The sequence below is a fragment of the Hippopotamus amphibius genome, chromosome 1 (assembly GCF_030028045.1).
Source record: "Hippopotamus amphibius kiboko isolate mHipAmp2 chromosome 1, mHipAmp2.hap2, whole genome shotgun sequence".
Classification (NCBI taxonomy): domain Eukaryota; kingdom Metazoa; phylum Chordata; class Mammalia; order Artiodactyla; family Hippopotamidae; genus Hippopotamus; species Hippopotamus amphibius.
This window is the reverse complement of record NC_080186.1, coordinates 183,325,354-183,397,442: the sequence shown is the minus strand read 5'-3', so window position 1 is coordinate 183,397,442 and position 72,089 is coordinate 183,325,354. Positions and strand designations below refer to the sequence as shown.

General features: G+C 39.7%; 1 protein-coding gene across 2 annotated transcripts; it reads right to left on the bottom strand.

Annotated features, from left to right (window-relative positions):
- Nucleotides 1-31,643: 31,643 nt before the first annotated feature.
- Nucleotides 31,644-71,688, bottom strand: TRIM36 (tripartite motif containing 36). Of its 2 annotated transcripts, XM_057749976.1 has the most exons (11): nt 71,626-71,688; nt 60,026-60,260; nt 53,925-53,945; nt 52,813-53,138; nt 50,329-50,475; nt 46,071-46,166; nt 42,554-42,807; nt 41,826-41,950; nt 37,995-38,285; nt 35,310-35,607; nt 32,696-33,730 (listed from the first exon to the last, which is right to left on the bottom strand). In XM_057749976.1, the coding sequence occupies exons 1-11, from the start codon at nt 71,686-71,688 to the stop codon at nt 33,379-33,381; spliced, it is 2,208 nt and encodes a 735-aa protein (XP_057605959.1). In that variant the 3' UTR covers nt 32,696-33,378. The 2 variants fall into 2 exon arrangements, with proteins under 2 accessions (XP_057605951.1, XP_057605959.1); XM_057749968.1 differs by lacking the exon at nt 53,925-53,945 and having other exon boundaries at nt 31,644-33,730.
- Between the last annotated feature and the right edge of the window lie 401 nt (nt 71,689-72,089).

The following is a 72,089-nucleotide window of genomic DNA, read 5'->3' as shown; positions in this document are numbered from 1 at the left end:
ACCACCGGGCTCCCTGTCCCACCCACACTGGAGACTGAGATTTATTCTCTGCAGAAATCAAGGCTGAGAGGCTCAAAATCTGGGGGTGCCAAGCACAGCAAAAAGAATCCGATATGGCATTACGCAAAAAAAATGTTCAGCGTGAACTCAGCCTCCCTCTTCACCTGCACCCTGAATACCAGCAACCAGGTTTACATATCACTATGAATTCAAACGGTATAAACACTAATAATTCACTTCATCAAAACTATATCAGTCATTACTGATTTAATCAAAAATAGTGGAATATCTATAGGGAGGATTGAGGGTGGGAAGGTGGCAGAGAGAAGAGAAGACAACTGGAGCCTAAACTCCTATCACAGAAGTCTAGAAATAAAGTAAAATTGATATATTTGAAAACAGCAGTTAAAAATTTAATGTTTGTAAATACGCAGATAAACATCAAAAGAAACCATTAAAAGAGTAGAAAGTAATTGCTTCTTATATGAGTCAGGGAGATAGAGAAGAGGGGGGCACTGATCTTTTTCTTTATAAGACTTGATGTACTAAATTCTTTTTAAATTATGTGCATGTGTTACTTTGATGAATTTTTTTAATGAAAATAGCTAATGAGCTTCATTTTGCAGAGATAAAAATTTCAGGAGATGAATGGTGGTGTTGGTTGCACAACAATGGTAGTGTACTTAATGCCACTTAAAAATCATTTAAAAGGTAAATTTTGTTATGTATTTTTACTATAATAAAAAATGTTAATTAAAATAGCATTTGGTAATTAAATCAGGGATGATTGAACAGTTGACCATTTGTTGCCATCTACGTTATGCGGCAACGCTAAGTGGTTTCTCTCATATGCATAAACTTACAGACTCAAGCTGGTCGGTCCAGGGCATTCGTTAATTTCACTGAAAAGTTATCAAATGATACAATAAGCATATGACTGAAAATGACGAGAACAATGGAAGACAAATTTTGACCTCAAAGTGTTTAGAGTTGAATGCACAGAGAAGAATGATCAACAATGTATTGATAGATGGAAGAATCTAAGATGCAGTCTGTTAAAACACCGAGATGAGTGCTTGTCAATGTTGAACGGAAACTAGAAGCAGGTAACTGCTATACTGTTGGTGTTAGTTTTGTAGAAACGTAATTCTACCCAAAGGACCAGGAAAGACTTTTCAAAGAAGATGTGTTTTGAACACAGGTTTAAAGCACATTCCAAGCAGAAGCCAGCAGTCTATCCCAGAGGCCCAGGCTGTCCAGATACACCACAGATACCAGAACTGGGGAGGCTGCCATTTAAAGCTACAACAGCTTTACCCATCAAGGCTTTGAAATAAAGTCTGCAACGAAAGATTTTATAGGGCAAAACAATGCTTTCTCTTACAATCTGTTACCCGGAATGGAGAGGCTGACAGTCTGAGGCTAGGAGAGAGATAGGGCTTGGGCAGAGCAGGGTGAGGGGATGTGGAGAGGGAAAATATTGATCAGTGCCCTAGTATTTGCTAATTTTCTTGGTTCTACATCCGGAAGCAATTACCCTTCAACTTCACTCACCTTTCCCTAGCTTAAACAAACCAAAAACTCTGCCTGAGAAAACTGCCCAGTTTTTCAAACCACACAACAGAAGCAAACAAGACAATTCATAACAAGACTCAGGACTTCCTAGGTGGCGAAGCAGTTAAGAATCCGCCTGCCAATACAGGGGACACGGGTTCGATCCCTGCCCCAGGAAGATACCACATGCAGTGGTACAACTAAGCCCGTAAGCCACAACGATTGAGCTCATGTGCCACAACTACTGAAGCCCACGCACCTAGAGCCCATGCTCCACAAGAGAAGCCACCACAATGAGAAGCCCGTGGACCACAGTGAAGAGTAGCCCCCACTTGCCGCAACTAGAGAAAGCCCGTGTGCAACAACGAAGACCCAACACAGCCAATAAATAAATAAATAAATTTAAAAAAATAAAAATCAATCTTTAAAAAGAAAAAAACAAGACTCAGTAGCTTAGAGGAGAGGTGTATGCATGGCATCCCCCTCCCTCTTCTGCTAGTCTCAGAGTTCATCTTTAACTCATGATTTCCCTACATAGAGGCAAGCCTTTGGTTTTTATTTTGATGTGCTTCCATGTCCTACACACCAAGAACACACTTTCCAGCAAAACACTAGCTCTACTACGCTACCACTAAGACCAAACAAATTGTCTGATAGAGCTCCTTCCGATGGAATTTTACATGCTTAAGGAAGCACTTACCTCCAAATCATCTAGTTAACCCTACCAACTGACTTCCTCCAGTCCTGACCTGAAAAAAATCTCATCATCTCAGGTATTCCTGAGAATTTTGAGAATTTAGTTTCTCTGTGGTGGTGGATCCCATGAACACTTTGATACTATCACATTTCTACTGTAATGTTACTTGTAACCCTCTTTAGCTCCCCATGGAACCATGAGCCCCTCTGAGAAGGGGCTGTGTTGTATTCATTATGAAAGGTGTATGAGTTGATAGAAATAGAGAAGCATAAAGCCGTTGCTATGGTACCCTGTGTTCATGACCTCAGCTCACCCTGGAGGAGACTTATAGGTGGTTCTTATTCCCACTGCTGGCTTCAGGCATCTCTATGCCCAGAGGGTGCTATCAGGCCATGGGAGCATGTCAACCTACTTGTACAAGACAAAGTGTGAGGATTTAATGCCCCAGTGAAGAAGGAAGGTTGGTGGATAAATGTCCTGGTTTCCTGACCCTCAGTGGGACAACTCAGAGCTATGTTTCAAAAAATTTCTCATGAGGCCCCCAGCACAATGAAGATCTGGTTGTCCATGGCTCACTAATTTCCTCGTCTTGTTCCCAGAATCCCTCATAGTAATTTCTGCAACCACCTCTCAAATAAACTTCCTATATGGAGTCTTTGCGAAAGCCCAGTGGAAGAATCACAGCAAAACAAACAGCTGTTCACGATTTGGAAAGCAGCTGTGACATGCTGCTAGAGGCTGAGTGGCTGACCACAGAAAATCAAGAGACCACGTGACCAGAGCTGCCATTCAGGAGCTGGGTGTGGTCAGATCCGTGAAGTCCTCAGGTCAGGCCGGTGCAACTTGAGTAGCTGGCATAAGAGAAGTGTTACATTTAAGACTGAGCCCAAACAGGTTGGAAGACACAACGAAGTTACACAAAAAGACGATCCGGACCCTAAGCTGCCAAACTCTTGTCCCTCCCTTCGTTCTCATCTATGATCCTGTGAGAGATTCCCGAACACCAGCTGATGAAGAAAAGAAAGAAAGAATAACAGGCCTGGTTCATGGGTAGGTCATAAAAATGTACTGCTACCACAGCACAGGGCACCCTGGGAAATCCTCCAGGCAGCACACACGGTCATTCACTTTGTGTGGAGGGGAAAGTGGTCAGAAGTCAGGATATTCAAGAACTCCTGGGCAGTGGCAACAGACTCAGTAGGTTGGTCAGGGGCTTAGAAGGAGCAAGAGAAAAATATTCAGAAATACACACCTGGAGGTCTGGAGAAGCAGCACATAGATGGATCTAGGGGAATGGGCACAAAATGTAGGTCTTTGTGAATCAGGTCAGTGTCCACCAGATCAACCACCATGAGATATTCTACAGAAAGGCTCATCCCATGGATGGCAGCGAGCCTCTGTCCTTGGGCACCCCAAGCATTTACAGAATAGGTGCATAATGGAGTAGTCAGGGTGGCAGGGATGGAAACTATGCATAGGACCAGTAGCATGGGTGCCTTCTTATTAAAGCTAACTAGTTATTCCCTCTACTAAATGTCAGCAGCAGAAACTAATGCTGAGCCCTCATTATGGTACATTCCCCAAGGAGGCCAGGTCATCTGGCAGCAAGTTGATTTCATTGCCCTGCTTCTACCCTAGAGAGGACAGTGATTCTTTCTTACTGGGATTGACTTGTATTCCAAGTATGAGGTCTGCCTTCTTTGCTTATGCTGCCTATACCAATACCACTATTGGAGAGTTCACAGAGTATCTGATTTACCAGTGTGGGATCCCGTATAACTTCTTCTTGGACAAAGGAACCCACTTTACAGCAATGCGACAATGGACACATGATCAAAGGATCCACTATCATTTACCACTCCACCTAGAAGGCTGCTTGCCTGGAGAACACTGAAATGACCTCTTAAAGGCACAGCTCAGGTACCAACTTGGGTATGACACCTGATGAAGTTGAGGTGTGGCCTTCAATATGAGGTATAAACATTGAGTCAATAACTGTTATGTGGCCAGTGTCCCAGGGATTAGAATACACTGGTCTGGGAACTAAGGGTTACCAGTAGAATGACCCTCTCTCCAACACTTCCAGAGAGCCACTTATGGATTTGGGGCCACCTGTCCTTGCAACTTCAGGTTTTGGAGGATATAGAAGTTTGAGTCCTTCGGGGTGGAATACACATGCCAGGGGACACAGTATAGAATTCTACTGAACCTAGTTACCACTGCCACTTGGTCATTTGGGGCTCTTCTATAGGTGTTCATATACTACTAGGGGTAACTGTGATTATGATAAGGAGGTAAGGAGCATGCCACATAATGGGTGCAGGAAGGAATATGCCTGAGAAAGTGGGTGATTCACTGGGGTGTGCTTCCACAGACTTACAAGGGCAAAACTCCCCAGTCATCCCATCAAGCCAGCAATCTACAGTGAAAATGTTAACCAAAGGCGAGGAGGATCCAGAATGAGCATCTGTGAGGGAGAGGATGAATATCATCATGGCCTAGGGGACACTGCAGCAGTGCCCCACCAACTCTCCTGCTGTTACGTCCTCATATTAGAGATACGACGAAAAACCATCTTGAAGAAGAATCAGTGCCAGAGTGACTTAATGTGGGGCACGCTGATGAGCAGCACAAAGGAGGCACCAGGGAAGATGCATCCATGCCCTGCCCTTATCCCCGTGACACACCCTGGAGGTCATGTGAAGGTGATAATTCCCACATGGTCCACGGACTTCCTGCATCTCTCTGCCTGAGGGCATTCTCCACCTGGGGAGGGTGCTTGCCTCTCCCATGTGGAGGAATCTGGTAGTGCCAGGGAGTTAACACCCCTGGAGTGACTCTCAGCCAAGGAGAGGTGTTGACAATGGAGTTGATAATGACCCCAGCTTTCTCACCTTTTGGTGGCACAGTTCTGAGCTGTGTTTCACACTGTTTCCTAGAGGGATTCCAATGAGACTGAGCCCCAGTTGCCCCCAGAAGTAACCCATGATTAATGCCACCCAAATGGTTTTCTTCCTTCTCCTGTCTCACTTCTCCAGGCCTTCTGAGTGCTGCCTGAGATCACCTCCCAAATCAACTTCTTATGCCCAAATCCTTGATTAAGATCTACTTCAGGGGAAACCCAGGCTAAGACCAGTAAGTGAAGGAAATTTTGATATATCCAATTAATAGAATATGTGGTCAATGAAAATGATAAGTATATAGGAATATGAAAAGACACATGTATTATAATGTTAATTGAAAGACAATTTTCTGTTTATTCTCTTTACAACTGCAAGCATGTGAAAGCATATGCTTAGAAAGAGAATAGAGATATTGACCACTACTTTGTTGGAGATAAAGGAAGAAAGTCTTTCAAGAAGGGAGAATAATTGCATCACAGTGCTGAGGATTCTTTTTTTTTTTTTTCCAGTTTTATCTTTTCAGTTTTATTGTTCATTATTCATTTACATATATTTCTTTTTTTTTTTAAGCTCTTTGTTGGAATATAATTGCTTTATACTCTTGTGCCAGCTTTTGAGGTACACCAAAGTGAATCAGCTGTATTTATACATACATCCCCATATCCCCTCCCTCCCACAACTCCCTCCCACCCTCCCTATCCTGGCCCTCTAAGGCATCACCCATCATCAAGTTGATCTCCCTTCATTATACAGCAACTTCCCACTAGCTATCTATTTTACAGTTGGTAGCGTATATATGTCTATGCTACTCTCTCACTTCGTCCCAGCTTCCCCTTCACCCCCCGCCCCCCCAACCCCGTGTCCTCCAGTCCATTCTCTGCATCTGCATCCTTATTCTTGCCCTGTCACTGGGTTCATCAGTACCTTTTTTTTTTTAGATTCCATATATATGAGTTAGCATACAGTATTTGTTTTTCTCTTTCTGGCTTACTTCACTCTGTATGACAGACTCTAGGTCTATCCACCTCATTACATATAGCTCCATTGCATTCCTTTTTATGGCTGAATAATATTCCACTGTATATATGTGCCACATCTGGATACCTCACACCAAACTACAAACAAGACAGGAACACAAACCCACTCATCAGCACACAGACTACCTAAAGCCATATTAACCTCGCAGATACCCTAAAACACACCACCTTACACAACCCTGCTCATCAGAGAGAAAAGACACAGAGCCACACACCAGAAAGCAGACACCAGACGCTCCCATCAGGAAGCCTACTCAAGACACTGGACAAACCCCACCCCAGGGGGCAGAGGGCAGAAACAAGAGGAATTACTACTAGGCACCATAGGGAAAGGAGACAGCAAATCCTATAAATTAGACAAAACGAGAAAACAAAGAAACACCATGCAGGCAAAGGAGCAGGGAAAAAACCCACAAGACCAAATAAATGAAGAGGAAATAGGAAAATTGCCTGAAAAAGAATTCAGAGTAATGATACTAAAGATGATGCAAAATCTCGACCACAAAATACAGAAAATACAAGAAACAGTTAATAAGGACTCAGAAGAACTAAAGAGCAAACAAACAGTAATGGACAGCAAAATAACCAAAATTAAAAATACTCTAGATGGTATAAACAGCAGAAGAACTGAGGAAGAAGAACAAATAAGTGAGTTGGAAGATAGAATGGGGGAAATAACTGCCACAGAGCAGGAAAGGGAAAAAAGAATAAAAAGAATGGAAGACAGTGCTGAGGATTCTAACGAGATAAGGCTGATTTTTACCCACAGGATGTTTTGACTCATGTGCACAGCGTTGCTCTCAAAGTGCTCAGCAGTCACAAACCACAAATTAGGGGCAAGATCATCACCATCCTAGGTACTGCCAGTCCTTTCCCCCAAAGCTGCTCATTTGCTCCCAAAGAGAAGGCTGGGGAAGCTCGGCTGATTCTGCTGTGGCTGTAGAAAGCCAGATGGGAGAAGCCAGGCTAACTATGTACAACCTTTGTGAACCAACCCCAGTTTGGAGGAAAATCTTGAGCTCTATGTTGGGATACTCAGTAACAAAGCTACCCCACAGACCCCGAGCAATTCTGACCCACCTCCAATGGGGCAGAAGGTACCTAAGCCACAAAAATGATCTCATGTGGCTTCTGTCACTGGAAATTTTCCTTCTTAATGAGAGAAAACAGATTAGCATATGTCACAGACCAGACCATAAATGAAAAAGATTTTAAAATTTTCGATATAAAAATGTAAGACATTTGGGGGGACAAAACACACCATAAAGAGAAAGTCAAAAGCTAAACAACAAACTGGAGAAAACACTTGTAATATACACTATGACAAAGAGTTAATATCCTTAATAAACAAAAACAGGAGACAGATGGTGAATTATCTTTATTCATAAGCTTTACCAACATATTTGAGATTGTCAGCTCTCAGCAGATATCTGAAATTCTGTGCTGACTTAAGAGAAAACTTTAAATGCTTTACTGGTAAAAAGAAGTCAGCATTTATCAATGACAGTGGAACTGCTAGATTTTGTGAAGGAATCCAGGAAAGGCATTGGCTAATTTCCATGGTTTTACACGGAACAAACTAAGGAGACTGTTATTTTGGGGCTGAAGTCATGTATTTAAACTATAAAACAACGTATAACCCTGTGACCTAGGGCTTTCTAAAAGTTAACAACACTCTAGCAAGCTATGGGGGAAATAAATAATAAGGGAATCATTCAATAATAACTCTGTTTTTAATAAGCTAATGATGTGACAATTCTATAGGTTTGTTTTGGCAAGCTTAGAAATATAAAATGTGAGATAATTATTTGGATAAAAACAAAAGCAACAACAAAGCCCAAGATTTCATACAGCACAAAGGAAAGCAACACCTTGTATTCCTCAGGAACTGATAACCACACAGAAGCAGATTACCAATACTGTAATATGAGGAACCCTAGAAGCTTCCAGTGGAGAGCGTGTCCCTAATTTCCTACAATGAAATTCAATGTTTGAAATTCAATTCACTGAAATCTCAAAGGCCTTTGGTTTCTTGTGCAAATAGCAACAAAGCTATCTGTCGAAAGTCATTTCCAACTATCACCTTTGGGGAGGATGTTTTCAACTTAAAGAGAGACCCCCAAGGGAAGGACAGTTGAGATGGAGATTGAGGTGAGAACCCTAGAATGGGAAGACCTAGGAGGAGCAAAATACACAATCCTAGCCATTCTAGTTGTGCCAGCCAGCTTTCCCTGGGCGTGCATACTCACAGGCACATCTGGAAGGCATACCACCGAGAAGAAAACCCCTCTAGATTCCAGAGTCAGTTGATTGCAAAAGTGTGATGTGCTGGCTTGGATAAGGCCGACCTAAGACACACATGATGGACAAGCCTAGAAGGCCTTAACTCCTCCCACTCACCCTCCGTCTTTGGGGCCTCCCCAGAATTTCCGAAACCAACCCTTTTTACAGATGAATGAACTGCCCCAGCCATGGGTTTCCACCTTCACTACAGCCACTGCAGGCCCTTCTCTGCATCTGCACACCTTGCTGGGTTTTAACAGTGAAAACCATTGGTCACAGATGAGTTAGCACCTAGGAAAGGCAAGAAAGCTTTTCTGAGAAAAGAGAGGTTTGCAAAGCCTCCAGATGCTGAACTCCTCAGAAGAATTGCTTTGCCCTGCTTTGAACTCAGCATTCCAAACAGCTGAGAATCTTCCTCATTATAAACCACCTCCCACCAACTCAGGAATATTCAGGCCATTCCCATTGCTTTCTGGGCATATCTCCTTTGTTCAGAAACCAAGAACACTAAATTCGAAAGAAAACTGACATTCTTTAGCATCTACCCATGTGACGCACTGGAAAAGGTGACTGACATGCATTTAATCCTCAATTTATCCCCCTTTTGGGTGTGGATATAATTGCCCCTATTCACCAAAGGAGGAATCGATGCTCCTGGGGCTCAAACTCCTACCCAAAGTCAGCAACCGGGGTGGAGTTAGAAGGCAAAGAAAAAAAAAAAGCTGACTGGTCTTCCCTGGTGGCACAGTAGTTAAGAATCTCCCTTGCAGATGCAGGGAACACGGGTTTGAGCCCTGGTCCAGGAAGATCCCACATGCCACGGCACAACTAAGGCCATGTGCCACAACTACTGAGCCCGAGTGCCACAACTACTGAAGCCCATGCTCCACAACAAAAGAAGCCACTACACTGAGAAGCCTGCTTGCCACAATGAAGAGTAGCCTCCACTCACCACAACCAGAGAAAGCCTGTGCACAGCAATGAAGACCCAATGCAGCCAAATAAATTAACAAATAAAACACAAAACAAAACAAGCTGACTGACACTAAATCTGGGACCATTTCCACTTCATCACTCTACTTTTAAGTTTGTGGATATGAAAAAAAAAAAATGCAGCTAAACTGGGTTAAGGTCCATACAAGTCAACTTAATAGAGGAACTGGGTATACTCCTAAGATCCTTCCCGGGGTGGGGGGGAAAAGATGAGAAGTGGCTCCTGCACTAATTCAATATCATCGGTACATTCATTCTTTCAACACGTATTTATTTTTTTACGTTCTAGAGAATGTTCTAGGTGCTGGAGATAGCCTGGATGGGGACAGACAAAATCCCTAGCCTTGTAGAGCTCATAGTTTAGTCAGGGAGAGAGACAAAAAACACAAAGAAGTCATGACAGATGGAGATGAGGGCAAGGAAGGAAAATATGCAGCGGTGGCAACGGGGAGAGGGCGAGTGATGTTGGAAGGGTGGCCAGGGAGAGGCTCTGAGGAGATGCCCCTTGAGCACAGCCCCGCCTGCCGTGAGCAGTGAGTCACCCATCTGGCTGGGGAGGAGGGTGTGGGCTGGGGACCACAAGTGCCAGAGCTGGGAGGACTTCATTTGTCATGTTCCGGGTGCAGGAGAGGGAGGACAGAGGGTCAGGGCTAGGAGGAAAGGGCAGAGAACCGACCACGGGCCAGGCCAGGCAGACACATGGGGCCTGCCTCGGAGGGTGGCCGGAAACACAGGTTTCTGGCCACACTCAAAGTTACTGCTTCACTAGGTGGGGCCTCAGAATGTGCAATTCTGCCAAGTTCCCAGGTGAGGCTGCTGCTGCTGGCCTGGGGACCACACTTTGAGAACCACCGATGTGGTTCATGCAGGTCACCATAAGACTTCAAATTATGCTCTAAATGTGTCAGGAAGTCACTGGGGGATGCCAAGCAGGGGATGAAGGAAAACTGTAAGGGGCACGGGTGGAAATAAGAAGCCAGCTGGGGAGCAATGACACTAGCTCAGGCAGTGATAGTGATGGTCTTCAACTAGGGTGGCTGGAGGCGGGGGCGGTGAAAGTGGTCAGATTCAGAATATATTTTGAAGGTAGGACTGACAGCACTTGCCAATGGGCTGATGTGTATGAGAAGCAAAGAGAGAAATCAAATGATGACTCCTTGGTTTTAGACTGACCTGCTGAGTAATGGTGGAGGCCTTTTGCTAAAATGGGGAAGACAGGTTTGGGATTGGGGTTCATTCTGAACATACTGAATTTCTGAGATGCTCATTTCAGTGGGGTAATGAGTAGGTAAACAGCTTACACATCACAAGCTCTGGGAGAGGTCCAGGCCAGAGGTGTAAATTTGGGAGGCATCATTTTCTAACCAGTACGTGCAATGATGTGGCTGGATATGATCACTAGAGAGTGAGTATAAACCAGCAGCAGCCCGGACTCAGCCCTGCAGCACACGAAGGAGACAGAGAAGGAACTGCCTATAAAAAGGAAAAACCCAGGAGAATAGGAAGTTGTGGAAACCAAGAGAAAAAGTGTTTCCCTGAGAAGGGAGTGACCCAGTCCTGGTGACACTTAGAGGAGGAATGATGAGTGGCCGCTGGGCTTGGCAACCTGCACGTGGAGTAGTTGGGTGGTGGGAGAGGCAAGGCTCAAAATATACGGAGCAAGAAACAAGTCTGTGCAAAGTTCCCAAGTGTAAGCAGGGGGTTCACTCTCATCCACACATTGTCAGAATGGAAATTCTCTCTTGTCAAGAATGTACTTGATATTGCTGTGAAGACAACTGTTAATACATGCTATTTATTTGCTTTTTTGATGTGAACCATGCAAAATAGAGTTTATCAGAGTTCCTATGTTTGTTGGGTACAAACCTGCGGCAATAACACACACGATGAGGGTACCTTTATGTCAAGTTGTGTGCTTTAAGTCTCTCAAGTACCAATAATAAAAAAAAACAAGTATTGCTCAATTATGCTAGAGGAAAGATTAAATTGTCTTTATATTCACTGTAGAAAATTATATTACAGAATTTTGTCATATGAGGAGACAAAGAACACGCAGAACCAAGAAAGGCAGGGGATGAGTTATGTAAAGGTATGTCAGACACTTAAGTAATAAAAAAAATTTTTTTTTGGATTTTGTAATATTCATGATCTCTACCAGCTTTTTAAAATTCCTAATTTGTTGTGGCTTATTTTCTCATTCCACATATTTATTTTCAGGCCTAGTTTTGTATCCATAATTTGATATTCTTTTTCTTACAGAGGCTTCCCCACACAGAAAATTGTATACACTTCAGGTCCACAAAACCTGCATCCATCCTGAATGGAGGAGATGAAAACCAGAATGGAGTATGTTCAAGAAAGGGTGGGAAGGAAAGAAGTACAGATAGCAAGTATGAAAGCTCTTCAATGATGGATTCTAGGAGTACGGCAGGGTGGGGGTGGGGTGGGTATTACAGAAGAAAAGTTAGATCATGGGAGGAGTGTCTGGGAAATGATACCACAGAATGTCTCACATCAATTGTCTGGAGAACCTTGGCAGTCACAACTTCTGGAGTTTTCAGTGATGAATAACAAGGGAGTTGGGAGCTTGGAACACAACTGAGCATTACCAAAGAGCCTGTACTCCAGAGTCTCTCCTGGTACCAGCCTTATGCTCTGACTTTGTGTGGGCACCAGAGAGAAAGGGAGATTCAGCAGGAGTTGCATTTTAAATCACCTAGGGCACACAATTGCAGTGGGGTTTTAGCCATTGTTAAATGGCATTTGTTTTTTAAGTAAAAGAGTCTGTTCAATCAAAATCTTATAGGCATATATACGAGGGTGAGTCAAAAACTATCTGCACTCTGGCTGTAGAATTTATCTTAATTAACTTTTAGAAAAGACAAATACATCATTTTTTGACATAATCTCCTTGCTTTTCAATATGCTTTGTCCATTTGTCAACAAGCTTTCATATTCCCTCATTAAAAAATGTTTTAGGCTGAGCTGTAAGCCATGAATGCACCACTGTCTTCGCTTCATCAGAAGTGAATCTTCATCCTCGTAGGGCTGCTTTCAGGGGACCAAACTGGTGAAAGTCTGATGGAGCAAGATCAGTACTATAGGGAGGATGCTTTAACACCTCAAAACAAAGTTTTTGCAGTGTCAACAGTGTGAGTAGAAGTGTGCAGACATGCACACCCTCAGACCACAAAAAATGAATCACTGTACACTGCTCTTCTGTCATGCAAGTCACAAGTGGGGCATCCATTTTTGCTCACACCACAGTTACAAATGAACTGATATGACACGTTCACACCTGCACAGCAGTGACTGGGAGACAGTAGCCTTGAAAGGAAAGTGCTGATGAGACAGTGTGGCCAACAGAAGTTTTAAGATAACTGGAGTGCGGATAATTTTTGACTCACTCTTTGTGTGTGTGTGTGTATGTGTGTGTGTGTGTGTATCAGAGATGAAAACACAGAGATCAGGGAGCTGCCAGATTTGGTGTCTGGTCAGGGCCCACTTCCTGGTTCATAAACAGCTCTCTTCTTGCTGTGCCTTCACATGGTCTAAGGGGTGAGGGAGTTCTCCGGGGCCTCTTTTGGAAGGGTGCTACTCTTGTTCATGAAGGTTCTGCCCTCTGTACTCCTTACTAGCCAATTCTCTGTTACTCCAACCCCCAGTAATAGTTAATATTTATACTTAACTTTTCCTTTTCAAACTACTATGCGGTCTTTGTTTCCTGGTTGGACCCTGACCGATGCAGGTGCTCAGAGGGAGGGGCCATCCTAACACACTTGCTCTCCCTGATAACAAAACCCAGATAAGCCTTCAGCCTGGCCAGTTTTCCAAATTAAAAAACTGAATCCAACATCATGACATTGTGTACAGAATCTGACACCAGTGATATGTAATACAAGTCACATAAAAGGTATAAAAACATTTCCTTTCATGAAGGACAATAGGTTCCATATCTTAGTGGCAAAATTCATGCTACAAAGTAAGCAAACCACAAATGTGAAAGGAAACCTTGTGAGCTGAAACTCCTCTGGCAAATGAGCTGCTACTTCTAAAGGTGCCACCACCTCTTACACTCACAGAAGATCACAGTTTCTGGAAATGCCCAGGCTTGTTTTCCAACCAGTACGGAAAAGGGCAACAGTTCCTCTTAGCCACAGATTTCTCTTACACTGCGTAATTACCATTAGTTCTCCTCAGCACCCACAAATAAATCAAAATCAGGGCAATAATCTGGGTCTTTTGAGCAAACGTGAAAAGCTCAAAAGTGTTCAGCTGCGGTTTGGGGAGGTGGGGCGTGCCTGACTGGGCTATATTTCAGCACTAGGGGGCACTAGCCTCATTTAGAATCTGCTTTCCACTTGCACACACCTAACGTATCTTTGCTGTGGCTTTATTCCTCCCAATTAGGGCATTTGTCCAATTAAAGGGAAGAATCCAAGGAGTAAAAGAAAATAAAATGCCACTGAGTTCTCCTGGGGACTGTGAAAGATTTGCTCTCCAACTATTTTGAAAACTCCCAAGAGTGGTCACTGAATTCCGACTTTACCATTAGAACCTGTGATTTCTAGTGCAACCGACTTCTGGTCTTACCCATTCAGCACTGCCTCCACCCTCACCATATCTTGTTCTGCTAACCGCAAGGCACCCCTGGCTTCCATCCAGCAGGTACATGGACCATAGTTTCAGTTCAATTCCCAATTGTGAAGGTGAGGAAACTGAAACTTAGTTACTATTCAGAGCTTCCAGATCCAGCTCTGAGACCAGAGCCATTGGTCTAGAAAATCCCAAAACATTGCTCTTTCCAGTGAATTTGTATTTAAAAACATTGTAATAGAATTGACAGAAAATGATTCCTCCAGGTGGCGTAAAAACTTCTCCGACAGGAAGAATCGAGGCTCTATTTCCACCATGTTAATTCAGCTGACTCCTTGTACACAGCTCATGTTTGAAGTGGGTAGCAATTTGCATCTATATCACGGCAGTTACATTAAACATTTACTCTCCGCCAAATGCCAAGGCGACTGCAGAGAGTTCTGCAATTTATTTACTGCACAGCAGTACTCAGCTCAGGGGCCCAAACTCAGCACTGCCGCTTTTTCTAACCCATACAATGGTGTCATCTGCTCACCAAGCTGTATACCCCGCAAGGCAGTGTCTGTGAGGCGGACACTGCCTCTTCTAATTCGCACAACAGCACCTCATGGACTAGCAGAGGCCCTGGCAGTGAAAATGCCTTACATGGTTTATCTTGTTTAATCCTCATTTAAGTACTACAACTCCAATGACTTCCCTGGTGGTGCAGTGGTTAAGAATCCACCTGCCAATGCAGCGGACATGGGTTCGATCCCTGGTCCAGGAAGATCCCACATGCTGCAGAGCAACTAAGCCTGTGTGCCACAACTACTGAGCCTGTGCTCTAGAACCTGTGAGCCACAGCTATTGAGCCTGCATGCCACAACTACTGAAGCCCACACACCTAGAGCCTGTGCTCCGCAACAAGAGAAGCCACCACAATGAGAAGCCCGCACACTGCAACAGAAGAGTAGCCCCCACTCTGTATAGAGAAAGCCCATGCTCGGCAATGAAGATCCAATGCAACTAATAAATAAGTAAATAATTTTTTTTTAAACTACTGCAACTCTGTCAGGTGGCTCCTATCATGCACACTTCACAGCTGAGGAACCTGCCTCGTTCTAGGTTTCCCACGTTACATAGCCAGTAGGTGGTAAAGCAGGAATCGAACCCAGGTCTCCAGTGCCTAAGCATCTACCAAGATGTCCTGGTGCAGACAGTGAAAAACTGTATGGTTACCAGTGTCAATCTGACACCACAATGTTCACATACAGTCCCAGGGAGAACAGCTGCCATGTGATATTCTCAAAGTCCCTGTATGCATTTTCCTCTCAACTATGCTAAAAATAAGTATGTAAAAAATGAAACCAAATAAATTGGAAGGCTGTTGCATTAGCTATTTCGTTGTGAAATGTTATATAAGAAAACATATAAAACAAATGTATATGCAACTAAAGATTATTATACTAAGTCAGAAAGAGAAAGACAAATACCATATGATATCACTTGTATGTGGAATCTAAAATATAGCACAAATGAACCTATCTACAAAGCAGGAACAGACTCAGACATAGGAACAAACCTGTTGTTGCCAAGGGGGAGCAGGGAGGGAGAGGAATGGACTGGGAGTTCAGGGTTGTTAGGTGTAAACTATTACATTTAGAATGGATAAACAACAAGGTCCTACTGTATAGCACAGGGAACTATACTCAATATCCTGTGATAAACCATAATGGAAAAGAATATAAAAAAAGAATGGATATATGTGTATAATTGTCACTCTGCTGTACAGCAGAGATCAGCACAATATTGTAAATCAACTATACTTCAATTAAAAAAACATAAAACAAATGTATAGCTTAAAGAATAAAGTGTTATTATTTGTATGGAAATGCGAAAGATCCTGAATAGCCAAAGCAATCTTGAGAAGGAAAGATGGAGTTGGTGGAATTAGGCTTCCTGACTTCAAACTATACTACAAGGCCACAATGATCAAGACAGTATGGTACTGGCACAAAAATAGAAAGGAAGACCAATGGAACAGAATAGAGAACCCAGAGGTAAACCCAAGCACATATGGGCACGTTATCTTTGACAAAGGAGGCAAGAATATACAATGGAAAAAAGACAGCCTCTTCAATAAGCGGTGCTGGGAAAATTGGACAGCAACATGTAAAAGAATGAAATTAGAACACTTCCTAACACCATACACAAAAATAAACTCCAAATGGATTAAAGACCTACATGTAAAGCCAGACACTATAAAACTCCTAGAGGAAAACATAGGCAGAACACTCTATGACATCCATCAAAGCAAGATCCTTTTGGACCCACCTCCTAGAATCATGGAAGTAAAATCAAGAATAAACAAATGGGACCTCATGAAACTTAAAAGCTTTGGCACAGTGAAAGAAACCATAAACAAGACAAGACAACCCTCAGAATGGGAGAAAATACTTGCCAATGAAGCAATGGACAAAGGATTAATCTCCAAAATATACAAGCAGCTCATGAAGCTTAATAGCAAAAAAGAAAATAACCCAATCCACAAATGGGCAGGAGACCTAAATAGACATTTCTCCAAAGAAGACATACAGATGGCCAACAAACACATGAAACGATGCTCAACATCACTCATCATTAGAGAAATGCAAGTCAAAGCCATAATGAGGTATCATCTCACACCAGTCAGAATGGCCATCATCAAAACATCTAGAAACAATAAATGTTGGAGAGGGTGTGGAGAAAAGGGAACTCTCCTGCACTGTTGGTGGGAATGTAAGTTGGTATAGCCACTATGGAAAACAGTTTGGAGGTTCCTTAAAAAACTACAAATAGAACTACCATATGATCCAGTAATCCCACTCCTGGGCATATACCCAGAGAAAACCATAATCCAAAAAGAAACATGTACCCTAATGTTCATTGCAGCACTATTTACAATGGCCAGGACATGGAAGCAACCTAAATTCCCATCAACAAATGAATGGATAAGATGTGGCATATATATACAATGGAATATCACTCAGCTATAAAAAGGAATGAAATGGAGCTATATGTAATGAGGTGGATAGACCTAGAGTCTGTCATACAGAGTGAAGTAAGCCAGAAAAAGAAAAACAAATATTGCATGCTAACTCATATATATGGAATCTAAAAAAATAATGGTACTGATGAACCCAGTGACAGGACAAGAATAAGGATGCAGAGAATGGACTGGAGGGCATGGGGTTGGGGGAGTGGGGGCGAAGGGGAAGCTGGGATGAAGTGAGAGAGTAGTATAGACATATATACACTACCAACTGTAAAATAGATAGCTAGTGGGAAGTTGCTCTATAACAAAGGGAGATCAACTCGATGATGGATGATGCCTTGGAGGGCCAGGACGGGGAGGGTGGGGGGTAGTGGTGGGAGGGAGGGGATATGGGGATATGTGTATAAATACAGCTGATTCACTTTGGTGTACCTCATAAGCTGGTACAAGAGTGTAAAGCAATTATACTCCAATAAAGAGCTTAAGAAAAAAAAAGAATAAAATGAACACTCCTATAATCACTACCTAAGTCAAGAAATTACCAGCACTTCAGAAGACACCTTCTGCGTCACAACTTCTGCCCTCATCCCTAGAGATAACCTTCTCCTGACTTTTATGTTAAGGGTTTATCTTTATTTTTTGATATCCACATAAACATCCCTGAACAATATGCTTAAAGTCACTTGGGGTAGGGTCTCTGTTCTAGGCATTTGAAATAATATCCTTCCCGTTATGGGCCTTATGTTCCAGTAAATTTGTATCTGTTTTGGAACTCGATGTATCATGCAGACATATAGCACCGTATTTCTTCTGAATAACGTTGTGATATCTGCTTACTTTGTTATATGTTAGTTGTAGTTAACTTTCATTGCTCTCTATAGTATCTCATACATACAAATGTTTTGTAATTTATTCTTCCTTCTATTGTTGATGGACATCTAGGTTGTTTCCAGTTTGGGACTATGAGCTTTCTCATAAATGTATCCAGATGGACATGAGAATGAAATCTCTAGGACATATACCTGTGAGTAGAATTGCTAGGCCATTAGATATGCAAATCTTCAAATTTACTAGATAATAAAACTACTATCCAAAAATGGTTGTACCTATCTACCATCTCACCAGCCATGTGTTGAATTCCTATTAATTCTCAATCTTGCAAATACTTGTCAGACTCTGAAATGTTTGCCAATCTGATGTTACAGATATCTCAATGTGATCTTGTTTTGCATATCTCCAAACATGCATTGGTCTGTTGGATTTCCTCTTTTGTGAAGTGTCTATTCAAGTCTTTTGCTCACTGACAGTGAAATACATGAGCAAACCGGATCTTGAGTATATGTCTGATACCACCAGTCTACAGGTTGAGTCGTTATCATTTAGATGTTACTGTTGACATGACGACAGTTGTGCCACATGCTGATCAGGTCTAGAATTTGCTGAGCACCTACCATACACCAGACACTATGCCAAGGAAGCCACAATGGGAACTCACCTCAAAAGGTAATTCCAAGGTAATTGTTCATAAAAGCAATACGACAATCAGAAGACAACTTTTTATCATCTAATTCAAGATATTGGTCTGGTTTGAAAAGTAAAATTGTTAAATTATAGGGAAAAATTCATTTTTCTTTGAACATACTCTGTATTAATAGACCATGTAACTATAGGAAAACAAAAAAATAGAAAACAGAAGAAAATAAATCTTACTTCCTCAGTCTACCCAGATCAAAAGAGATGCTCATGTTATTGCAGGGAGGCGGCAGTATATTTCATTGTGAGGGAATCAGAGAAGCCCAGGGGCTCCTAGAGAAACTGGGACTTTGTGACATTTGCTCCCATTTTTTGAAAGTAGGGGGGAATTAATATTCATTGAGCACTTATACACCAGGCATACATTACTTTGACTAATCCTTAAAATCCCTACAAGATAAGTATTTTTTCATTTTATATTTAAGGAAATGGTGGCTCTGAGGGCTTATGAAACTTTGCCTAATAAGTAGTGGATCTGCGATTTGAACTCATCTACCTCGCTCCCAAGTTCTTTACATCTCACCACCATCCCTAGGCAGTGGATCCAGAAAGCACGACAAATGAGGTGCTGTTGCCAAAGTCCAGGACAGCAAATGAGCCAGAACTTAAGCAACGCTGACAGCAGTTGGGGAGGTGGGGAGAATTTGCCACAGAAGCCATTATTCTTTATGACTTACTAGGCTTTCAGAAGTGGGATGGTGAATTGCTGATGTGATTTTCTGGTGCACTTTGATGAGCAGTGGAGGATACGAAGAGGACCCTCTATCTAAATTATCTCTCTGACCCACTATTCTATCTTCTCAAAAAATTTAATAGCTCTCCTTTTAAAATGAATTGCCCAGCTGGGGAGAGTAAGGGTCAAGAGCCCAGGGTAACTGCCGCTTAGTTTTGAGAAACTCTTGAGACATTCAAGTGTCCAAGGCAAGCAGGCGGTTATATAAATGGATTTGGGATGCAGAGGAGAGGTACAGGCTGGAGAAAATATACTGTGGAACCATGACTGAAGTCAGGTGGAAAGATGAGAGCACCTAAGGGATCAGGACAATGTGCAAGCCAGGGCTCCACGATGTTCCCAGTGTTAATCACTTAACAGACTGTAATTACAAAATCCTAAAACACTGAAAGCAAACAAAGATGGCCCCAAATGACTCAAGATCCTCTCCCGAATGTCAGTAGGAGGAAAATGCAATGACCTAGATTCTCTATTTTTCTTCTAAAGACGTAACTGTTTATAAGAGATCCGATCTCTTCAAATTAACTCATTTGCAATCCAGACTCTTAGTACAGCAGACCAGGATAGGCAGCCTAATTTCAGTACATCTAAGAACCTAATCCTTCAGTCTGTGTTTCTTTGTTATGCTGCACTCATCTCTTCTATTAATACAAGTGTAGATTCCTCAGGTGTCTAGATCCAAATCTAAAGTCATCTAACTGTAAAGGCTGTCTAATGTCCCTATTCACAGGGAATCTAGATTGGAAAGACTTAGGAAATCTCCTTAGAAAAAAGATCAATCAGGGAAAAAAATAAACTCATGGATCAACCATAATCCAAGAATATTAAAAGCCATAAATTAAGTCCAGGTGAGTCAATTACATTTCTAGATTAAATAGGAACTGACACAACTGATTCAAATAATTGACCTTTATTTCATTTCTCTCCATCATCAAAACACTTTGGACTATCTTCAATTTGATTATTTCGTTTAAATCAATGCTTTTTTCACTTCAGTTGCCCATAAATTAAACTGTATATCAGTGGAATGACAACATATAAGAGAAGGAAGTTAATATAGACTGGAAACCTTTCTAATTTCACAAATAACATTTTAAAGTATAAAGTAATTTTACTAACTACACACAAATGAACTGTGGACAGGTTGAAAAACTGGAGAGAAGTGGTTGTAGCTCTTGGTTGAATTAAAACTGATGAAACAAAAAAATCTTTGGAGGAGTTAGGGAAATTACCTCAAAGAACTCAACTGAGACTATTCACAGATTAAATTAAAATCTTTTCTGAAGCAACTTATATTTTAGGGTAAAGGAAAAAGGCAAATGGTACTATAGACTAAGCAAATAATGAATAAAGACAGATTTGGGCAGTGGCACCAAAGTACACACATCTCTACTAATGGCTAGGCAAGGTGTTACCTAGAATAAATCTACACTTTGTAGATAATGAGATTTTACTTAATTGGAACTTAATAACTCCATCCATTTTAGAATTGATTATATAAATCTCAAAATTGCCTACGAACAAGATTACTTACCACCAGAATCCTTGCCAAACCATTTGCATTACAAACTTCACGGGTATGGTTTCTTTTGAAAATACTTAAAAGCTGAGTCTACTAAAGATACCGAAAAGATTGAGAACTTCTCACCTTCCCAAGTGACAATGCATCTCTTCAAAACTCTATATGAACCTTGAAAAGCTCAAAGGCTTTCAGAGGCAGGGCAAGTTACAAAGGTGAGAAGTGATCCTGAAATGGAAGGGTATATGCCCTGCCCCACAGCTGAAAGGGATTCAAATTCAAGCTTTGTTTTGATCTGGTGTTTTTTTTTTTTTTTTTTTTTTTTTACAAGATAGGTGTTTTTCCCATTTACAGATAAGGAAACAAAACATATACAGGTACATTCCTCCTGGAGTGGCCACTTTCAAACTCCTATACCAAGGACATTCTTCAAAGCATTTGTGCAGGAAACTAGAAAACCAACAATTAAATTCTATGCAGTCATTTAAAACTTGTTTTCTAAGAGTTAATGATAGAACCTATTTTTTCAATTATTATCATCATTTTACTTGCAAACATTCTTCAATATTTAAATGGGTTTAACAGGAAAGTTGGATAATGTTTCAATATTTAGATTTTGGGATAAGTTTTGAATTCAAATCCCCCCTCTGCCACCGATTAGCTTTGAGACCCTAGGGAGGTTAATCTTTAAGTTTCCTCACCTGTCAAATAAGTAAAATGATACACTCCTATTACAAATATTACGAGAATTAAAATAAGATCTACATAAAGCAAAATGCACCAATTCCTATAATACAGCGATCAATAAATGATTCTAACAAATCTTTTAGCTAATTGTGGATATATTTTGCAATTACCTCATTCTAGTATTACCAAGGACCAAGGGTTAGGATAAAGCAAATTCTACACAAGACACATCCTGGCAGATACATGTTGAGATTGGTTGGTTTGTTTTAAATAGATGTGTTCTCTAACCCCCGCACTTAATTTGGGAAGCCCAAACTCATTCTCTTATACAGTATGACCCACTATCTTGGAAATTTCAATTGAATGTTTGCCCAAGTACCCAAGCTGATTCAAAGCTTTTTTAAAAGATAACTTTGGCCTTACCTGTAAATCTCATGAGACAGACCTCAGATGACAGTTCCCATTCCAGCTGAGCTGTGACTGCTACGTTTTCACTGCAAACTTTATGCTTTTGTACCTCCTATCCCGGCTCCCCAGCCATACACGCCCAGAGGAACCGTCCTGCTCTCTGCAGCCCGGCTACTCACACTGTGATCTGTGGATGAGCACCATTGGCTTCACCTGGAACTAGTTACCCATGTAGATTCTTAAACTCCCTCTCAGCCCTCCCAAATCAAAATCTGCATTTTATATACAAGCAGCTCATGCAGCTTAATACCAAAAAAGAAAATAACCGAATCCACAAATGGGCAGGAGACCTAAATAGACACTTCTCCAAAGAAGACATACAGATGGCCAACAAACAACATGAAAAGATGCTCAACATCACTAATCATCAGAGAAATGCCAGTCAAAGCCACAATGAGGTATCACCTCACACTGGTCAGAATGGCCATCATCAAAAAATCTAGAAACAATAAATGCTGGAGAGGGTGTGGAGAAAAGGGAACCCTCCTGCACTGTTGGTGGGAATGTAAGTTGGTATAGCCACTATGGAAGACAGTTTGGAGGTTCCTTAAAAAACTAAAAATAGAACTACCATATGACCCAGCAATCCCACTACTGGGCATATACCCTGAAAAAACCATAATCCAAAAAGAAACATGTACCACACACAATGTTCATTGCAGCACTATTTACAATAGCCAGGACATGGAAACAACCTAAATGTCCATTGACAGATGAATGGATAAAGAAGATGTGGCATATATATACAATGGAATATTACTCAGCCATAAAAAGGAATGAAATTGAGTTATTTGCAGTGAGGTGGATGGACCTAGAGTCTGTCATATAGCACGAAGTCAGCCAGAAAGTGAAAAACAAATACCGTATGCTAATGCATATATATGGAATCTAAAAAAAGGGTACTAATGAACCCAGTGACAGGGCAAGAATAAAGATGCAGATGTAGAGAATGGACCTGAGAACATGGGGTGGGGCAGGCAGCAAAGGGGAAGCTGGGATGAAGTGAGAGAGTAGCATTGACATGTACACACTACCAAATGTAAAATAGATAGCTAGTGGGAAGCTGCTGCATAACACAAGGAGATCAACTTGATGATGGGTGAAGACTTAGAGGGCTGGGATAGGGAGCGTGGAAGGGAGTCATGGGAGGGAGGGGATATGGGGGTATATGTATAAATACAGCTGATTCACTTTGTTGTACAGCAAAAACTAGCACAACAGTGTAAAGCAATTATATTCCAATAAAGAGCTTAAAAAAAAATCTGTATTTTAACTAGATTCCCAGGTGACCCATATGCACATTAACGATGGAGAAGCACTGCCCCACAGTACAAGCTGCTTTTTAATTAGCAAGACCAGCAGCAGGTTCCAGGAGCCACTGAGAGATGTACAGTGAACTGAACTTACCTGAGACCCTGAATAGGTGGCACTGACTACATATCCTTTTCCTTTGTGTTTTATGGTCTCTTGCTCATTGTTATGTAACAGCAAAAAACCACACCTGGACCATATTATCTTGACCGCACAGAAAACTGAATTATCTAACAGGCTGAATTATACCTCAAGTTAATTATTCACACACAACAGTCCTCCCTTATCCACAGTTTCACTTTCTGTGGTTTCAGCTACCCACAGCCAACCCACAGTCCGAAAATATTAAATGGAAAATTCCAGAAATAAACAATTCATGGGTTTTTAATTGCGTGCCATTCTGAATAACACGATGACATCTCTTGTTGCCTCCTGCCCAGGACCCTCAACCATCGACATTGTCCACTCCTGTCATCCAAAATTCACCACGATATCGTCACGGCTTGATGATCCAGAATCACCCAAAGCAGATGATCCTCCTTCTGAGGTGTGGTCAGAAGATCAATGGCAGCTTAATGATATTCACAATGCCTGCGTCACTCACATCATCTCATCATGTAGGCATTTTAACATCTCACATCATCACAAGAAGGATGAGTACAGGAAAATAAGATATTTTGAGAGACAACATTCAGGTAATTTTTATTACAGGATAGTGTTATAAATGTTATATTTTATATTGTTGTTGTTAATCTCTTAATGTGCCTAATTTATAAATTAAACTTTACCATAGCTATGTATGTATAGGGAAAAACATAGTATATAATGGGTTCAGTACTGTCTGAGGCTTCAGGCATCCATAGAGGGTCTTGAAACATATTCCATGTGGGTAAGGGGGGACTGCTGTCCCTCTACAGTTTGGTTTGGACACTAAAGCAAATAATAGCAGCTGAAAACTCTGAGTCCCCTTGTGTAATTTTGTATTCAAATATATTCCCATCATTTGTAAAAGATATCTTATGAGGTTAAATACTATGTTCAGAAACTCTATTTAAAGGCAGACTGTATATGTGAAGCCACCAAATAGTGAGTACTTACTATATACAAGACACTGTGTTAAGTATTTTGCATACATCATCTAATTTACCTAAGTACACAACACTAGAACTATTTTACAGATAAGATGAAGCTCACAGGTTATGAACTTGTCTAAGGTCACACAGTTGTTAAATGACAAACCTCAGATATAAATCCAAAACAAAAATTCATACTAATCACTACTACCATGTCCATGTGGTCCTCAGAATTCTCTATGAGATTAAGCCATATAAGCAGTAAATGCTGTGAGAATTCCTGCAGTCAAAAACACATCAAATAGGGCTTCCCTAGTGGTGCAGTGGTTAAGAATCCCCCTGCCAATGCAGGGGACACAGGTTCAATCCCTGGGCTGGGAAGATCCCACATGCTGCGGAGCAACTAAGCCCGTGCACCACAACTACTGAGCCTGTGCTCTAGGGCCCACGGGCCACAACTATTGAGCTCACGTGCCACAACTACTGAAGCCCATGTGCCTAGAGCTTGTGCTCTGCAATAAGAGAAGCCACCACACTGAGAACCCTGCGCACCACAATGAAGAGTAGCCCCTGTGGGCCACAACTAGAGAAAGCCCGTGCATGGCAATGAAGACCAAATACAGCCAAAAATAAAAAACACATCAAATGTCTCATTTTTCTTAATGGAGTATCACCCAAACTTATTTGTTCATGGAGTCCACTCCTTCCTCCTAAACCTATAAACTGCTGTTATATCACCCTTTAGATACGTACCACACAATGTACCAACCCATACAACATTATTAAATGTTTTTATAATTCTCTGTCACTCAACAGTTTTAAGGCATATTCAGGACACTCCAAAAAGGAATTCAAACGCTTACATGGCAAAGTTATGGGCAGAACTGGTAACCCAAGAAATTTTACCAGGAAAATAACTTCTGGAATAGCAATATTTCCACTTAGCCAGATGTGCTTTGCTTAAAAAATGGAGGGACCATCTAGGGTACAAAGAATCCAAGTGGGTAAAACTAATTAAGGTGTCATACAGCACATTAAAACACTCAAATTTTATAAAATACTGAGTCCACTCACCAAATACAAGTTTAACTTACCAGTGATTTTCCAGAAAGTATCTTCTACCAAACAAAGTACATCTACACACTATACTACAGTGCCATCATTTTAAAATGAATAAATAAAATCTTAAGAGTCAAGGAGTTATTTCCTAGGGCATTATAAAATGAAGATCTGAAAAAGATACTAATTATATGGATCTATCATTCCCCAAAATAATACTTTATCTAGTTTCAAGACGGCAAAGTCCTATCCACCTCCTCCTCTTGAAAATCACCCCAAAATGAATAAGAAACTGAAAAGCAAACTCCAACTACAGTGCAACTAGGAGACATTATAACTGCAAACTACAATGAAAAGAGAACAGATGGAAGAATAGCAAATGCCTTCGTGAAAGAAGGTCAAATCTAAATACTTGCAGAAGGAGAAGCTCTTGAGAAGCAGCCTGACTAACCCATACAGACCCCAGACCTGCTCAGGAATTGCAGGGACCATGTACCGCAAAGGCAGAGATGAGTCAGGGCTGAAAATCAAGGGAGATTCAAGGTGCTGGGATCCAGCAGTGATAAAAACTGGGTAAAAATCCTGCCCTTGTGAAGCTGCATCAGAGGATGCAGGCAAAGTTAAAAGTGCCTTGAAAAACAAAGCAGGGAATGAAAAGTATGGGGTGAGGGGCACAACTTAAGTGAATGGTAACTGGTTCTCATTGAGAAAGTGATATCTAAAAAAAGACAAAGGTAGGGAAGAATGTGTGGATAACTGGAAGAGCAGGAGTAGTATGAAATGTTTCACTTTTTTTCAAAAGGCTTATTCTGATTTTTTAATTGAAAAAGTAACAGTGTGAGGGCTTAAGGTATAAGATTATTAGCACTCATTCATATCTGGTTGTCTTCTTCCTGAGCACTCAGAAGATAGCTTTCCCATGCCTACTAGCTAGCACCATGAAGTTAATTCTAGCCAATAAAACATGAATACAAAGCATGTGCTGAGGCATTGTTATCTGCTGGGACTTCACGCTCTTTTTCTGCTGTAATAACTTTAGAAACCATGAGCTTAGAAGGTGGTGTCACAGAATGTAGGGATCCTGATCCCTATATCATCAGTGGAAGAGAGCCCTACTGATCTACAATAGATTTTGTGAGTAAGAGAAATACATTTTGGTTAAATTCAGAGGTTTCAGAGTTTGTTAGTAGTAGAACTTAACTATCCAACCAATTCATGGCCGAAGAAAGACCTGTTAGGAAACTATTACAGTGAGCAGGTTAGAATGTTGGTAAGAGTGGAGGAAGAAGAAGTTGGATTCTGGATATTTTTAAAGTTGAGCCAACAGAGACTGTTGGAAAATCAGTACGAGCAGTTAAACCCCACCCTTTCCAGTTTCCCAGCTCCAGCCTATATTATCAGATGATGACCCTCCCTCCCATCTCTTTCCTCTCCACCTGACCCTCCACCACTACCACCACCAATCACTTCCAAAGAAGATAGAAGGGAGAGTCTCTGAAGAAAACTGGAAGAGTTCCTTACTCAGGGACACTAAGTCTTCAATTCCTAAGGACCACTATCCAGACAGAAGATTGAAAGACTTTTCTTTGGGGAAAAATGAATATCCCCAGAGGAAAGACCTTCTGAGTGATCTGGAGGAGCTGGGGGGTGGAATCCAACAAAAGCCACTACTTAACTGATAATGAAGTCCAACAATCAATAACAAGCCTTTAGTGCTTCAATCTTTAATAGAAATAGACAGCTAAAGAAGCGCAAACAATTGAGAAAATCCTCTAACATGAAAGGCAGGAAAAAAGAATGGAAAACTCAAAAGAATAAAATAACATAGGGAGGAAAAATTTTTCAAAAAACTAATTTAACATCTAAGAGTGATAAGAAAAAATACACATCAGTGAAACAAGAAGAGGATGCTATCAAAAAGGATATGAAGTAGTCTAACAGTCTCACTAGTAAGACAGTTTCAAAAAGGTAGTGACATGAAATTAAGGGGAAGAAATCACCAAAGAAACAATACAAGAATGCTTCCCAGAACTGAAAGGAATAACCAAATTTCCAAAACATGGAACAGGGAAAAATAACCTACACTAAGAAATGCTATATAAACTTTCAAAACAACAGAGAGAAAAACAAAAGCTAAAAGCTTCCAAAAAGGAAAACCAAAAAAAAAAAAAAAAAAAAGGAAAACCAGGTCACAACCAAAATACCAAGAATCAAAATGGCATCAGACTTTAGTAGCAAGACTGGGTGCTAGTAGACAACAGACCAATGCCTTGAAAAACAGGAAAAGGATTTCAAATGATTAGGAGGGAGGTTAGAATGAAGCAATTTTAGAAGGCAAGATTTCAAAAAATTCTACCTTCCCTGAATCTTCTCTCAAAATACTTACTGGAGAATATGCTCAACGAAAATGAGGACATAAACCAAGTTTTAAAAAAAACCATGGGATCCTGGAAATGGGGTTCAACTTAGAAGAGAAGGATGGGTTATTCCTGGCATAAGGGCAAAGGGAAGCCCCAAGAGAGCTATGTAACAAGCTGAGGAACCAACTAGTCCGTACTGGAGCAAGATGACAAAAAGCTCTAGGAGAGATTCCCCAGGAAAAATAAAAACATAGAAATAGTTTGACCTGTGGAAATGGCATTTTAGAGGCATTTTATAGAGCTTTTGGAAGATGTTGGACAACTTAGCTAGAGATCCAAAGAAAATTAAGTAAATGAAACAGGTAATTATTAATTCCAAGGGGAAAAAAAGTATAAGAAGTGTAGACATAACATACCTACTTACCTGAATACTGAACAATATTTACTTAGAGAGTTAAAACCCTCATTTAACATTATAGGATGTTGGAAAGTAATGTCTAATATTAGAAGAAAGTGAACATTAATATAAATACAGAAAAAACAAGTAAGAGTTAATGACTAGGGAGCTGAAAGGAGTAGAGGTGGGGGATTGGGAGGACTCTATTTTTTATTCTGCATCTTTTACCATTATTTGACTTTATAACCCCTGCATATTATTTTCCATATATACAGATATAATATATAGATATCACTTAGGAGAGAGAAAATACTTTTACAGCAGATAACAGTACTCACCACTTTACCAAAGAAAGAAAGTTAGAAAATCAGTGTTGCTCCAATAGTCTTAATATCACATGACAGGTATACTATTCCAAAGGACGTTAGCTCTGCACTTAAGAGACTTAAGGTCTTTTAAGGAGGCCAAGACTTAAAAGAAAAGAAAGCAGATCTTCAGAAGCAGTCACATAATCTGACCAGTGAGCACAGATTCAAACTCATCTGAACCACATCCCAACATAAACAAAACCAAGGAACTTTTTTGGGTCTTCTAAAAGCATGCAGTATGACATTTGAAAAACTAACAAACCACTGTGTTCAGATAAGATAAACAAAGGAATCTAGGAAAAAAGGGAAAGAATGTTATTTAAAAGTATTTTTTATTATCCACAGACAGTTAGACTATAGTCTATAATTTACTTAGGACACATTTCAATGTTATTTTGACAGTATGTTACAAACTTATTTCTACATGTAGGCATCCGTCTACCCAGAACTTTAAGGACACTTTTTTCTTAACCATACACTTAGTTATTCTTCTCTAGTCAAAGATATTTCAGACAAGAGATGGCAAACTCAGAAAAAAAGCAACTCCATTAGACTCAGAGATGATCTCAGCATAGAATGGGCAATGGGGAAGAGAAATACCAGAAAGCTGAAAGGGAAAAGTGCATTAGCTTTCTAAGTCTTTAGGAATCAAAATGATTCCTTTCATTTTTATGTGCTTTTACATTTCAGAACATTATAAATACCCTCATTTAAGCAGCCAGCACAATGGCCCATAGCCTCCCTTCTTCTCCCACAAATATACTAAACTCCTCCCCACTTGTGCTAGTTGTTCTCCCTTTAAGCCACCCTCACAACCACCTCCATCCCTGCCTTCCCTTCTCTGCCCCAGGAAGATGACCCTGCTGTATGCATCTCTAGAGAGTGCTTGCTGGCTGGCTGCCCGCAGATCAGGTGGAGGATATTTCTGACTCCCTCCCTGTCTTGGTACCGCATCTTTGGCAACAGCTGCCTCCCATGGCGACCCTTCCTTCATGCTCTCACACTCCCTGGGATCTAGTAACACTATTTCCCCTTGTCCTCCTTGCTCTAGAGGAGGTAAAGGCTTCAGGCTGTGGCTGGTCCATTTCAGCATCTCACCACTGCTTGTTTCTTCCTTTCGGGCTGCCTGCATCTCTAAGCAACTCTTCCATTAACTTCTTTTCAATTGAACCTGCTCAGGTAATTCTATTACCAGCTAGAACTCTGACCAATTCACTATCTCAAAGCCTTTTTTGCACTTCGTATTCACTCCACCTAAAATGCTCTTCACTTAGCCCTTTGTATATTGGCTCCTTAGAGATCAAGTGTCAACTCCTATCACCCTCCTCAGAGGGGCTTCCCTGACCACCAAATCTAGTATTAGATCCCGCCTCAAGCACTCTCTTCGTCCCTTCCATTTTTTCATCTCTCTTTCCTAGAAATTAAGCTCCTAAAAGCAGGAATCTAACTAGGCTGTCTTGTTCACCTTTTACCCAGTGCACAGCATGAAGTCTCATAACAGCAGGAATTAAAGATTTTTTGTGAAATGATGCAAAAGTTTCAAAGCAAACTTAAAAGCAAGGTTAATTTTTAGAGCAAGAGAGTCCCAAGACAATCTCCAACTCTCATGGGATGTTATTCCCATAAACAGGTAAAACTCATTTAAAATGAATGCAAATCTGTCTGGTAGAATATCATTTAAGAGTATTCCTGCCTACAGATGAGGACAGGAGTTAAGAACGTGACGTTTCAACGTACACCTTTCTATACAGTTTTGATTTTTGAACATGTGAATATACATCTATGCCAAAAATTTAATTTGATGAAAACACAAAATGTCCATGTTATAATGTTAAAAAATTAATTAGTTAGTTAATTAATAAAAAAATTATTCCTGCCTATAACACTAGTTTCTCAATTGTTTTCTGTAGCAATCCAATGATTGATTATATTCCCACAAGAGTTATACTTTCAGGGCCTATCAGATGATGGGGGCTATTCCAAAGATTTAACAGGCTCAGATGGTGTTCAATCCCCCAGAGGTAGCTCTAATTCCTACTACTTTCAAGAAAGCAAATGTGAATATGAGAATTAAGTTATTATACAGTAACATAGGTATATTCATGAGTCTACTCTTATTTTAAAATTAAGACCCATCAAGGGGACTTCCCTGGTGGTGCAGTGGTTAAGAATCTGCCTACCAATGCAGGGGACATGGGTTCAATCCCTGGTCCAGGAAGATCCCACATGCCATGGAGCAACTAAGTCCGTGCACCACAACTATTAAACCTACGTGCACCACAACTACTGAAGCCCATGCGCTCTAGGGACCACATGCCACAAGTACTGAGCCCGTGTGCTGCAACAAGAGAAGCCACCACACTGATAAATCCATGCACCACAATGAAGCGTAGCCCCTGCTTGCCACAACCAGAGAGAAAGCTCGTGTGCAGCAATGAAAACCCAATGCAGCCAAAAAATTGAAAAATATTTTTTAAATAAAAAAAATAAAAAGACCCATCAAGCAGTAGTAACAATTCACTGCAATTCAAACTTAACTACCAGAGCCCCATAACCCAAGAGTATGAATGTGAACTAAAGGGCCACTCATTTGAACAAAATCTGACCTATTATGGATCAGAAAAGAAACAGACAAACTGAGCAGTTTAGACAGTTGATCCTTCAACAACACAGGTTTAAACTGCATGGGTCCACTTACACATGGATTTTTTTCAGTAAACGTGTTCTGCAGTACTACACAATCCCTGGTGGGCTGGATTCTCAGAGGCAGAACCGAGGATGCAGAGGGCCAACCATAAAGTTACACTTGGATTTTCAACTGCAGGCAGGGTAGACACCCCTAACCCCTGCATTATTCAAGGGTCAACTGCAAATTAGTTTCATGTTAAGCTTTTCTAACAATCACTTCCACAAGAATTAAAGCTAGTAAATGCCCCAAATAATTTTATGTAGAACTTTAGCTCTAAGTTAGTATATTCAAGTCAAACATCTTTTCATAAACTGTTTCTATTTTCCACATAAACACAGTGAGAATTCCTGGAATGTAGACTTCAATAATTACACTTGACTTACTTTTAATTTTTATTAAAAATGAAAGAAGTCCAAGAGAACAATTTATATGCAACTATACAACATTTTAAGCAGCTTTCCTGTTCCTATTAAAGCTTTATATTTAAAATGTCTACATGATATGTGCTTCACAGGCTTGAGACTATCAAACTTTACCACACATGTGACTTAAGCAGCTTTATTGCACAATGATCCACGTAACACTGCATATTTGTTTAGTTCAGCCTGTGTCATAAAGTGCTATTCATAGGTGCGAAAGGAACAAAGCTTACTAAACACTAAAATTCTCCATGATATTTCCTACCTGGGTCAGGGGGAAAGGAAGCTAATTTAGTGCTACCAACCTGAATAACAGATTTCCATTTATATATATATAACCAAAAAGAAAAGAAAAAAAAAAAAAAGCTAAGAGTTTTGGTTAATCAGTTAAAACATGGTCAAAGAATTCCAAAATAATTAATGCTAAATGCCTAACAGTCTAGTTTCTGACTACTCTAAAAAAACTAACCAGTTTAAATAAAATCATCCAAGAAAAAATATCTTTCAAAAATGAAGATAAAATTTAGATAAACTGTAATTCTTCAAATTCAAAGAACTTTTAACTTTTAAAAAGGGTACACACAGTCGCTATGATTTTAATTATTATTCCCAAACAATTAAATTTGTACTTTTTACTTGCTTCTATTATAAATGCTTATTACCAATGAGCCATAGAAAATGCCTTACAAAGTGACCAGATAGTTACTTCACATCTTATAATATGTTTAATAACACTAAAAATATATCATGAACTTTTCAAACATGTAAACATAAACCAGGACAATCTGATATATAACATTTGCGCCCCAAAATGACAATTACAAAACACAAAAAGAAAGCAAAAGAATATGACAATTATCAGTGTACCTTCACTAATATTTGTGAAAAATAATTATTTGCTGTAAGATCAAATATTTTCATAAAGTAACTAAAACAAAATTTGAAGAAAAAAATTTTCCCAAAAAATTATATGAAGTGAAAAGCTTCAGGTGGTAGCCAAGAATTTTGTGTTTCCTGCAAGAAATCATGTTTCCTAAACATGCAGGTATAGGCATTACAGCTAAGAGAACTCTTAAAAGTGTCCTTAAGAATACAGTTTGTTGTCTTTAAAAAAACCCAGTAGTATTCACTTTCCAGGCAATATATTCTTAATATTAAATACATAATTTTCCATTTAAATATGCTACCATTTCTATGGCCTTCTTCTTTCTACTTATCTATACCTTTGTTTTCCTACTAAAAACAAATGCACGACACAATGCTTAGTACTAATTTCTATCCATAAGGCATTGAAAAAATATCTTCTCTTAGGACATAAACATGATGTAAAAATGAAAACACCAAACACAAAGAAGCTTAATAAATACTTTTGCAGCCCTTCCCCCCACCCCAAAACAAGGAATGTAAGACTCAGCAACACAAGCTGACATAAATAAATTAGATTTCCCGTGCATAGAAAGATAACCCAGTTAACCACTTCAGTGTTATCTAGGAAAGAGTATCTTCTTCCCGGCATTTGCGAAAGGCAGAAAGGCTGTTTAGGTTTTCTGTGTTTTGAGAAGAAACATACACAAAAAACAAGTGTGGTGGTAGAATACTTAGATGATATGTAATTAGTTACAAAGGTTAACACCACGGCATTACTTTGCTCACATGTTTTATCCTAAGTCACATCGGATGCTTCAACTACACGTTCTCTTGGTATTCTCGGTATTTTGCCATGATGGGTTCTTCAAGCTGAATTCCTCCACTGCCCATTAATGCAAACGCTGGATACATGGTATGCGAACAGTCCACTTGGCGCTCATAAAGGCATTTCATGTGATCCGTATCATAGAAACTCACTTTGCCTTTATCATAGTCGAGGAAAATCCCTATACTTGTTGGCATGGGGAGAACTCTATTTTCAGGTTCGTTAGAAGTAGGTGACTTGGGAATAAAAAATTTCTTCATGCCTATAGTAACTAAGGTAAAGGGTTGTGAAGAATCATAACAGGTATCCTCACTTCCGCTGTCATGCCCACTGTCTTGCTCGTATCTAGAACACAACACAAAGCAGAATCTTATCTGTATCATCATTCATAGGCCTTCAAGTAGCTTTAAAACATTTTCACAAGATAATATACACTGAGTTAAAATTACAATCAATTGTACGTCAAAACCTTTCTGTTAAACCATAATCAATTAAAAACATAAGGACTACACATATTGCCACTTAGAAGTACACAACAGACTCAGCCCCAAATTGTCATAAAGTATCATCCATTTTTACCTAGATATATACACAGTTAAGAACCTAAAAATAATTAATAATTTTGGCCTATCAAAAATAAAACAGGGGAAAGGAAATTGAAGGGACTTGACAAAGATTAATATTTATAGCATAAAATCATATATAAAAAAATAGAAAACCAAGATAGGTCCCCTAATCCAAGGAATTATCAGACTAAGTAAAATAAATGGGCGCTGCAAAATAATGCAGGCAAAAAGAGCATGTTTCATTTTTCCACTAAAACTATTTCCTGGTTGGGATTTCTACATAGATCTACTATGCGAGCAAATATTATGAAGGGATTTTTCCCCCTTGACTATAAAACAGTAACACCTTAAAGAAAATTCTGATACAAAGTTCCTTCCATTTCTTTCCTATGCATAGTATGCTTCTTATACCCAGGTGAATCAAAAATTATCCGCACTCTCATTGTATTAAAACTTCTGTAAATTCTACAACCAGAGAGCAGATAATTTTTGACTCACCCTCGTATATTTGTGATCATACTACATCAACTATTTTAATTAGGTCTTTTCACTTCTAATATTTTTCATGTTATAAACTTTTTTAACATTATTAATAATAATAATCTACCAAGTAGACATGCCACTATGTTTAAGTAATTATTCGCCTATTTCAATTTTCACCGTTATTTCAATTTCTCATCTTAGTGCAAAAAGTTTTTCCTGTCACTCATATTGTTAATCTGGGATTTCTATAGACATAAATGGTCAAAAATTATTTGTCTGGACTAGTTCACAGTACACCATCTTAACAAAACTAAACTGTATAGTTTCCATTATATAGTCAATCTCAAGAAATTGGAATTCTTTGCCATGGAAACACATTTACCATGACCCAATTTTGTAAAGTACTTATGGGACAGTTTAAAGAAACTATATCCCCCTTAACAAAAGAAGAACTTAATATCAATTGTGAAATATGGCATTTAGAGATATTTCACTATGCAATTTTATCACATAATTATGGTAACTGATACAAAAAACTCTGAAAATTCTAAATTGCGAAGCTATACCATAATTAAGAGGTGTACCCCAAACAGACTTATCTCCTCACAGAGTCAGAAACTAACTGCTAAACCTCTTTATTCACCATGTGAATACAAGACACAGTGTGAAGACAAGATACCTGACTCCTTTTCTTAGCCAGCCACATAAGCACAGCCAAAATACCTGAATCTAAGAAATGTATACTCTAAATACTAAATACTCTAAACGCAGTAAGTAAATTCAAGTCTATTTGCAGTCTTTCCTTGCTAAACCAGGATATTTCCTTTTTAAAGAATTAAAGAATTATCAGGTTCTAGATCAATAAAAGAATCTACCTTGGACTAACTGCATCCCGGGGAGACCGGAGCCATTCTTGTAGTTTATCACTGGAAGCAACCCCCGCTTTTACCAGGTATGAATATGGTTCCACACGGAAGGCCCAAAAGTGTTTCCCTTTTGTAATTCCAACATCTCCAATGATGTAGTCTAAGCTTGTGTAATAACCCACTTGGATCCGCTCCGCAGCAAGCAGAAGATTAAATCCAGCTCTGCTCTCTACACGGTCTCTCTTCAAGTTCAGCAAGAGGTGTTCATTATTATAGCCACATTTTTCATCAAAAAGGAAATTGAAAACTGTAAATAGAGCTTAAAATTAGTCTGCAAATTATTTATTAGCATTTCTACAATCTATGGTTAAATCTATGGTTAAATTTAACAGGTTTTTCAAACATAAATTACTAAAAAGAGATATGAAGAGGAATATATCATTCTACTCTACACAAATTATGACAAACCAAAACCCTTAGAAATAATTTCCAGTAAATTCTCTATACCTGAAAATCTTCAGAAATTTCAAAGCAGAAGAAACAATTTAAATGTATGAGAAATTTGTGAATGTAGTTCCTGAAGTTTAATGTAAATTAAACTTTAATTTCCTCAACTACAGAATGGAGATAACACTACTCTCCTAAATCTATCAACTTAAATTCATTAGGCCTAACATTTATTGGCTGCTAGCCCCAAAAGTGGAAACACTCCAAATGCCCATCAACAGATGAATGGATAAAGAAAATGTGATATATACATACAGTGGAATACTATTCAGCCTAAAAAAGTAAGAAAATTCTGATACATGCTACAATATGGAAGAACCCCGAAATAAACCAGTCACAAAAGGACTATGTGAATCCACTCACATGAGGTACTGGCAAATTCAAAGAGGCAGAGGTTATCAGGCTCTGGGGTTATCAGGCTTTGGGGGAAGGGTGGATGGGGAGTTACTGTTTAATGGACAGAGAGTGTCAGTTTGGAAAAACGAAAAAGTTCCAGACATTCTGAGTGGTGATGGTTGTACAACACTGAGCTGTACACTTAAAAATGGTTAAAATGGCAAATTTTAACTAGATCATACCACAATTTTAATCTGCTAACAAGCTAAAATCATTCTCCATATGTTATTTGACCAGTCTTCCTGGTGATGCCTATTGTCCTGGCACGGCAATTCACGCTTTCTTTCAATTTCAAATGTCTCCCAGTTGGCAAAATAATTTAAATGGTCACCCTATTCCTATCACTTTTTTCAGAGAAAAGGAACACAGCTTTTAATGTTTCCTTTCCTCCTTCCCTGTCCACTTTGTCTGAAAATAGCAGCTACTTTCAGGTTTCCTTTTTCTTCCACTTTCAGTCAGAGACTAGAAAAAAAAGCAGAAACTGCATAAACTATAAAATATTTTACTTAATACTTGCAAAATGCATCCCAAAACTCTATTTTGGATCTTACTGAAATTCAAGAAAAATAACTGAGCCAACTCTATTTGTTTTGTTTTTTCGTTTTTGTTTTTTTTATTTATTTATTTTATTTATTTATTGGCTGCATTGGGTCTTCATTGTTTCACACCAGCTTTCTCTAGTTGTTGCGATCGAGGGCTACTCTTCATTGTGGTGCGCAGGCTCCTCATTGTAGTGGCTTCTCTTGTTGTGGAGCATGGGCTCTAGCTGTGTGGGCTTCAATAGCTGTGGCACACAGGCTTAGTTGCTCTGTGGCATGTGGAATCTTCCCAGAGCAGGGCTCGAACCCATGTTCTCTGCACTGGCAGGCGGATTCTTAACCACTGGAAGTCCAACCCTATTTGTTTTTGTTTTTTTTAATTAGCCACATGAAAAACAGAGTGAATAGTACACTCTGGACAAAAAGGGAAGGAAGGGCAGAGTGCACAAAATATGGGTGCCTAAGCCACTAAAAACGGGCAGAAGCAATTGGGTCTAAAAGCCAACAGAAGGAACCTCTAAGGCGGTGACCAACAGGGCAGGATGATTTCTTGCTCACCAGGATGAGCACTACTTTGGTTCTAAATGCCCCTTATCCATGGAGACACTGCAGTGAACATCAACTAAAGTGTCGTTCTCATTCTACAAAAGTCTGCAAGGCACTGTTTAAGCACTATCAGTGGTTATTAACTTGGAAGGGGGAGAAAGGGTTGCTGGGCAAGAGGAACTTTTAGTTTTGGGAAAAAGCTATCCATGTGGTTCTAATATCTGCCTTCCATCCCCATGTGCTGGTGATCACTGAGTTAGAAAAGCCAGACAAGGCAGATATAGGTAATTAAAACTATACTTCATGTTACTATACCAATAAATTTTAAAAATATCTGCCTAGATACTATGTTAATAGAGAGTTCTATAAACTGACCAAAAATACAAAATTACACTATTTAAAACCTGTAAGGTGCCATTTATGCTATTTTAATACCAAATTAATAGCCCTGCTCACTCAAATGTCATGTTTTTTCTGTATCTGATGTCAGTCAGAAATCTAATCCTGTTCTCAACCTATATGGTGAAATTCAAGTATTCAGTCTAGTGTATTTCTAAATCCTAGCTGGGTATGGAATCTACTTTTCTAGAATCTTTTACAGGTGAGAAGTGGTTTTAATGTAGGTCTGCATGGACATACTGACTGGTTTATTTTTTATCACAGTCTCTTCCAACCCTGATTTTCTTTTTCCCAGTATTCACAATACCTGGAGCTGGAGGAGTATGAAGAATCAATTCCCTGCTGCAAGGACTGCAGATTGAACCCTTGTAGGCTCTCACTCGGAAAGCATAGTTACAATTACTCTCAAGATCAGAAATAACTTTACTTGTGCCACACACTTCTATCTCATTCCAAGACAACATTTCTTCATCTTTATTAATCTTCCGGTATTCGAGGACATAGCTATCAGCTTTATCCTTTTCAGGATGGTGCCAATTTATCAAAGCATTATTATAAACTTTGCTCTGTTCCTCATTGATCTCTGGCACATCTACGCCTGAAAGAATTGAGAAATAGAAAACAATGTTAAAACATTATGTGAGAAACTTTAGTTTTCCTCAATAAATATGATTTATTGACAATACTTAAACATTTATAACACTGTATATAAGAAAAAGAACAATTCCTGCAAATACAACACCATGGATGGACTTTGAGAATATGCTAAGTGAAGTAAGTCAGACATAGAAAGACAAATACTGACTGCATGATTCCACTTTCGTGAGATATCTAGAATAGCCAAATTCATAAAAATCAAAGACTGGAATGGTGGTTACGAGGGGCTAGGGGGACAGGGAGAAACAGGTACTCATTAATCACCAGGCTAAAGTTTCAGTTAAGCAAGATGAATAAACTCTAGAGACCTACTGTACAGCTTGTGTCTATAGACAATAATACTGTATTGTACATCAAACATTTAAGAGGCTAGCTCTCAGAGTATGTTTTATCACAATAAAATTTTAAAAGAAAAATAAATAAAATAGAGATTTTAAAAGGTATATTTATAACTGAAAGGGGAAAGAAGAATGAAAAGTAAGACAGACAAAATCAGTAAAACTCAATTTTTAGTTTTACATATTAATTCTGAAACACCATAAATTAAAAATTTTAACCATATACTCTTCAATTTTCATCTACTGAATAACAACCCTGGACTTGAAACTTCTAATATGTGTCCTCCTATAAATTATTTTAATAAATATTTTAAAATCTAAATTTTGTGAGTATAATAATAAACAAACTTTAATAAAACAATATATAATTTTATTTCATATTATCTTCCACAGAGTTGCAAAGCAAATTAAATAACTTTTCCTTGGTATAAACAAGATACTTATTTTTGTAAGATAATCAGAAACTACGTAAAACACACGCACACAAATTAACTCAAAGACTATCACTACAATAATTTTGTATAGCTCCTGCCAGTACTTTTCTCCTAGTGCCATTTCACTATAGGAACATTTAACTATTTTCAGAAACACATTTTTAATTTTTCACTAAAAATATGATTAAAATATCGCTGCTAAATCTTTGTGCATATCCATAATCTTTTCCATAGAATAAATTCCAAATAGCTTAACTGCTTTGGTCATATGATAAAAATAAGCTATAAGAGTTACACATGCAACAGCCACTATGGAATACAATTTGGAGGTTCCTTAAAAAACTACAAATAGAACTACCATATGATCCAGTAATCCCACTACTGGGCATATACCATATATGGAATCTAAAAATGGTACTGATGAACTCAGTGACAAGACAAGAACAAGGACGCAGATGCAGAGAATGGACTGGAGAACTCGAGGTTTGGGGGGGCGGGGGGTGAAGGGGAAGCTGAGATGAAGTGAGAGAGTAGCACAGACATATATATACTACCAACTGTAAAACAGATAGCCAGAAGTTGTTGTATAACAAAGGGAGTTCAACTCGAGGATGGAAGATGCCTTAAAGGAGTGGGACAGGGAGGGTGGGGAGGACTCGAGGGAAGGTGGGGGGGGGAGTCGAGGGAGGGAGGGAATATGGGGATATGTGTATAAAAACAGATGATTGAACTTGGTGTACCCCCCCAAAAATAATAAATAAATAGTTACACATGCATATGCACACATAAACACATTTATATAAAATCACAGAGAAATACATGAAATGAAAAGCACAAGTCTCCCTCTTCTCCTTATCCTCCAGCTTTATACAAGCAATGTACAGCATAAGCATGTCTGCATGTACATTTGTGCAACTGAATGTTATGCAGCCATGGGATCTGAAAAGTCAACCAAACTACATTTTAAACTTAAAAAAAAAAAAAGCTAGTTAAAGAATAACATGACTGGAATGCCCTACCCTATACCTCTTTCTTTTCTTTTTTTAAAACACAGCTTACTAAGACAAAGTGCATGCAGGAAAAGATGAGGAGAGCACCCCCCAGCAGGAAGCTGGGTTGGCCACTTTCCATTCTGAGACACCCCTTTTACTAGTTCTTTGTTATGCACTGGCATAACTGGAGATTACCCACCCTCAACTTCCTTTTTCCAAAGACTGTTTTGGGACCTCCAGGAAAGAGAGAACCTTGGACTCCTAAGTAACCTAGCATATATATAAAACAATTCGAGTATACATTTCGGAAAAAGAGGGAAGTACAGCATAGAAGTAGAATCAGCACTTCAAACATCACCACATAGTTGGAAAAACAAGATCATCATAATAGATAAGAAAAGCATATACCTGACAGGAGATTCAGGTATTGATTGGAAGAGAAAGGCAGTCATACTAATAATCCCTCAGAGTGTTTAACTTTCAACAGGACAAATTTCTATTGACTGAATACAAATCTATGTATCTATACCTGTACAGTAATTACACTAAAAGTATACTTTTCCTAGGACTGTAATTGTTCACTATTATTAGAAGAGAAATCTGAGGGAGATGAACAAGGTGAGAAGGAAAAAGGAGCAGCAGAACACAAATACAACCAAATGTTAGGGGCTGAGTTGCACGTCCTAAAATTCATACGTTGAAGTCCTAGCCTCTGGTACCTCAGAATGTGCTTTTATTTGGAGAAAGGGTCCTTAAAGAAGTAACACAGTTAAAATCAGGTCGTTAAGGTGGACCCTAGCCCAGTGTGACTAAAAGGACTGGAGTCCTTATAAGATGAAATTTGGACACAGATATGTATAGAGAGAAGACCACGTGAAGACACGAGGAGAAGACAGGCATCTGCACACCTAGGACAGAAACCTCAGAAGAAACCAACCCTTGCCAATAGCTTCATCTCAGACTTCTAGCCTCCAGGATCCTAAGAAGGGAATTCCGTGGCATTCCAGTGGTTAAGATGTGGGCTTTCATTGCCAAGGGCTTGGGTTTGCTCCCTGGTTGGGGAACTACGATCCCTAAGCCACGCAGTGTGGCCAATAAATAAATAAATAAAACCTTTTACTGCCAGAATCCTAAGAAAATTAATTTCTGTTGTTTAAGTCACCCACTGCATGATATTTAGTTTTGGCAGCCCTGGCAAACTCATACAGCCATGTAAATACTTAATCATCTTAGAGTCATGTTGAGCCTGGAGATAGCATTTCTAGGTTTCTGCCCTAGGGAAACACATACATGCACAAAGAAACACTGACAAAGATGTTCAATAAAGCACTGCTTACAGGAGATAAAAAACAGGAACAGACTACCTCTCAGTAGGAAAATTATTTACATAATGGAATACTGTAAAGTTAAAATACAGCTGTAAATCAGAACTTCATGTATTAACAAATATTCACCTTGATTTCTCAAAAAAGCAATTTACAAAAAAGATACATACAATGTGATGCCATTCACACAATGCTTAAAAACATACAAACCAGTAGAATCTAGCTTTTGTGCATAAAAACATGGCTATAAAAACATAAATGGCATATGATTTTAGGATATGATAGTCTGGGCAACTGAGATGCTGCTTTATAATGTCAAACTAAAGAGAATTTCTCCTACACAATGTGAATTCAAACTAAATAACTGAAGGTATGCAGTTACTAAAACTTACCGCTAGAGAAAAAGGACAATTCTCCAAGAAGTTCTGTTTGTTTAGATGTATTAACAACATAGTCTTCAAAAGAAGTCTGAGCCGCAGGTCTAAAGCTCTTCAAAGATTCTGTAGCTTTCTGTATTCTACAGACAGATATAAAATATTTTATATGAAAATGATTCTTTACAAAGGCAAATCAGCCTAAATATTTGCAATGAGATTAACAAAAGCAAACTTCACTCGACATTCACATTAAGAGTGAAGCAAGAGGGCTTCCTAGGTGGCGCAGTGGTTGAGAACCCGCCTGCCAATGTAGGGGACATGGGTTCGAGCCCTGCTCCAGGAAGATCCCACATGCCGCGGAGCAACTAAGCCCGTGTGCCACAACTATTGAGCCTGCACTTTAGAGCCCATGAGCCACAACTGTTGAGCCCATGTGCTGCAATTACTGAAGCCCATGCACCTAGAGCCCGTGCTCCACAACAAGCGAAGCCACAGCAATGAGGAGCCCGCGCACTACAACGAAGAGTAGCCCCTACTCACTGCAACTAAAAAGAAAGCCCATGCATAGCAAAAAAGACCCAACACAGCCAGTAAAATTAATTAATTAATTAATTTTTAAAAAAAGAGTGAAGCAAGAGGTACTGAACATAATACAGCCTTCGGAACTACTCAGAGCTACAGCTAAAACATACAGCAGCATTTAATGACATTGCTAGAGAGACTCTCAGTTCAAAGCTAAATACCTGAGGTGGAGCTGTTTCGCAGTCTGAACAAAGCAAGACTGATCAGTCTCCTTCAGCACTTCTTGAGCGTATCCCACGAGTCCGTTGTTCTCTAGCAGCCCCTGATACTCTTCCATTTGAGTCTGAAATTTGTCTAATCTTAGTTTCTTAGATGTATCAATTGCCTTCAAAACAGATGATTTCCGCTCTTCTAGGATTTCAAAGAGCTTTTCAAAATGTGTAACTGCTTCTTCTTTAGCCCGCTCTCCATTACACTATTATAAAACAAGCAAAGCGTGTTACCTCATCTGCTAAATCCAAATGTCTTTTCAAGAGAGTCAAAATTCCACAAAACAAACCCAAATACTGGAAAGAAAAAGATTTTGTTTGACTCCTTGTTCATAATAAGTGGCATCAAATACACTTAGTAAGGAATGATCAGCAACTTTGAGACACTGTAATTTATAACACTGTATTTCCTTAAGCTTTCAATTGCCAAAGTTCAGCAATAAACAATTTATTCAATGAAATAAGAGAGCAATGTTAATTTGTATATGAAGGAACTTGAGGCAGAAATGAACTGATTTAACCAAAGACACAGGAAAATTCAATACTGCTGTTATTTACATTTATTCATTTCTAATTCAGGAAATTTTAGCCTTTCTACCATATTCCAATTTTTTAAAAAGTTAAACCACAGCTATGAAACTCAAAAAAATTACATCCTTTACTAAGATATAAAAATGTAATTCTTCTCCTTAATATTTAGTTATATATAATTATAATTAAGTTGTAATTTAATACTGACCTAATTATGTTATACAAATTAACTTCTTTATGCTTGAGTTTTCTCTTCAGAAAACTGGAGATAAGAGAGACCATTTAGGTTTTTCTGAAGATCGAAAAAGGTTATTGACATAAAATGCCCACCACAATGTCATATACTCTCAATAAACATTATTTTCACTGCACACATAGCTATTCCTCTACTTTGCCATAAAATGATCCTCTCTATAGTGCTAATGAAACATTGTGAATGTCCATAAAATCAGAGATTGACCTGGCTTTGAAAATAAGACCAGCAAAGCACTTACATGCATTTATCATAATAGACTCATAGCGGCAGCCAACAGAAAAGAATCTTCAAGAACATTCTTAAAAGCTGACAATACATGGTAGAAGTGCACTGCACATTTTCCAATGGCTTCTGGCCAATATTTATAATGAAAGGAAATTTTTTCTAGATTTCCTTCTCTATTTCCTAACCTCAAGAGCCAATTTTTTTAAAGGAGGGATGAGAGGAGAGAACAGAGGGTGGTGACATAATGGTAGTATTTCAGTGACATATCACATTAAATTCAGAAATATCATTATACAAAGGTAAAGAGGAGACTTTTTCCAGCTAAGTATAATTACAGATAAATAGTATCATAATCTTCACTGAGTAAAACTCAAGAATCGAGGCAAATTCTCTAGCATAGAAGATTCTTACTGATAAGTCTACAAATGCAGCTTAGGTCAAAGGTACAAGAAGCAAAATAATTTCTCCAGGATCCCAAGGCATCAGTGCCTACATGAATACTAGATGCCTGAATTCCACAGTTTTCAACCTACTGAATGACGAACTCAAAAACAAGTACTGGGTTTCCTTATCTCAGAAGTAAAGGCAGCCTGACTGAGAAAACCAATAAAGACAAATCTAAATTGACCACAGAGACAATCCCTGAAGCAACCTACTATCTAGGTGATAATGTGCTATGTGTTAAGGGATTATAGTAAACTGAGTTTGTCAATCAGACACAAATATGAAAAAATAAATAAATCACATGAAAATGCAATTAGTAAATATCAGAAAAATAATATTTAAAATATTAAAGCAATACTGGTAATACGGTGCTAATTCACATAATCTTTCAATGATTTTAACCCACTTTTGAAAAAAAAAACAACTTTGTAATAAATGACAGTTTCATACTAGCCAGAACATTTTTATATTTAATTACAACATTTAAAGTGATCAAGGATAATGGCTCTTCAATTTATTTCAAATAGAGAAAAGAAAAAGGGATCAAAATCAGTGAAGGCTATTTGGAATTTTAAAATAACCCAGTCCAGTGGCTTCCCTAGTGGTCCAGTGATCAAGACCCCGCACTCCCAATGCAGGGGACCTGGGATTGATCCATGGTCAGGGAACCAGATCCCGCATGCCTCAACTAAGAGCCTGCATGCTGCAATGAAGATCCTGTGTGCCAAAACTAAAGACCTGACACAGCCAAATAAATAAATAATTTTTTTAAAAATAGTTTTTAAAAATAAATAAAATAACCCAGTCCTGCGCTTCCCTGGTGGGCAGTGGTTGAGAATCCGCCTGCCAGTGTAGGCGACACGGGTTCGAGCCCTGGTCCAGGAAGATCCCACATGCCGTGAAGCAACTAAGCCCGTGTGCCACAACTACTGACCGTGCGCTCTAGAGCCCACGAGCCACAACTACTGAGCCCATGTGCCACAACTACTGAAGCCCGTGCGCCTAGAGCCCGTGCTCTGCAACATGAGAAGCCACCGCACTGAGAGGCCCGTGCACTGCAATGAAGACACAACGCAGCCAATAAATAAATAATTAAATTAAAAAAAAAGAAAGCAGAGAGTTTTAAAAAACAAATAAAATAAAATAACCCAGTTCTATCCTCTCTTACTGCATTTTTAACATGCTATCAGTTTTTTAAATTTTTTAACTGAAGTATAACATGCAAAGAGGAAAATGTACATATAAGTCTAAGGATCAATGAGTCTTTGTGAGCACATCCATGTAACCAGCATCCAGAATGAATAACATGACCCGTATCTCAGAAGCCACCCTTATAACCTTTCCAGGCACTAATCCTCCCCCTCTTCAACAACTCCTATCCTAAACAAAACAGTCTAGTTTCACCTTTCTTGGAATCACACAGCATGTACTCCTTCGTATCTGGCATCTTCCTTTCAATATTAGTTCAAGATTTATCTACATCACTGCACACAGTTGTAGGTACTCATTCTTTACTGCTGTTTATATTCCACTGTTAATGAACATTTGAGTACTTTTCATTTTATGGCTGTCACAAATAATGCAGCTAAGAACATCTTAATACATGTCTTCTGGTGAATATATGCGACAGGAATATACTTAGGAGTATCTGGAAACTTAAATAAACCTGGTCCTATCGACATACATTTTTCAAATGTAATCTGTTACTTTTATAAAATACAGATAATTGTAAAAGCTACTATTTTCCTTATATTGCTACTTTTGAGAATTTGTTAGCTATCACACAAAGAGTTAGTCATTCTTTCCTCTGTGTTCCAATATCATTTAATTACTACCTCTGTCAGCATTGATCACACAGCATTATTTTTTATGTTTTTTAGTCCCAGAAAAGCAGGAGTGAAATCTAACACAACTCTGTACTCCCAGCTCATATAATACCCTCAGGATTTTACAAATGAATAAATGATGTATAAATGAATAAATGAAAAATATGCAAACCAGCTTATCACTTACCTCAGTTTCTTTCATTAACAAGTTTAGTTCAGAAATTTGACTCTTCACCTGGCTCTCCTTGCCAATAAGGTAATCAATATCTTTTGAAAGCTTTTCCTGTTGGAATATATTAGAAACACAAATAAGCAGAAATAGAAGTGTAACAAAAGCCTTCCAGAATTCTTTTTAACACAGTATCCTCTTCTCTAGCCTATGATGAACAGATAGTAGAGTCAACAATGGTGATTATCATTATTAACCCAGGGTAAACAGTCACTGGCCTTGAGCACACAGGCCTAAGGATACATGAGGAATTAGAAGCAGTTAGAAAAAAGAATAAGATAGTAATGCTCAGATTAGTAAAAAATCCTCAGTACATAGTGTTGTCTCATCATCACTCCCAGAACGCTTCCTCCCAAAGCTTCTAAGTAAACAGAAGGGCAGCAATCCAAATGGTGGTGTCTTCCACCAGATTTTATAATTCACTCTCACATACACCCCCTACACACAACAGGAAAAACAACAAAGACCCTTCCAAAATAATCTTCATAGTCTATCCCAGCCTAGAAGTTCATTAAACAAGTATATAATACACAATAATGAAAATGCAGATTTATAAAAATAGGTAACTTCAAGAGCTTATTGAATAGCTTGTTCACTAAGTAGTCATTTTGACATTGTCTCTATGGTATAGTTTACCATAGAGATAATGTCATAGATTTTGGTGAGATCACTAGTGTAGCCCAGTAAACATTAATATACCTGAAATATCTTTAAAAACAAATAATAATACCCTAAAGCATTACAGGGTACAAAATAGTAACAGACAATGTATTCTGAGACTAAGTTAGAATAAGAACATCCAGAAAACACCTCCCACACTGTAGCCCTGACAGAAGGATCTGAGCATTTCTTGGTCACAACTGGTGACCAAGGGTTGAAAAGAGTTAGAAAGAAAAGGGGCAAAGCTTTTAGGAATTAAAGAAGTGAGTCTCCTTCCTGTATCATCTTCCTCTTTTTTTTTTTTACTTAGACCGTGGTACAGGGTAAGAGAACATAAGCAGAAATCAAAGTGACAGGTCTCTGGTACGGCCCATCTTTAACTCTTTGGGACACCCAGAAATCAGACCCAGTGAGAAGCTCACTGGATGGACAGAGGAAAGACCTGTTAGGTAGAGGAACAAGATTTCTGAGAACTCAAGGCAGGATGGGACCAAGAAGGAAACTGTAGGATGTTAAGGATAGGAAGAGACATTAAAATCTTGTGTCTCGGACTTCCTAGGTGGCGCAGTGGGTAAGAATCCGCCTGCCAATGCAGGGCCCACGGGTTCGAGCCCTGCCCCAGGAAGATACCACATGCTGCGGAGCAACTAAGCCCGTGCACCACAAAAAAAAAAAAAAAAAAAAAAAAAATATCTTGTGTCTCAATCCAGGATTTTACAGATGAGGAAGCGAAAGCTCACTGAGTACAAATATCACATAGACAGTAGCTGAACTAGAAACCTCCTCACCATACACTAAACACGATGCCACAGGCTGAGAGGGACTTCCTCAGCACCAAGCTGCAAGGCAGATGACAGTTCCTTCAATACCAGTCAGGCCCATGTTGGGACCACACCTACAGGGTATAAGTGCTGGCACTCTTTTTAGCTACAGTAGCAGAGAAAGGAATTTGGCCATATAGATTGAAGTAGGACTTAGATCTGAAACAGCTTAAGTTAACAGTGCTAAATAGGCTAGAGAAGAATAGAGGACAGAATTCAGAAACACAGTCCAAGGTCTAAGCGGTTCCAGAGAGCTGTGATGCTTAGACCAAGTCTCTAGTCAACCACAGCCTTTATCTGAGACGGCTCCAGGCTTCTCAGTCCCGTCACTGTTATGGTCTGTGTTGGCCAGAGACCTTAACAGTCTGTGTTAAGACTAGATTGTTTTAACCAAGAACCAGTGGTCCATTTACTCATAGGCCTCCAAAAAGTATATGCACCAGACACTGACACTAGGCATTTTATCCGGGATGTTCATCTAATGCGAGAAGCAGTTTTAAATGCTTTAGTTCTATTAGGATCCCAGTTCTCTAGGAACTGATCAGAGGCTAAATTCTCAAGGACCCCAAAGTCGCTCAAAGCTTCCTCTAGAGGAGTGGTTTTCAAATGCTGGTGTGTATCAGTCTCCTGAGAGTCCACAAAGAACACAGAGGCCCAAGCTCGTTAAAGTAGGACAGGCCTGGCTTCTGTAGTTTTACAAAGTGTTCCAGGTGAGATTCTAATACCCAGTAGAGTTTGAGCTCTCTCCTTGCAACACTAAAGTGTGTAAAAATGAAAATATTATAAACCTATGTCACCTAGATCATGAAGCCCTCCACCTTAAAATCTAAAACCAAGTAAAAAGGAAGACCTAAGGAGATCTGTTTGCTACTTTCAGCAAGTCTGAATAATTTTACTCTTACTAAAAAGTGAATAAATTGAAAAGTCCATTATGGAGTCTATTTTTTCAGTCTGAAACATAAATGAGAGAACTTAATAATGCAGAGGATAACTTAAGTGTATACTATTGTCAAATATTGATTCTAGGTAACAGAAAAAAATTTTTGGACAACTTGTATAATATCCAACCAATAAGAAACAAACAAAAAGGTATCAATGTTAAAATTAGCAAACAGTGGTATTGCCACTGTGAGGCAGAGCAGAGAAGCAAAGACTGGATTTACTTCCCCACTTGAAACAACTGAAAAAACCTAACAGAATAAAAGAAACAGCTCTCAAGACACTGGACACTGAGAAACAAAAATCAGTGCTCCTAAGGGATGGGAAACAAGATGAGCCTATGATTGCCTTCAGTTTATTGTCTGGAGAAGGCTTCCCAGGCCTGGCGCAGAAAACTCTAATGGGGCCCAGGATCCTCCCGTAAGATGAGAAGATGAAGCTGGGAGTTTGGGGAGGCCACAGTTTATAAAACACAACACTTAAGAACAGATGCCCATAAAGAGAAAGAACTCCAGAGTTTTACCAGGTACCATTCCCCCTCCCTTACTTATTCACAAGAGCTCTGATCAATTCTTATGTGTGAGAACACTGTGGGAACACTGCCACGGGCCAGGGAAAGTATCACCCAGCAGAATTAGAGTGGACAATTTCAGAGCTCACACATGCTGGGAATAGTGCCTGTTCCCCACCAGCCAGACTGGGGAAAACAAAAAACAAGAAACCACAACCCTCAAAATTCATAGGGCATTGGGAAGAGTAAACAAATGGCTTTACTTCAATAGTCAGATAAAATCAGTCCTAGAACAAAATGCTGCTCTGTCATGCCTAACAAAGCTTAACAGCAAGACCCAAAATGAACAAATTGTTCCCAAGCAACTTAATCATACACTAGAAGAAAACTCTAGAATATCGGTAGGAATACAGAAATATTCACACCCAACAAGGAAAGCTTTACAATACCTGGCAGCCAATCAAAAGTTGCCAGGCTTGCAAAGGAGGAGGGGAATACAGCTCATAAGGATAAGAAAAATCAGTCAAAACTGACCTAGTAACAACACAGACAACAGATTTAGTAAATGAGGACGGACAATAAAACAACAATACTTGTAACCCACGTGTTCAGTGTTCAATGTTCAATGTAAAGGGAGGACTGAGCATGTCAGACATACAAAATACAAAATATGAAACTTTATGTATACATGCAAAATAGATATAGGTCAAAAAATGCATACATATATTGTCAAAGGAAACAAAAACTTAAGTGGGTGGTAGATTTATACATGAATTAACTCCCTTTTAAAAAGGAAAAAAGAATGAAAAACTAGCATACCACTGCCTACTCAGCTGTAGACTGTCAATCAAATTTGAAAGTTTTAAAAGGGCCATGTATAAGGTTAACAGACAGGAAATAACTCAGTTTTAGCTGGTACCCACCAGAAAAAACAAAAATGTTTATACTAATTCTATTGGCAGCAATAAGAATCAAGTGTCTTAAAATTAGCTGCTACCCTTCAAAGTATGTCACTCTCGTAACCACACTCAATGTCATGGCACTGGGCTCACGCAGGGATGGATCATAATGAAGTGTCCTTTCCTCCCTCTCTTCCCTCAGAACTAGACAAATTGCTGCCTGGTCAGAAATACTAACAACTTAATATTAGTAGCACATTAAGTAACACTTTAGATTGTTAACTCATTTAGTAAAACAGACCACACAATATGCCATGATTTTACATAAAAAGTTAAAGGTCTAAAGCTATAAAGGATCAAAATTTAGTTCTAAAAATAAGTTCTACCTTTAAGGTTTTGTAGGCACTGCTCATAGTGGTTACACGGTGATTGGAATGATTACCACCCAACTTGCAGAGATGACAAACTGGCCTCCTACACAATTCACAGTACATGTTTATTCTCTCCGTTTCATGTTCTGGGCACATTAAAATCTATTGAATAAAGAATAAAAGTAGTATTAAGGGTCTTCATAGCTTACATAGCAAGCAGAAGATTTTAAGTAATTGGATAAAGTCCCAAAACACAAAGATTTGCTTTATAAAAATCACTAAATAAAGCCATTTAAAGCAATGAAAGTGTCAAAAGAAAAAAGCATTTGGCACACTGTATGAAAATTCTCTACATTAGAATTACTGTTTTTCAATTTGAGGGTTCAAATCGTCAATTAATTATGTAAATGTTATTTCCTCTAAACTTGGTGAAAAGAAGGTAAAAATTTATTTCCTATAAGACTTAAGCGAAATGCTTAAACAAGCTAGAAAGCTCCTCCGATCACAGTGACAAGGCAACTCTTAATGATCATGATCTATGTCTTTTAAGGTATCATAAGAAGCTTATGAGAACCCACAGCCTCCTTATGCTCACAAGAAATCTGTTACTGAGAGAGTCCTGGAATACATTATAAGCATCCAGATGTTTGCTTTTACATATTAACTGCACACACATTGACCAAATTTAGAACTGTGCTCTCCTGATTTGTTTCCACCTTTTTATTTACTCCATAAACTATCATTATAGTTACACTGAATTTTTACATAACTGTTTTCACTTGGAAAAAAAGGAGGATTCTTTTAAACTAGTGTGAATGGAAATCAAAAAGCTGCCCATTATTCCAAAATGTTAGATTCTAAGCAACTACAACTGGTCTGATAACTTAGAGAAATTTTTTTTATATTCCAATATAAAAATTCCTAATACCAATGTGTAGCTACAGGAGAAAAACTGGAAAAGATTTCAAATTTCTAAGCATGCCCAGGTTCCTACATTCTCAAAGCCATTACATTTAAAACAGAATATAAAGTCTGGCTCTCTGCAGGAGTGCAAAAACTCAAAATTATAGGCAAATATTCTATAGGATGAGACACCTTTTTAGAATTTTACTATAGTGAATAACGCTTAATGACTTGAAGGAAAAAAACTTTTCTCCTCAATATAACCTATTTATATTTGGTTCTCTCTTATCAATCTTACATTTGTAAATAAACAAAACTGCAATTTATGCTCAAAATTTTTCAATTCTATGAAATTCTTAACTCCTAAAAACTCAAGCTCAACATAATTCATTTAATAATCACAGGTTCTTTCATGACAGAATAGTACTAATCAATTTAATTAATATTTTAAGACACATTAAAAACCCAGGTTGAAGTCATAAATTTTTTTAAAATCTATGACCTTGAGTATTTAAGATGAGATAAGGAACATAACAGAGAACTTTAAAGTATTTGATAAATCTATTGCCACACTGGCATAATTTCAGAAAAAAAATCATCCCAAAAAGTATAAGCACAAACTGTTCTTATTTTCATCTACTAGTCCTATACCACTTAATATGAAGTGAGAAATGCTCAGCTAATACTTTCAAGGTAACTTCGGAGATTTTTTCCATTTTTCTATGGAAATGTCTTATTGTCAAGGTCTTATATTCAAGAATGCAAACAGAATTCATACTCATACACATTTCTAGGTTGCAAGGAATAAGAATATTAATTAAAAGCATCAATTACACTGTTTTAAATCTATATAAACCAGAAAGCAGTATAAGTGAAGATATCAAAAAACCACTCTGCTTTTCAGTCACATAACAAGGCAAACCACAATACATAAAATCCTTTTTTAAAAAAGAGCAATACTTATTTATTTACTTATTTGGTAGAATAATATACTAAGTCACAACATATCCTTCACCTAGCTTCAACAATTATCAACTCATAGACAATTTTCTTTCGTCTATAACTTCATTCATTCATAAAGTTCTTTCGTACATTATTATAGAAATTACCCAGAATATTTAAGAAATGCAAATTCCACTTCAGATACTATAAAATCATTATATCATAAGCTTCAAACTATTAGGCTATAGTTACTCTTATTTATTCATAATATAATTTTATGTAACTAAAAATGTCACTGTTTCCCATCTTTTAGACAATTATGGATTTATCATATTAAAGCACGAAAGCTTCTTAACTTTAACCATTTCAATCTTAAGAGAGTATATCTGACAACTTTTCTCTGTTACACAATTATCATTACAAACATTCATATACTGTATTGTATCACAATGTATGGTAACACAGTGAACCATAATATTGCCTTCTAAGCTCTGGGGATGTTTAGCAACATACTAAATAACTCCAACTACTAGGCCTTAATTTCTAGTCCCAGCTTTTAAGGTTATTTCCCTTCATACTGTCAGGTCTAGACTTGTTATAATGTATGTCACCATATTAAGTTTAATACTCTAACTTAATAGAAACTTCACTTACCTTGGGTCTAAAATTCGTAGTTGGGCCCACGTACTCATGCTGAGCTTTTACAGTACCCCAAGGATGATAAATTTTGAAGCACTCGTTGCAGTAGCTTGCACTACAGTCCATGCAACTTTTTGTGGATTCTTGAGCTGGTGGTTTACAAAGGTCACACATAATGGCTGTGGCCGCCCTGGCTGCCTGCCGATATCTTTCCACAATAGTTTCCAAAGTGAAATTTCGAAACAGACCATTGATTCCCCGTTCTCCAAGATCCACATCATGTTGACAGCCAGGGCAAGGAAAAGTAGTTGTCCTGGGAGTCAATGAATTGCGCTTCCAGCCTGTGTAATTAGTAAATCCTTGTTTAGTTACATCAGTAGGAAAATGAATAGAATAAATTAAAAAAAGGAGTCATGTTTTGCAAAGATACTTATCTACAAATACATTCCAAAACCATAATACTCAAAGTGGTTCCATATGAATCAATCTGTGTACTGAAAATGCTCTTTTTAAAATGGTTTTTCCTTGGCATACAAAAAATACACCCAAGTTACTAAATAGTTATCAAATCAGAAAGGAAAGAAATTATTCTATAATAAATCCCATATAAAAACCAGATTAAATCAAACAGGTGGACAAAACATATAATACAATACTACACAGGGTCAAGATCTTTTGAAACTATACAATTAACATTTATAGTTAATTTTATATACCATTCCCAAAAGAATCTGACTTGCATTTAAATGAACACAGACTTGGCTGATTGATAGGAACTGGATTCATAAATACAATAAAAGAGCAGGAGTCCTTAACCCAGCTAGGGTCCATGGGTTGACTGCAGGAAGATTCAAATAGTTTATAAACTATTCGAAATTGTATGCAAAATTTTGCATCTATGTATCCATATATATTTTATGGTTAAACAACCCATAGCTTTTACCAGATTCTCAAAAGAATATGTGACCACAAAATTAAGAACCACCACAATAGAGGATCTCCCAGTGTAGTATTGTTTTATCTAGAAAATTCAGTAGGCAAAATCATTAGTTAATTGAGTGCAATCTACAAAAGAGTGAAAAGCTCGTTCATAGACCTAGAATCTAGTGACTTTAAGAGGAACCAACCATTTAATATCTTCTTATGACCTGAAAAAAAAGAATCATTAAGATTATTTAATTCAGTAGGCCAGAGATACACCAAAAATATTACAAATAACTTTACAATATATACATAATACAATGAATGACCTTAAACATCACACTTTTCATCAGTATTATCCTGATATTAACAAATCAAGAAACCAAGGCATGATAGTCCTTACCCACAGGTTCACAAGAATCTGGGGTGGTCTGTGTGATACAGATGCATGCCTATCATGTTCCCTCCTCTTCTGTATAAATCTGAGTATGTAGCCTTGGTTGCCCACAAAATAACTCGCTAAATATAAACACAAACTTCTTAACCTACAGCCTTCTTTCATACTACTATGTATCCAGTACCAAAAGTGAATGGTTAAACAGTATACCACACTTAGAAAGGGTCTTTAAACAGCTATGTTAATATTGCCTTGGCAACATTACTATCATCACTGAAGATTGTCTTAAAAGACATCTGGCATATCACTACATAAATTACTACAGGTAAAATTTACTGATCAGCCCACAATATTATTCATTTGAAATGACTTTACACCATGCAAAATGGCATTAGGCCCCCAAAGCTACTTATGCAACAAACATGCAGCTTCATTATTTTATATTTTAAATATTTTCAAAATATTTAAAGATATTTTTAACCTTTACATTTCAAAATATACCCCAAAAAGCACACAAAAAAGGTGCCCCACAAAAATCTGAACATCCTATATAAAATACACTCTTGTAATATTTCTAAAAACATGCAATACAGTACAAGATATTTCACACCACAGCAGGCACATAATAAAATAAGCAGCAGAGCTACTGTTAAAACACATGCCAATGAAAATTTCATGAAATTAGTGAAAAAACAAGCCAAATAACTCTGGAAATGATAGAGTGCAGTGGTCAAGTTTAAACAAATGGAAATTTATATTTAATTGCATGCTTCCACACATGAACTAGGTGATAGAAATTAAAATGTATAACTAATCGCAACAGTCAATGTTTTTTAAAAAAATGAATTACTGGTTTTATGAATAGAAGATTGTCATCAACTAAGTAATGGGGGAAAAGACAAAAGTAAATTATGCCAGTAAAATCATGCTTTAACACATACATTGGTGATACGCAGATTTTGGCCTTCATGTTCAGAAATTTCACAAAAAAAGTTTTATCCCTTTTCTGCAAACCTCCTTTAACTTGTTTTTATAATAAAAAACAAGGTGTAAAGCATCACACTGAACTTCTTAAATCAGACAGAATATTAAATCAATATATCTGCTAAAGAACCATTTCATCTGTCAACTTCTACCATCATTTTCATAAAAATAAACAACAGAATATATATTCAGAGCAATAAAGAAAACAGGACAGATCTAAGGATATTCTGGGAAGTAAGACTGACGGGGAAAAATCAAGACAGTAGAACTAAGAATAAAACCTAACAGAATCAATATTTCTCTATAACTTGCTAATACAGGAACCATTAGCCAAATGTGGCTATTTAAATTTAATTAAAATTTAATTTAAAATTCAGCTCCTTAGTTGTAGTACCCACATTTAAAATTCTCAAGAGCCACATATGGCTAGTGGCTACCATGTTGTATGCTGCAGGGTCCAACATTTCTATGATTATAAAAAGGTCTATGGGACAGTACTGCGCAACAGCATGATATAATGGGGAAAAAAGTAATGATGTCTTAGAAAGATAAGGAAGCGATATAGGCCAAGTGCTTCAATTTTCTATGTCAAACTCCACTTGTAGGGTCAATAATATTTGCTAATTATTTGAACATTATCACCTCACGGCATCAGTTCTTTCCCCCATACCTTTAACTTCAAAGACAGATTAAACTAGTTAAGCATAAACCATGACACAACTGTAAAATGAAGACTCCAAAAAAAACTTCAAAACTGTTTATAGCAAATGCCCCCCAAAAGTCAGCTTTCCATCAAATGTTTCACTATTTAAACTATCAAAGCGAATAATAAAGTATTTCAAAACAAAGAGAGTCAATTCCTAACAGGTTCCACACCTATGCCAGCTGCATCTTCTCCCATACTCTGCAACAATATCCCCACTGTTACCACCTGGCCACGTAGTGGACTATTTCTCCTCATGTTAGACACTCACGTTGGGCTTCCTGGTGTTGCGCAACGGCTGATGCCTTATGCTCCCACCTTAATGCTTCCACATTCTGACCATCTGATGCCTATGAGTTACATTTACCCTTTGAGTATTAGCATTTTTCAACTGCAAAAACTTTTTCTCAACTACCCTCTGAATCAAAAGTAGGTAATAAGTAATTAATAATTAATTTTTTAAGCAAACTGTTCCTACCTTTCCCTCCTAATTATTAAATTTCAACACAGTTCTCAGGGACTCACTCACTAAAGCCTGTAGGAGAATGGCTTACATGTGGCTTCTAGAAGTGGCTGTAAGGTTTTAAAATCAAGGCATGTAGAAGAAGGTGAGGAAAACAGAAAAGGGATAACATTTCAGGTGTTTATTTTCTGCACTAAATGTAAGGTATCACCAACATTCCCCCCAAAAAGTAGCCAATTTTACTTTAAAGGTCAACTGGAGTAAAAAAAAATATTTTAATAAGATGGGTCAGCCCACCTTTCACACAAAAGCAATGTACATTATTCACTCACAAGTGAGTAAGACATGAGTGTTAAAAATCTGATTCCAAATACTTTAAAATATTAACAAAAAATAAACCATATGCATAAACAAGCAAAGATCATGGTATTAACTACAAAAATTATCAATACCTTGAAGCAAATTTTTAAGTACAGAAGAAAGTACTGGCTTATTTAACTTCCCCAAGGTAGCAATACAGCTGTTAACATAAACTTTGTTTCACTAAGTAAATGTAAAGCATTTTTAAGGTAACATTAAAAAAAACCAACAACAAGGGGATGCCATTTTCTTTAAAAATATCCCGTCATAGATGTGTGTGTGTGTATACATGACAAAATGCAAGCCCTAATAATCAGAGCTCCCTTTATAAACATCAGAAATTGCTTGGAAATTTAGTCCTGTTGACCTTTAAGGCATGTCAGCCCAATTTGTTCACTTTCTACATGATTTTGAAGACTTGACCACTGATGTTTATTTAAAAAAAACCTTATCTATATAAAGTTATTTAATTTAAATCTAACACTATACTGCCTGCGGCCACACAAGCAATAAAGCATTTTCTACCTCTCCACCCCAAAGATCTCCGTTGTGATGCTGTGAACAATGAACAGAAAGCTGGGTTTAGAATTTAATTTCAAAGAGAAGATTCACAACATGTTAACAAAAGATAAAGCAGTAACTGTGTCCTACACATAATACAATAATTGAATTAACAGTTAAAAAATGTGTTTTTCCTGGTACACATGGTATTTATATAATGCCCCCAATGTAAAACATTCATCAAGCTTATCTTATCACAGCTCAGAATTAATCACTATTGGTGCAGCACTTAAGAGACCTATACTTTATCCTATAGATTTGTATTTTTAAACAATCATATTTCTGGTAACTGTTGAAAATACAAAGTAAAAAAACCAAACAAAAGATGCTTGATTTTTAAAGTCATCTAAATCAATACAGTAAATAAACATTATTAACACTGACTGTATCTTAATAACAACAGGTAATACAAAATGGGAGAAAAGCTTGCATATATATGACCAAAAATGAAGTTATACTGCTCTTTTATTTTTACACAATTTAACAGGCTAGTGTTATACACACAAATTTTAGTCTCCTTTCAAGGCATCCTTTTACTTTCAAATCTATCAAACGACCCATGCAATGCTATTTAAAAGGAGTATGTGTAAAAGTGTAAGCCACATACGTCATTTTATATTTTCCAGTAGCCACATTAAAAAAGTAAAAGTAAACAAGTGAAATTAATTTTAGTAATACATATTTAACCCAATATATCCAAAAACTATCATTTCAAAATGTAATCAATATAAAATTATTAGAGATATTTTATATTCTTTTTTTCATTCTAAGAGTTCCAAGTGCATATCTCAATTCAGACTAACGTGTCTCAAGCACTCAAGAGCCATATGTGGCTAGTGTACTAGACAGATCTGGAATTTTTGCTGTGAAGACACCCAGACACTACTACTCTTCCACAAGACAACCATCACATTCTGCAGTCATCCCTTCGCCAAGTTAAATATTCTTATTTTCTACAACTGTTCTCCACAGAGAAGCTTTCTAACTTGCCCACGGTCAGGACATAAAAGAGCTTAATAGGGTTCTTCTTAAAGAAGAGGGAGGAACATCTCGGTAAATCTATTTTTGATCTCTTGTTCTGGAAAAAATTCCATCATCAATAAATATAAGCCATTACGGCATGCTTTGCACAAATCTTACAGCAGACGTTTGTCATTCAACATCCACTCAACAATATTTATTAAAGATCTACCAACTACTGTGCTAGGTAAGTTCATGAGAACAGAAACAGTTAACTATTTTTTATCTATATTTCATTGATACTTTATATTGATCACATAAAAACTAACCAAATCTTAAGATTAAAAGCCTATATAAAACACAGAATTTCATGAAATACACATGAGCTCAATCTAACGATAAGTAGAAATATTAGTATTTAACTAGAATTTTATTTAATGGCCTTTGCTGAATAATAAAATACAAAAAGTGAATCTTCTTGGTCAGTCAAGCCAGGGTCCCTAATTATCCAATGAGGATCTACCAAAAGAATATGAATTTTTATCTGGTAGAATGATTTCAAGCTATCATTGTCTTGCCTCCCCTGCTGAGTATGCCAGTTTTCTAACAGGGAGGAAAACATAAAAGTGATGACTTCACAAAGAGCATAACCCTCTCCAACCTTTCACACCCTGCACTCCCATAGCTACCTAATGCTTCCTTTTTAGGAATATACATATAATTTTTATGTGTGTAAAATATCCTCTAAGCAATTGGTGATTACCATTGAAAGAAAAATTCACGTTTTTAAAATACCATAGTACCACTCTTAGAACAAATCTCCTCTTATCCACTCTGTGATGGAGTATATAGACACAAATATTGTTCAAGGAGACTCCATATGACAGCATGGACCAAAAAAGATAACATTCTCTAAAATGCAAATGAGAAAAAAAAGATTCTTTCCTGATTTTAAAAAAGTGGTTTTTTTTTTTTACAATATTAAAAAGTTACTCCTATACTAAAGATGGAGAAATAGACAAAAGGATTAAACCAAACACCCCAAAGCCCAAACTGGGCAGAGCTGAAGCCCTGAGGTCTGGTGCTTATGTCCACTCGAAGACTCTCCTCCATAGGAAGGAAGTGCTGAACATGATGCTGTGGTATTTCTACCCAAACCTGTTTCTCCTTGACCCTCACTGTTGATTTTTGCCCTTAATTTCTCAGTGGCCCTGTTCCCAGTGATTTCAAATTAATTTTGATCTATATTAATCTTGCAATCCATGTTCAAAAGAAAGAAACGCTATCTCAGCAGGAAAAAAGTTAAACATTGGCTATATAATAATGGTATAGTACATGTATTATACATCTAATTAGATCTACTTCTATACACTACTACAGAATTCTGCTACTGTTTAGCTGATATTCAAAATCTTTATTTTAAATGGATTAAAAAATGGCTGAAGAATAAAATGGAATAAAATGATACCAAATTACATTCCTCTAAAAATCTTCTAGGACTAGGCATTATTAGTCTCATCACTTAATTCTGCATATTTACCTATTACCATACATATATGGTTCCCTAGTAAGTACTTCAGTAGTCCATTATTTCATTCCTCATATAAAGGACATCACAGGGTCAGAACACCCCCTAAAATGCAGACACAGTTAATAATGGGTTTAACACAAAGCTGGTGTTCAATACCACTTTAAATGAATACCAAAAGACAATAAAAGTTCATTCTGACATTTTAAAAGAGACAGGGATTCTTTATAACTATAGTTTTAACTTACTCACCTGGAAAGATTAACCCCCAAAATGACAAAAATAATTTCCCTTCCACAATTATCACTGAACATACAACCAAGCTCCAGAACCCCAGGTTCTACCACATACCTGGTCTGCTAATTCTGTCAATTTTATCCACGCTAGGGGAGGGAAGCCGAAGTCGAGGACTGCCCTGATTGGAGTTGTCTGATCCCACGTCATTGAATGAATCATCAAGCATCAGTAACAGTTCTTTTACACATTTATGACAAATACTGTGTTGGCAAGGGAGAATCAATGGGTGGGTAAACAGCTCCTTGCATGCCGGGCAAATGAGCTCTCTTTCGATATTCTTAATGGTAACCTTAAGTTGAGAAAAAAAAATCAGAATCAAAGGCTTTTAGTGTGTAAACACATTAACATGCTTATACCCTTTGTATGAGTACATGTGTTTACCTTTCAAAAAAGAATTAAACTGATTTTTTAATATCTGAAGTTTCTTTTTGGCTATGAAAATCTATACTATTAATTATGCCCCCCTCATCATCCACTGCCTAGAGGTGAAGGGACATGAGATGGGAAAGGAGAAAGGAAGGAAGGAAGAAAAAGAAAGAAAGAAAGAAAGAAAGAAAGAAAGAGAAAGAGCCAGCCAGCCAGCCTGAAGTATGAGGGAAAATTAGCATAAAATATTAAGGCACCATAATATTTCATCAATTATTAAGTTATTCAAACATTATTAACTCACTGATACAGGATCTCAGTGAAATCCTGAAAGTAGATTACTTCAATAAAAATTAAATATATAGCACTAAGAAAAGGATTATTCCTATTTAGCACATTAGCTCTGTAACTGGCAAGTAACAAGAGCTGGTAAAAACTGGCTTAGCCATTATGTTCATGGAACTGTACTTGAAATCCATCTACAAGCTGAATTAGCAGCAACTTTCTACATTAAATGAGACCATCTCCCACATGTTGCAACTGCAATGTAGGTAAAAATACTTGAGGTTTTCTGGCTGCATATCAAAGTAGTTATCTTAAAAGCACTTTATGAATACTAAAAGGGTATAGAGGATTAGAAGGAAACATTATAAGTGCTCTCAATACTACAGGCTTGCAATATTTTCAATGAGAAACATTCAGACTCATCACAACTAAAAAGGTCTGATGACCTCATACCAGTTTTCCCATCCGTTGCCTGTGTAGTTTTCACCCCATGGATCGCAAACTGCAGGTGCCATTAATCTATATTTAGCATCCCTGCATTTTAATGATGGTAGAACTTTAAGGTACTCATAACCTCGTACAATCGTTTCAACTACTGGAAACACACAGAAAATTAAAACGGAATTAATTCACTTGTTTTAGTTAAATAAAAACGTATGCGAGTCTATTCCCCTTAAAACTAAACCAAGCGCTTTAAATAATCCCTGACAATAGCACTTCAGCCAACTGGCTTTATCACTGTCAATGGGTCTTGCGATGCAGCGTTTCTTGCTGCATCACTCAATAAATATTTAATAAAAGCCCACACCACGTTATAGTTTTAGTAAATTTGTAAGCTATCCCCACCTCACAATTCACATCAAATATAGAATATCCACGTCCTACCTCATTTCATAAAGAATTTGACATCTAATTCAAAGGGAAATTATTGTCTTGAATGTTCAAAACAGGCTCTCACGCCCCATTTTATGCGAGGTTTACTTCCCACTGAAAGAGTTAAAATCATTTCCACTTTCCTTGTACCCACAGCAGTGCATAAGCTTTCTAATCACGATGGATATAAAGCAATTCTTACGCAAAAAAAAAAAAAAAAAAAAAATCAGTGTTCATTTTACATTCATTGAGAGGAGGCAATCTGATTAACAGAAATGTGATGTGGTGGCTCTTCCAATCAAGCTATCTCAATATAAATGAGGTTCGACGGGAAACTAACAAGTTGGATCCGACCCCTTGAAACAAAAACACTTGTACCCTGACAGCTGCCGGAGTAAGCCCGCCTCCCGCGGGCAGGCGCAGCCGGGAGGAGCCTCTGCTCGCGGCGACGGCGGGCCGGGCCCGCGGGGGTCCAAGGGGGACTCAAGCGCCGGCTCCACCGCGCTCCCAGACAAAGGGCGGCTGCACACGCGGGGGCACGCGCCCCGGGCCGCGACGGGCACCCGACTCCCCGAAGAGGATTAATTCCACAATCTGAATACCATTAAAAAGCCCCGCCCGAACTCCCTCAGGTTCTCAGGTGGGCGATCACCGCACCCGAGTGGCGCCCTCTTTCGGGCCCCCGTGACCCCAAGTCCGACCGTCCCCTCCGAGGGGCAGAGAGGGGGCGCCCCGGGTTGCGGAACCCTGACCCGGGCGGGGAAGGCGAAGAGGAAGCGGGGCCTCCACACACCCGCCCTGGCTCCTCAGGCGGAGACGCTCCCTCACCGCTCAGGGTACAGGGGAGAGGGAGACCCAGGGGGCCCGGCGCGCCGCCGCCGATGCGTGAGGCGGCCGCTCCTCTCCCCCACTCACCAGCGAGTCCGAGCCGTCCCCTTCCATGGTAGCCTTCTGCCAGGTGTCATCAACGGCAGGGTCCAAACAGGCAGACAGGCGGCCCCGGGCTTCGTCCGGTGGGCGGGCCCCTGCGGCGGCCGTGAAGCCTCGGTTCGGAGCCGAAGGGCGAGCTGGTCAGCCGGACCCGACCAGCGGACCGACGCGGCGAGGAGGAGGCCAGGGCGAGCGACAGCAGAGGCGCGGAGAGCCGAGTTTTGCTCCCTGCGACGGCCCTGGGAATCCCGCCCCGCGGCCGGCTGCGGCGGCGGCTCCTGCGGACTGCGTCTGGGCGGGCGGCCGCGCGGAGACGCTGGCAGGGGCGCCGCGGCGGGCGGGGCCGGGGCGGGGCGGGGCCGTCACCCGGGCAACAGCGCCCACCGCACAAAGGAGGCGGGGCCGCGGGCGGCGGGGAGCCCCCGACGCAGAACAGCAGCGCGCGGGTGGGGTACGCGGCCGGGTCCCGGCTCCCTGCAGCGCCGCCTCTGCCCCTTCCCCGCCGCCCCTCACGCCCGCCCGGGTCACCGCCTTCGCCCCCTGCCGGGTAGGAAGCCTCGGAGGGGCGGAAGTGAGGGCGGGGAAGGGGCGGGGGAGGCCGAGGCCGAGCCGGGGCGGGGCCGGGGTGGGGCCGTCGGGCAGAGCTGCAGCGGACTGCAGCCCGGGCCGCCGCTCCCCGCCGACCTCCTGCTCTTTACTTTGCTCTCCGTGAGCTTTGCCAAAGCGTGGACCACGCAGCACGGACAGGCCCCATTTCCTGACTTTAGACGGGGCGGCGGGGCGCGGGCGGGCCCAAGCCGCCTTGCAGGTACCGTGGCACCCGGCACGCAGAGCCCCGCGCGCGGGGGAGGCGACCAGGGCGAGACCCTGCTCCCCTCACTCCTACCCGGGCCGGCGGTTTCCCCTCGTGGGTCCTGTCCGCTCCACGCTGTCCTCATTCTCAACCGGCCAGATTCGTAGGGTGAACTTCACATTCCCTGACTGGCCACCAACCGTTTTCTGTTTCTGCTTTTACACACCAGGGCGCGGCGCTGTCACGCACGACACGCTCTTGCCAAGTGGCGCGGGGACAAGCCGCAGCGCAGGGGTCCCTCTCGCGGGGACTGGCCGGGAGGAGAGGCGGGAGCCCCCTGCCCTGCCACGTGTGTGCGTCCCGCCGCCGGCGCCGACGGCCTGCGGTTCCCGCCCCCGGGCTCGGAGGGTGCGGGGAAGTCGGGACAGCTGGTCCCGAGCGGCTCCGGCAAGCACGCACCCACGCGGTGGGCGCCCGCCCAGTGTTCAGGCACCGCTTCTCCAGCTCCGACACTTGCCACGATTCAAGCGCGTGTCTTCCAGTTTTCAAGGCAAACCGAAAACAGGTCAACCTGGGGTTGTTGGAAGCCTATTGTTAGATCATGCCACTGCCCTCCCGGCTGGCTAATTCCATCTCTTGGGTATAGACAGAAAACAGGCGCTCTAAGCAGCTGGCGCGAAGGGACCGCAGAGCTGTAGCGCGGAATCCCGTTTAGGTTTTCGACATGCTTCCCACTTTTATTTTCCTATTTGGAACAAGTCTCTCGCTGTGGCAAGTTTCGCTGTCTTCCCACAGCACCGTCAGCAGTAATAGCCTCTTCTCCAGCCGACAATTAAATAACGGTGTAGCAGTGTAGAATTAACAGCAAGGGACCATAGCAATTGTGTTTAATGGAGTACCCTCACTTTACAGATGAGGTGGAGAGAGGAGGAACACCATGCCAAGTAATGACTGGACTATTCTGATCCGGATTAATGCCCGTTTCGTGGCCCCACATGCTGGAGTTGAGGCTGCTTCCTTCCCACAGGTTCTGAAGCGTCCCAATCAGGAGGGAACTAAGGAAAACAGCAAATGCCTGCTTAATTTAGTTACCTATATGATGTCCTACACCATGTTCCCATGTAGATTTTAAAAAGCTCAACCATTAAAAAGCATTATAAGTCAGTTTCTGTTTCTAATGCTTGTCTTTGGGGTCAGTAATACCCCTTTGACAGTAATCTCACATCAGCACACTTGTATAGTGCTTTGGTCCAAAACTGAAGTACAGAGTAAAAGAGATTAGAAAAGTTTCACTAACATGAACTAAAGAAAAAACATACATAGACAATATTTGGCTGAAAATAAATTTGAAAGCCCTTGCATATGCAAAGCAAATGCCAATGAGTTATTTTCCAGCTGATTCTCAAAGTTCAAAAAATGTTAATACACTTGGTAAGACTGTGGGAAACTAGACACTTTCAAACTTTTTTGTAACAGTGTAAATTGGTCCAGCTTATTTGAAAGTATAATTTGTAAATCCTCTCAAAAAATTTCAGTGCATCTACCTTTAACTAAGCAATTTCATTCTAATAACTTTCCCACTGAAAGACTTGCATGTGTGCACAAAAATGTGTACAGAGATCTCATGGGGACTTTATTTATAGAAATTAAATATCTACCATCCATAATGTACATCCATGCCATGAAATACTATGCAGCAGTTAAAATGAATGCACTGATGAGAAAGGATTTCTAAAACAGTGTAAAAAAAAGTACAAAGCCATACAGATGCTGTATGTTGCCACTTTGAAGGGAAAAAAAAGGTGAGACAGGCAGGCATATTGCTTATATAGGCAAATAAGTAAATAAAAATGTCTGAAATGAAGCATAAAAATTGTGGAGAAGTAAGGGGATGCAGTCATCTGCAGAAGACACTTTCCACCCACATTGTACTGTATTGTTTGTACTTTACAGTATGTATATGTTTGTTTTACTTTTAGAAACTTTTTAATGTAATTTAATCCATAAACTTTAAAATCCATATTTATTTATACTATTTAACCCATATACTTTTAAAAGCAAAATGGAGGAGGGGGAATATTGGTAAGACAGCAAATATGAAAACCACCAAAAAAAACCCAAAAAAGTCTAAACAACCACTCTCCCACTTGCCTAGTCATTTCTCCCCCCTTGGCTGCCATGCTTTGGGGCATCTCACTACTTTCTCTAAACATCCATCCTTCTTGGCCTCCCAGTTATCAAAGATACCAAGAGCCTTCCCAGTTCTTCAACTTAAAATCCTGTGTGATTTTGGGTTTTGTTTTGCTTTTTGTTTTTTGTTTTAATTCTTCTCTTTTCCCCATACCTCTCTCTGACAGCTTTCAAGTCCTTTTGCATTAACACAAAATGAATCTAGTATACTATGGAGAGCCTAGAATTACCATGCTTCTTCTCTGTAGACATTTGAAGGCATTTAAGTAGGAATGACATGAAAGATGTGTTTTGTTTTGTTTTTTAAATCATTATTCCCCCAATTTGTATTATATATACCATCGCTTGGTGCCTGCCCCTCCCCAGTTTGGAGTATGCTAGCAGCTTCTTTTCCAATAGTTTCTCTTAAAACACATGTCAGAATTCAACACAAGGAAGCCTATTTCATATCAATCACTCCCTCTAATCCGCAGACCTTCAATACTCCTGCCAACATTATGATATCCTGTGCTTGTTGGCATTGTGTAATTGCTCTTCTATCACAGGGGCGTGAGCTGTCTTGAATCTATCTGCTTCATAAAGTCCAAAAGGTCAGTTTCTCCTCCTTCCCCTGCCAACAACCGCTGCTTCTGAAACACACACACACACACACACACACACACACACACACACAATTCAGGTCTGGTAAAACAGGTTCAATAAATGTTCGTTACCTCACACTTAAAATATAAACCTGATACCCTTCAGACTATACACTATTCACTAAACTGACCTGCTCTCTTTCCATACTGACTTCTAATATCCAAAAAGAGATTAAATTCCTGGCCAAGTCAGGTCCTAATGACCATGGTGCATATTTCAAGTCAGTGCGGTGAGGCACCACTGGTTCTTAATCTGTTTGGTCTGAGGTCAGCCAGTGTACCATTCTGTTAGTATATCCTGAAAAAGAACAAGCAGCAAGGTGACATGGCCAGCATACTCCTAAACCTTGCCCCCTATTGGAAACAACCTGGGTTTTCAATTAAGAGAACCCCTGGACTTAGGGGAAATAAAGAAGGTGGCAATGAAGTAAATCAATGAAGTCAGGGTTTCACAGTAGATTGGCACATGCACTGTCTAAGCTGCTGAGTATTAGGTTACAGGAGAAGGGACAATAAATAACATTTACCAATTATTGACCCAAGCCTCTGACAGGCCAAGCTTACCTGTCATAAAATGTTTCTATGGGAACAACCCCAAGGGAGGGGAGTCCAGCAAGCCAGGAAGTTCAGATTTCCCTTGCAGAGCCAACTCCTGCTCATCTTTCAAGCTGCAAATCTAGAGCCTCCATCCTCATTAGTCTAGTTCTCATTGATCAGCCCCCCTTGCTCTGAGCTCCTCTAGCACTTAGAGTCGTACCGCTCAGTTTAACACAATTACATGCTCTCATTTCATACACTCATGTTTGATGTTTTGTAAGCCTTATCTTCCCATCCATTTCAAGCTTTTGTTTAAGAGAAAATCCAGAGGTATTTATCTGCTAACCGGTAGCACCAGACCAACAATTTGAGAGTTGATGAGAGGTACACAGTGCTGCTCTGGCATACATTCCCCATTAAAGGCAGGAGTGTATTGGCTGCACAACTGGTGGGCAAAAGGGTCCCTTAGCCAACTTGGGGCAAATAATATTGACAATATTTACAGGTTGTTAGCAGGTCCCCTTTTGACTGCATCTTATTATTCCTACACTTAGGGTTGTTAGGTTTAGCAAATAAAAACACCAGACACCCTGTTTAATTTGAATTTCAGATATATAATGAACTTTTTTGAAATAAATATGCCCCAAATATTGAATGGGATATACTTAACACTAAAAAATTTGTCTGAAATTTGAATTTAACTCTACCTCCCATTGTTAATAATCATAGTTTGCATATAAGGTGTCTCAAGACCCAACCCTGTTGTCAAAGTAGCTAGATGTAATAGCTTTGCTTATTGAAGGCCTACTATGTGCCAATAACAGTATTAGGAACTTTGCACAAAATATTCATTTACTCCTTGCAATAACCCTGTGAAATAGGTATAATTCCCCTCAGAGTGGACATGTAACAATCACAACCCCTCCCCACCTCTATCCAGAGATTGAGTAATACCCTCAAGGTCACATGGCTAGATACCAAGAGCCAAGATTCAAACCTGGGTCTCACTCCAGCATCCCTAATGCACTGCTCACAGGTGAGTGTCTACTACGTAATTTACAATTTCAAAGAAAATATGATTTAAACATTCTTCAACAAAGCAGTTTCAGAGATAGTTTTTCCCCTCAAAATTACCTTTTGAGCAATGTAGTAAAAAATATCAGAGGAAAATTCTGATATTATCATCATAAAATTAGCTATGTTCAAGCAATACTGCTAATGTCTAAATCTTCTCTTCCCCTTCTCTCCTTCCCACAACACACACACTTTACCCAATCCCAAGATATAAAAAAAATTTTAAAGGATACTTTGCAGTGGACACAACCTTTGTATTATCACCCAGTTTAGATTCAGTTGTGTGAGCAACTATCTATTGAGCCTTCTGAAACAGATAATTTGGTGGTATTTTTGTTTTGGTCCCAGGAGATGTTTAAGACTTTACATTAGTCTAGATGTGAGGATTTTCTAAACGTAATTCTTTCAGAGTATAAGCATCTTCCTGTTTGAAAGCAAATTTAATTTTGTGTTTATAAAAGTTCTTGAATTTTTGTGCCTCAAAGATATTCAAAGTTAAAAGTAATAATTCACCAAGTAACAGAATCATCACCTGTTTCTCTACCAAAATTAAATGTAAGCTTTCCAAAGCCTCTTTATTTTGCTCAAACTATCCTACTGCTTTGATGTGCCTGAACAGTAACTACTGAACTATGGGAAACAGGAAGTGCTTTCTGGCTGTGAATACATAAATATAAATATGTTTAAACTCTAAATAAAGAAGTATATTAAATTTAAATGCTTCTATGTGCCTTGTCATCAAATTCTTCACTACATGATTCTAGAAAAGTGTGTGATGGTGTGAAGAAAAGAAATGTATGAAGATGATAAAAAATAAGGTAAACCTTTCTAGAGACCAAAACAGTTTGAAAATACTGCTTTGTGTAATCCTAAATATTGACCACAGATTTGGAAAACTCTCTTTTAGTCCAAAGAGATGAGTTACAAAAGAAAAAACAAAACCAAAAAAACAAAACAAAAAACCTAAGAAAGCAGCTTCCAGAAATGGTACAAATTTCTCTGATAGTGAAATATAAGGAAGTCCATTTGCATTGATTTTTAAACCTCTTGAGAATTATCGTAGGTATTAACCACACTCATAAGGTATTGTTGGATGAACAGAAAGACCACAATGGTAGAGATCGCTGTGTCCTTTAAATATTAAAGTAATCATCACAATAGAGTAAAATAAGCTGATCAAGTTTGTCATGTGGGTTTTATGTTACTCTAAGATGAAAGGCTCACCTCCTACACTGAGAGAACACAATAAGCTAATTTAATTTGAAACAGGTGCACAGCAAACTGCTGCCACTGAGAAATGCAGTGGATTGGAGACAGGAGTGAAGTTTCACCTTTTACTCTGTAAAATTTTTAGTGAAGTTTGAATGTTTTGCAACGAGCATGTATTAAAGGTTGTAAAAATTTAAAGCCATCAAAGAAAAGTGAAAGAAATTAGGATGATGGTCAACGCACTGGTCTCAACTTTGAAGGAAGGGAAGGAAAGGGCAGGAGGGCAGGGAGACAACAGCCTCTGCTTTTTTTTTTTTTAACTTAATGAACTTGATGCAATTAGATCAGTTTCACATTATTCTTTACATTACCAACTTGAGCTACAAAGTGGAAACTCCTCAGAGGAAAATAAAGCAAGTCAAACTCAAAGGTCTGCTAGTTCATACTCAGCAAGTTATTTGGTGTTCAAATCCTGTATAATCCCATACAAAATGAGGGTTTTAAATAGAGTTGGGGGCAGAGTGGTGAGGAAAGTGGGCAGAAAATAAGCTTGAGTTGTGATGGTTAGGAGGCTACTCCTGACCCCTCAGGCCCCACTCCACCAAATAAAAGGCAGAGGGAGGAACTGTCTGTACTAAGACCTTACTGTGAGACTACTTTTCAACCCCAGAGATTTCACAGGGATACCTGCCTCTCTAACTTTGGAAGTCAGCATGAGCAGCTCCTGCGCCTGCTTTTGCTGCAGGCCCATTGCTGAAGGGTCCACCTACTGGAGAGCAAGGCAGAGAAATTCAGTGGATGAAGCCAGAAGGTTATTTGGGTTTTGTTTTTTTCATTACAGTGAGCATATTGTGAAACAATGCTAATTCTGAGACATTTGTTTTTGTTCACCTGACTTTATCATAAGAAGTTTTAAGAGTTCACTAATGGTTCTGCCCTACTAGCCCATTTATTGTTTATGAGAAGTTCACCTGCTTCATAATCACCTGGGGTGTCAGCCTGCAAATCCCTGGGTCCCACCTCAAAACTATTCTCTTCATATATCCTTGCTACTGAAGGAAAGTAATAGCCAACTAATAGAATTCTGGCTTACTCTGAAGAATGAACACCACTGGCGTAAACTCACCTCTCCATCATCCTATTCCCAATCTCAAGAGTGGTCCATTTATTTTGTAATCAGCAAAAGGGATCCTCCCCCCCCCCCCCCCCCCCCCCGCAGACTTCCTGGACAACCTGCTGTGCGTTTTAGAGGGCCAGCTTCTGGTCCTCTGGCGGCAAGCCTCCTCGCTCAGAGACAGCACGTCCTTCTGGACTTCCCTCGCCAGGGTCTTTCCTCCAGAAGGTAGAGAGAGCTGTGGTACGCACCCCACAAGGGGGGGAAGGGGGTTGTTGGTGGCCAAGGGGAAGCTGTTTGGGACCACAAGGAGCTTGGAGATGCTGGCCAGGATGTCCCTGTGCATATGCCGGAGGCCCCTCGAAGTGCAGGATGGAGCCCCAGGATACGAAGTAGAACCAGGGTCCTCCATTTGTCCTTCTGGTCGGGGTGTAAATGATAGGGATGGCCCAAAGCACAGCCTCTATCTTCGAAATGTTAATAAGTATTCTGTTTCATATAAATGTATTCTGTGTTTGCAGAACAGGAGAGAGAATTCAGGTAGGCACACAGTTCCCCCGGGGCGCTTTCGTCTGGGAGGGCGTAAACCTGCTCTCCAGCGCGGGGAGCCGTGGGACTGTCTCGGCCTGAAGCATCCACGGAGTTGGGGTTAGTGTGGTATGAGACTGATGTTTCAGGTGCAGAACATCCTTACTCAGGGTATCCTTTCCTCGTCTGTGCCATAATATTTTCTCGAAACTCCAGGTGCAGAGGACAAACGTAGACGCCGTTTCTCGCTTTCTAGCCATGGGCGAATCCCCGCAGACCGCGCACAGCGCAGCCTTCGCATTTCCCGACACTTCCCGCCTGCAAACCACTTAAAGAGCCTCTCCAAGCACTTTCTTGGATGTAGCGCGGACGCTCGCCTCCCCGCATGGCTTTCAGCTTAGGCGCGCCGCCACCCGGCCCGGCCGAGGGCGTGGTCACCAGGCGCCACCGACAGCAACAGCCTAGGTTTCGAAAGGGCTCCGGGACAGGTGTCAGGCTGAAATCCGGCGCCTTAGGATCTCCCCCTCCCCACCAAGGGAAGGATGCTTGAAATGTTCCCGACCTGGGACAACAGCCAAGGACCTAGAATGAGGGCTGAAAATGCCAAGGCTGGGCGAACGGGGGTTCTGTGCCTATTTATCCGTCACAAGGTCGGACTGCGTGCTGCACCCGATCCCACCCTCGTCGCCTTTTCACCCCCTGGTCCGACCGTCCCTCCGCGCCTGGATAGGCGAGGTCAGCCACTCGAGGTCACCACGCTTAGAAGCCTTGGGTGCATCGAGGAGCGCCCCCTGGCCAACGCCCCGCCCTCCTCCCCATCTTCTCAGGCTGAGATCTTGCCCCTCGCGGTCCCGAGAGCCCCCGCCGTCGCCCAGCTGGTCAAGTCCCTTTTGGCTCAATTCAGAGATGCCGCGCAATTAAAAAAAAAAAAAAAAAAAAAAAAGGCGTCTACTTTGCATTCTGCAGCTGCCGGGGCGCCCTGGCTGAGAGCGCGGACCTGGGACTCCAGCCCCGCCCTCCCTGGGAGCTGCAAGGGCCCGGGACGCCCACAGCCACAGGCCAAGCTGTGCCCGGAGTGGGGGCGCAGGCCGCGGCTCCGGGCCCCTGCACTTACCTTGCCTCTGGCTAGCAATTCCATGATGTAGCCAAACTCACTTATCTCCCCCGATTCAGACATGGTTACAGCCCTTCGCAAACTCTGGAGGAAAAAGGCAGGTGCATCGAATTTGTTCTTTCTCTCTTTCTCTGTTTTTAGTCTGAGTTTTGCCAAGCGCCCCACCAGTATGCTGTTAACGAGGAAAAAGGAGAAAGCGGGGGGGAGAAGCAAAAAGTGAGGTTGGGTGGGATGAAGGCCATAGAGGGCTCCTGGGCAGCCACGTCTGGCGATCTTAGCTCCGGGTAGGGCAGTATAACGGAACAAACGAGGGCGGCGGCGGCAGCGGCCGTGAAATCCTCGCCAGGCGGAGCCGGGCGAGAAGGCCCCGCCTCCTCGGGGGTCGCGGCCCGCGCCTCCTGCCGGGGGTCGGACGGCTGCAGAGACAGACACCAACACAAAAGCTTGTCTGCTCCCGGCGTGGC

Excerpts from the sequence above, each read along its gene's own strand:
- TRIM36 (XM_057749976.1), bottom strand. The coding sequence starts at position 71,688 with ATGTCTGAATCGGGGGAGATAAGTGAGTTTGGCTACATCATGGAATTG. Across the intron at positions 53,946-60,025 it reads TGACAGAATTAGCAGACCAG|GTCATAAGAAGATATTAAAT; the intron begins GTATGTGGTAGA and ends CTTTTTTTTCAG. Across the intron at positions 42,808-46,070 it reads TGTTAATGAAAGAAACTGAG|TGTAATGGAGAGCGGGCTAA; the intron begins GTAAGTGATAAG and ends GTTTTATAATAG.